Below are 70,168 nucleotides of genomic sequence, written 5' to 3'. Positions count from 1 at the left end.
CTGCTGGTTCTGCTGAGACTTCGTTCTTCCTCTTCAGTATATTTTCTATCCAGCTGGAGCTCTGTGCTATTCTTTCCAGGGAGTGAGTGGAAGATAGTGTGCTCACTCTCATGTTTTTGCCTGAGGTGATCAGCTCTCCATAGCCTTGCTGGTGGGAGAAGGCGTAGGCAGAGCGGCGGGAACTGGTCCGGCGGACTCGCCTCAGGTTCTGTTCCTGAGGCCTTTGTTTCTTTCTGGACTGCTGCAAATGACGAACCTGTGAAGACAAACCAGCGATCTCTTAATTCCCCTAAGATGGTCAGATTTTACAGCATCTTCTATACTGACTGTGTAGAAACCCTCACTGTTCCTGCACCTTGTCTGTTAGAGTTGGGAAGAGGTCGACTCTCAGGAAGCTCACGACTAAGCCAGGCAAAATGCACACCACAGTGGTGAGCAGGATGACCAACCACACGCTCTTCTCCGAGAGACAGTTACGAGCCGTGCCTGTGGAAAAACAGCAATATGAAATTCCTTCTGCTTCGTTTCCACCAGTCTTTTGTTTTTAAACGTATTGAGCCAAACTCACCAATAAATGGGAAATTACTCGGAAAGATGCCAAACAGGCCGTCACTTTGCATTGCAAACAGAATGGCAAAATACACGATCAGGCTGCCCCACATGAACAGATGATTGACTGCGGTCCAGTAGTGTGTATCCAGTCCAATCTAATAACAAAGACATCACACATTTAAGAGGTTAGGATAGATCTATGGGTGATGCAAAACATTTTTTCTTAAATAGTGAGATTTTAGCCTGCTCAGCTGGCCTATTTTGAGCTGCTTTAGGACCTCTTGTCACTTTAAATCCAAATAAGTTGCTTCTGGCCAACTCAACAGTTACACTCACACATGAAAATGGGTGCCAACAGATTCAGTTCAATATAATTTGAAAATACTTTATTGATCCCAAAGGGAAAATTCTTCAAAGAAGTTATGGTAGATGGTAAGTCCAACTTTTCCAGCAGCAGGACTGCCAAACAGGATGGACCGGAGCTCTGTTTGGGACGCTGCTAGGTGACGGGTGGAACTCCACTGGGGTTGCTAGGTAACGGGCTGGGGTTGCTAGGTCCTGATATGTGAAGTTACACTTGGAAGGCTTTTGAAACGGCTTATTTTTCAGACACCAAAAAACATTAAGTTATTGCTCAAAAACAGCTGGGTGTTTTTTCTAATTGGGCCGTTGGTAGAAGGAGTAGAAATCCAAATGGAAATATAAAAATGTGCAAAATCCCCTTTAATGTACAGTGTTGGTTATTATTACAGTTCAGTCTGCTCAGAGACTCACCTGAACACTCACAACAATGACTAATGTCGTTGCTATGGTGACGGCAAACGCCTGCTGGTCGGAGAAGTCGGAGCCGTCGTCCTTCAGCATGACGGAGAACGCTCCGTAGGGAATAAAGAAAAGCAGAAAGGATGTCACCATGCCTTGCAGCGTGCAGAGGAAGAACTGCCGTTTGTTGAAGAGCAGGTTCTGTTGGCCCGGTTTGTACAGGCTCGGGTAGCGAAGGCTGTTCTGGTCGTTGACGTCCTGGCAGAAATAAGTTGGTAACTAGATAAGTTAAGCAGTTCCTGATTACTACAGTCTAATACCTACAGGGTTAGCAAGACAAATGGTTAGTTGGAGATAACACATAGTGAGTAAATTAGTATTAGTTGTAGCATATGGGTTCAGATTAGTTACATTTATTGTGGTGAGGTTATATATTTTAAATATCAAGGAGGTTTGTTATTTAAAATAGTAAAACAGGGCAGCATAACCCAATATTCACCTGGATGGCCTGACAGTGTCTTGAAAAGACAAAAGTTTTAGAAGAATTAGGAAGTTGACAAACTGTGGACATAATTTTTTTAATTCAAAAAGGCGCAGCTTAAGCCAGGGGTGTCCAAACTTTTTGGCATGAAGGCCAAAAATGTCAAACTGCAAGTACTCTGGGAACCAGAACATTTCAATACCTTTCCTTTTCATTAAAAATGCAGAAAAAAAAATCTCCTTTTTATTTTTACCAGCGAAATTAACAATGTTTTAATTAAATTAGCAGTTTGTATTTTCTAAACAAACTAAACAAAAGGAGTTCTACAAGTTTGCCAAATAAAAAAAGAAAACATTTCTCAAGTTGATTATATTTTCAGCAACAAGAACCGTTGTCAACAGTGACCCCCGGCCCACATTTGGACATCCCTGCCTTAAGATATACAGCACCTTCAATTTGTATGGCAACCACTGTAAAATGTATTCATCTTCCATTACAGTAGGATACTATCATATGGAAGTTTATGTTTATTATTTATTCCATGTTTTCTAACAATACCTGATCAAAAAGTCCCATTGCCAGAACTGGTAGTGATGTATAAACAATATTGAAGAGGGTTATGAACCACTGGTCGTACACAGTCTGAGGGAAAAAGGAGATTAAATACATTTTTTAAAATAAAACTGGTCATATATTTTGATGTAAACGGCAGTTTTCTCACCTGTGCTGAGAAACCACAGAAGAAGCCGTACCAGAAGTGGACCAGTGTGAAGGCAAAGTTCTTGTAGAAGAAGTAGGCCAGGAAGTTACACATTCGGAAGTAGGACCAGCGCCCGTGCACCAGCAGCAGCCTCTGCAGGTACCGAAACTGAGCGAAGGAGTAATCTGAGGCCAGAACAGCTTGCATCCCCTCCTGTCCGCTGATGCCCACGCCGATGTGGGCGGCTGACGCAGCACAAGGAAAAGCATAATGTGGGTCATAATGTGGAATATCACACATGTTAAAGGCAATATTTAGGATTAAAAAGCTCACGCCTACAACTGGGGACACACAATGTAGGACTGCTTTTAATAAAACCGTTGGAACACATAATGAGATTATAACATGTTCAAGTCATAAAATGTTTGCACATTTTCACTAATTATTAATAAAAGCAAAGAAGTTGTTTTATTAATTGTCTGTTGGTTTGTAGTTTGATTGGTTTGCCTGGTTTTAGTGAAATATGAATAATGAATTATCAGACACTGCAAAAACATAAAATCTTACCAAGTAATTTTGGTCTAGTTTTAGTACAAACATCATAGTGCACTTGAAATAAGACAAAATTACTGTAACTTAATAGTAACTTTTTTTTTTAGCAAGATTTAGGAGCTTGTTTTAAATCAACAACTCCTTAATACTGGTGAAAAAAATACTAGTTCCACTGGCAGATTATTTCACTTAAAACATGGGAAAATGTTTTTTAAGAATTCTGACTTTTGATCTCCAAAGCTTAAAATCAAAACAGTCAAAATTCAGAGATTAAAGTAAAAAAAAAAACCCTGAGATTAAAGTCAGATTCTTAATAATCCTCTCCTGTATTTTTCAGAAAACAAAGTGAGAAGGTCAAAACAAAAGGTTTAATTTTGAACCATCGGCACCGGCCTTTACTCACTTTTGATCATGCTGACGTCGTTGGCGCCGTCCCCCACGGCCAGCGTGACGGCCATCTTGTGCCTCTTCACCAGCTCCACCACCTGAGCTTTCTGCATCGGCGTGACCCGACAGCAGATGACCGTTTTACACAAACAGGCCAGATCCAGCAGCGTGTGCTCCAGCTGGGGCTCCAGCGCGTGAGCCTGCGGGCCGAACACATACATCACCTGATTAACACACCGTCCCACGGCGGTGCTGAAAAAACGGCCCTGCTGAGGCAGCAGTGGTAAAAAGTTTCCCATCCGGCTGCAGGCGGTGAGGAAATGGATGTTAATGAAAACCCGTAATGAAGCCGATGGCCGTCAGCAGGCCAGCAGCTTTCTGCTAATTAGACTTTATTTAGTCGGCAGCAGGTGAAGAGAGATGCAACATTCAGCAGAAAGACAACCAAAGTAAGTAAGAGTAGCACCACTTGAACAAGTTTTAACTCGAGTAAAAAGAATTTGGTAAAAAGTCAACTCAAGTCCTCAGTAACTGATAAAATTATCAATCATTTAATATTTAAAAATGACATCATCAGACAGACCAAAGTATAAAGTTAAGTGGAAATTTTATTTTAAGGATGAAAATGACAATAATTCATATAAGTAACAAAAAAATGAAACCAGGCAAAAGAAAATTTATAAAACTTTAACAAAAACGGCAGGTGTGTGTTTGGTGAATGTTGGGTTAAAACATGTTTGTTTTTCATTCAGTGAGTAGAAAATACAGAAATGTTACTCTAGTAAGAGTAGAGATACTTCGTAATAAAATTACTTGAGCAGAAGTAAAAATACTCCAAAAAGTAAATTTCTTCAAAAAAGTTATTCAAGTAAATGTAATTGAGTAAATGTAACTAGTTACTACCCATCTAAGGTGTTTATGGTTAATGGTTTAACACCTGCTGTGCCCAAAACAAAATGAAAAAAAAAAAAAAAAGCCAAACTGATTACGTCTCACCAGACTGTGACCACTGATGACCAAGGCATACTCGGAAATAATCGTTTCTTCAAACACTGAATCTTCTGCCAACATGTCGTCTTTCTCGACGTCTCCTGTGCTGCTCATCCGGCTCAGGCCGAGGATGTTGTCCTTAGCGTTCCTAAGGAGAGAGGACAGACATGCTTCAACATGTTAGGCCTATAAAAAACAGGTTTATTACATTACAAAATCACTCTAACACAATGACATTTTAGTTTTGAGCTCCTTTTAAAATGAGCTCTTTTTAGGGCCTCTTGTCTCTTTAAGTCTAAATAAGCTGCTGCTGCCCAGCCGCCCGACTCAACGTTTACACTTGCACGTGAAAATGGCTGCAAACAGATGCGCAATTATACAACTGTCCATCTTTGAAAAGCATTAGTAGCACCTCCTGCACAGCCAACAAGAGAGTGCAACAAGTGGTTTCTGGATGGTAAGTCAACAAGAAAACACTTGACTTTTCCAGTAGCCATTGTACAGAGGTAGAAACAGCTGGGCAAACGTGTTGGAGTTCCACTTGGGTTGCTGGGATTTGCTGGGGTTGCTAGGTAACAATGCAGTTCCTGCAGCTTTGTGATGTTAGATTCTGGATGTTTTTGAACCGGCTCGTTCTCCAGACATCAGAAAACATTAACTTATTGCTAGAAAAAAGGAAAAAACGTATAATAATTTAATAAGTAACAAAAAATAACAAAATCAGGCCAAAGAAAATTTTTCCAAATCAGTTTCTTTCAGTAAAAAACTTATAAAACTAACAGGAACTCTGCAGTTGTATATATGTGTCTGGTGAATTTTTGGCTAAAATATGTTTGTTTTTCCTTCACTGGGTAGAAAATCCTGAATTTTTTTTCCAAGAGTAGTGATATTTCACAATCTCTTTTATTACTCAAGTAATTTTATTATAACAATAGTAATCTTATTTCAGCCCGTTAGCGCGACAGGCTGAAAACCGTTGCGTTAATGTGGTGTGTTTACCTGAGCTGCTGCTGCACCTCCAGCTGCGTGGGCCCAGAGATGACAAACACCTCATTCATGTCGTCCCGCAGCATGTTGCAGGAGTAACCGATGCTCATCGCCGTCTCTAGAACAACACAGTTCACAGATCTGAAACTCCCCACAGCATGTTAGCAGTTACTCATCATCCAGATTTCTTCACTTGTTAGCTACCTAGCTTGTCCCCTGTTAGGACCCAGATCTTGATGTCGGCTAGATTCAGACAGGCGATTGTCTCCGGAACTCCTTCTTGAAGTTTGTCCTCTATCGCTGTGGCTCCAAGAAGCTTGAACCAAGTCAGAAGTCAGTCTGCAGCTGTTAGGTAAGATTCATCGCTTCAACGGTGCAAACAAAAAGGACGCCAGTTTTACCTTCATGCCTTGCTCGACTTCCTCGTAGAGAGCAGCCAGCTGCTCTTCACGATTCTCAATCACAGTGCTCACGTAGTGAAGCTTCTTCTGCCACATCTGATAATATTCTTCACTGAGGTCTTTGTAGGCAAGAGCTAGAGTTCGAAGCCCTTCTCCTGCAAATTCCTGTGAGGAAATGAACACAATCAACAGCTCCGGAGAAAGTTTAAAAAGTCAGTCAGCTAATCAAGCAGAACACTTGAGTTTTTAAAAAGCAATCAAAGCTGCAGCACTGCTCTTTTGTGTTCTTTAGTCAAAATGGTAATACAATCTGGACAGGTGTAAATTAAAAAAAATGTTCAAAAAGAACCACATAGATCCAGTTTAGTTCAGCTGCTGCAGGAGAACTCAAAGTACACAGATGCATTTTGTCACTTAAATCTGTTGAGTCAGACTATAATCCATAATCTATAACCCTTTGGATGCTTCTTTTTCAGGTTTATAAATATTTTTTCTGCATGTTAAAATGATGGTACGTCATCCTGGCTAAAATAATGAGTCAGATCAAATAAATAAACACATAAATTAAAATAAAACACTCATGTGAAAATGGCAAGAAACAGATGCACAATTATTCAACTGTACATCTTTGAAAAGCAGAAGTGGAGCCTCCTGCACAACCAACAAGAATGCAGCAAGTGGTTTCTGAATGGTAAGTCAACAACAAAACACTTGTCTTTTCGAGCAGTAAATTCCGCTGACCAAACATGCTGGAGTTCAGCTTGTGTTGCTAAGTAACAGGTGGAATTCTGCTGGGGTTGCTAGGTAACAAGCTGGGCTAAGCTGGGGTTTCTAGGTGCTGACATTCTGAGGGTTTTTGAAATGGCTCATCTTCCAGACACCAAAAAATATTAAATTATTGCCTAAAAAACATCTGAGTGTTTTTTTAAGCGCTACTGCTGGTTTTAGAAGCAGCAGAGACCCAAATGGAAGCATAAAAACATACAAAATATGAATTTTGCATGATAGTTCTCCTTGAATCGCTGAAGTAAAACTCACACTGAGGTGTTCTGAGGTAGCATACATGAGGTCTTCGCTGGACGGATCCAGGTGGTCAAAGATGATCGTGTCGGCTCCTTTGCAGTATAGTTTAATCTGACCTTGGGGATTCCTCACTGGATCAGAAAACAAACCAAGCAACAAAAAAAAGGGCTTTAAAAAAATCACATAAGCTAGGACAACAAATAAGTAGATCAGGAATGTCAAATTCATTTTCATTTTAGGCCGTCTCACGGTCGTGAACGTTCTTAAAGGGCCGGTTGTGCCAGAATTTATTGATAAAACCCATTAAACTGCATGTTTATGTTGTAAACAAGTATGTCTTTAGCATTGAACGTCTAAAACTGTGAATGTGTTTCATTGTATACAAAAACTAGTGTCCAGTTTTAAGATTATATCAGATATTTTTAGTTTTTTTATGGTATGAATGTTAAGGTTGTAAGAGTGCGTTTCTTTTTGTGTGTACATACAGCTCTTATTGTGAAACTAGGGTTTTATTTCCGTTAAATCTCACTGTTCATCAGTGAAGCCTCATCCTTCATTCGGGGGAATCTGTTGATTTTTCATGATCGCAAAAAGCTGGAGAGACTGGTGCAATTTGGCAGATAAAACCTGCTTTAATTTGATCGATACAATAATATTTAAGCACACAACTGTTAAGTTAAATGTAAGTTATTTATGCGTCTCTCTGGAGTCCAAAGGGTCACATAGATGGCTAGAGCGAGCCAAATTTGGCCTGGGTCTTGAGTTTAACACATGTGAAGTAGACAAAAAGTCACAGGTAATAAAAGACAAAGCGAGCAGTTTTCTTTCAGTCTGCTAAAAAGAAAAGTGGAGTCATGTTGACTTCTAGTGCTATTATACGTAAAGACCTAACCAATGACACTCATTCTCTTGCGCACGTTGTTGAAGTCCAGTATGGCCAGCAGCTCGTAGGTAGCCGCTCTTCCCATCTCACAAAGCGTGATGGTTTCTGGAGTTCGAGCCCGGAAGATAAACCCAAAGTTTCGTGCTGCGGTTACCAACGCTCCCTCATCCGGTGACTGGGCCTGGTACACCAGATTCCCTTCATTTAAACAGAAATAGTGATCAGAGGAAAATGTCCTGGACGATATAACTGACAGGTGTGTGTAGCTTTACCTTCACTCTTCTCCTCTGGCATGACGGTGTGGCACAGAGCCAGCAGTCTGAAGAAGTCCTGCACTGCAGATTCCTGCTGCTTGACGGCTTCAACCAGGCTGCAGTCGTAAAACTTGAAGGCTTTGTCGCAGAGCGGGTTGAAGGAAAAGTCTACGCACGCCGTTTTCTGAGGATACAGACGGTTATCGTCAACTTATTTCAGGAATAAAAATGACATTTGTTAGAGAAGCAATGGGATAAACTAAACTGAGACGGGTTACTAAGTGTTTTCACCTGATAGCCTGGCAGATTCGGTTCAATTTGGGGCCAAAATTGCAGCATTTGTTACATTTTCAGCTGCTGCAGTTTGCTTTCACACTGCACCGTGTGAAACCAACCAAACTGTTTGAAAAACCTGTTCCCTTCCCCCCTGTGGGGGCGCTGCACCAAGAACCACTAAAGGAAACAACATGAAAATTTCTGAAGAAGAGATGAGCGCAACTTCCTTCTTCCCAAAATGTAAACAAAAATGGAGTAGCGTCAGATTTTTGCGGTTTTAGGATTTCTCTTTTGTCTTTGGCCAAAGACGGCGAGCCGTTTCTCCTGCTAGCTCTTGACTTGAGCGTTGTTTTGGTTGTATTTACCCAGAATGCCCTGCCCTATAGTCCACTTCCTGCTTTTGGAGCCATCTTCAGTCGCCTTGCATCCACATATGTATTCGAAAGCCATATAATTGGCAAATTAAGCAATATTTTAATTGAAATATATTTTTGTTGCCTAATTACTGAATAAATAGAGATATGAGCTCAACAACAAAAATATATCAGAGCTGAGAAAAATATGTTGATAAACATCCAAATATAACTTACAGTCTCAAGTAAAGCCTGAAAAGCTGCTGCCACAATTTAGTGAAATATTTGATTTCTGGACGTTAAATCACTTCCTTAACTTTATGCACAGCAGAAAATCATAATTTTATTACTCTGCACATCAAGAGGAGTTTTTTTATTTGGAAGCATCAGATGACACTTTAGTTTGTGAAAACAGTGATTCTGAACGGTGTGGGTGTCTTGATAAGAAGAGTGGATTTGTCACCAGTGCCCACTCATCAGGTGGGTAAGTTAGACTGCAGTTATTTGTAGACCGTAGTTTTTAGCTGTTAAGGCATTTTATGACCAAACAGAGCTTCAGTTATTGTCTGAAATCTACATGACTTAATGTAGATTAAACTACATGAGCTAAATTTAGCATATAGATTTAAAATACAAACAAATACCGTTTCAGAAGTTGTCCTTTTTGTTGGTACAGTATTTGTATTTTATCGACCCTTCTGAGCCACCATACCAGACACCTATGGCACAAAACTGTCAGTTTTATGATGAACTTCGTCTTTCAGCATGACATTGAATCAAAGCGGCTTAAAAAATCTCAACAAAAGAAGTCTAAAGTCAGAAGAAGGTTGTGCAAAGGAAATGTTCTCACAGTATCACAGATTTGGACCAAAAATAGATGGGAAAAAATGTCCAAGTCAAGATGTGTCATGATGAGAAACTACAATCCAAGAAGATTTAGCTGTAATAAACTACTATTTTAAGTTAACGGGACACTTCTGCAGTCAAATCGTTTATGTATTTTCTATTTTCTCCCCGTAGAAGATTTCTTTAGTGAATGATTTGTTTTTTTTCAGTTGAGTTGTACTGAAGATCTGAAATTATTTTTTAATAAAACAGGCTTTTTAACAGGACTGTACCATTTTTTCATATGCAATTATGAAAGAACATAACTTTAAAATAAATAGTAAATAAACATAAAGGAGTTAAATCGAACATACCTCTGTAATTTCCACCTTCTGGTTGAATTCATCGTAGACATCACCTTGAGAAAAAAATGAAAAAATTCAAACATTTAGCATCTTGACAAAACTTAATAACTCCAAATAAGCCTGAAAAGGTTCTTGATTGTCTGTTGAATGAACATTACAGTGGTTTAATTTCACACAATCAGATTTTTATTTACAAAATAAATAACAGGAGATGGAAAATGTTTTTCCATCGACATTAACTAAATTATATCTCACTTAATTAGTTGCACTAATCTTCCTGCAATCAATGAATAAGAAAGTCAAACGGCTCATAAATAAATAAAAAAAACAACAAGTGCTTTTATTGTTGCATTTTTTAAAACAGGAATATTTGCAGGCCTGTCACAGTAACAAATTTTGCTGGATAGTAAATAGTCCCAGAAGTTATTGTGATAAATGATAATATTGTTTTGAGACAATTTTCAAGTGATATAATGGCAATGGAATAAAAATTACAAAAACACATTCTCAAAAGTTAATAAAATTTAAATTCTAATAGACATTTAGTATTAGAAGACATTTTAAATAACTAAAATAAATAAACAACAAATAAAATGAACTATTAAGTCTCTGTAAATAAAACTGTCCTTTAAAAAAAACGGCTAGTTGAGACCAAAACACCAAAATGAAAACTTATCATCCAGTTTTTGGAAGAAAGAGAGAAAAGAGAAAAACGATAAACCATCCAAATGGAAATTATTGAGTTTGATTGAATTCATCATTGACTGATATATTGTGACAGGCATAATGTTTATAAATGTAAGATCCTATGTGTGGTTCGAATGCAGAAACACAAAATCTTACCAAGTATTTAAGTGAAATAATCTGCCAGAGGAACACGACATTTTCCCATATTATAAGTTAAAATGTCTTGTTCCACTGGGTGATTATTTCACTTATAACTAATCTTTTTCATCAATATTAATTATTGACTTAAAAAAAACTCATATTTCTTGCTGAAAAGTTTCTTTCAAGTTCGTTTTGTTTTATTTCAAGCGAACTAAGATATTAACTCTAGAAACTAGACTAAAAATACTTGGTATAATTTTGTATTTTTGCAATGTTTAAAAATATTAACGTCTATTTTTAATGATATGGCCACTTGTTTTTATTTGTTATATCGCATATATCGGTAAAATCAAAGAGCCTCACTCCTACCGTACGTCTGCCCATTAATGGAGCACTTGCTGAACACCATGATGTTCTGCGTCAGCGTGCCGGTCTTGTCAGAAAAGATGAACTCGACCTGTCCGAGCTCCTCGTTCAGGGTGGTGGTGCGAGCCTCGGCCGGCGTGTCGCTCGCGTTGTGGTACATCTTCTGGTCCCAGTTAATGAAGAAACTGTGACCGAGCCGCAGGACCTCCACACTGAAGGAACGAGTGAGAAAAAACATGTGGTGTTCTGCAAACTGTCATAAGCGAGCTGATAAATTACAGCATCTAGAAGGAAAACAGGTTGTTTGCTTTTACCTGACATACAGGGAGATGGGGACAACAGTGTTGAGGATGATGATGTAGGACCAGAAGGTGAGGAAGCCAGAAAAAACGGCGCTGCTCTGAAACTCGTCCCATGGTAGAAACAGCTCAAACTTTCTGCCCACACAAGTCTCCCAAATGGTGTTTCCTATGGCCAAAATCACTCCCATGCAGATGAGGAAGGCAAAAATCTGAAAAGAGAAACAGTATTGACCGTTTGACGTCACGCTCTCCAGAACTCCGTCCACCGCGCTCCGTCAAAGAATGTCAAAAACAGGCAGCAGATACCCTAATGTCACTTTTATTCAGTTGATTTCACTTTAAAAATGGGTCCGCTGCATAAACAGAAGGATAGAAACCAAACTTGTCATTTCATAACTTGTAATGAGGAAAGATACGGCGGTGATGGATATCAGCCGTTAATCATAACGACTGTCAGCCGTTGGTGTAACCACAGATTTACAGCAACATTTTTTACAAGGAAAGAAGATTAACTATTATTTACTTTATAAGTAAAACATTTATCTGACTCTCAAAAAATAAAGCGACAAAACAAAATGTTTTATACAAAGAAAAGCAACTTCTTACCCATAAAACCAGTGTGTTCATAAGTTTGTCGATGCTGGTCCGTTTGAATTTAGTCCGCCCACAGTTCTGCATCAGCTTGGTTTGCAGCCCTGATAAAAGCAGAAATAAAAAGCTGATAAACAACAAATATTGAGACAAAGCTCAGCGATACGGAGGCTGAAATCATTAAATATTGATTAATAATACCAGCAAATATGACCATGCCGAAGCACCACTCAGTGTTTCTGAGAACACAACCGCGCAGGAGCAATTTTTCATTGTCCAGAGAGTATTTATTGTCTCTCCAGTGCAGCGTTCCTGTAAATTTATCCAGCTTGTTGTTCGGCGGTTCACAAATGACTTCTCCTGAGGAGAAACAACAAAACAAAAGGAAATGATCTCGCAAAAACATTAAGATACAGGCCAAGTCTCTTGTTCTGGTCGGGGAAGTATCATATTCTACCCGTCTTTCCCTCCGTCCTCCTGTATTAAAATTGTCCTGTAAACTTCACGTATCATAATATAATAAATTTAAGAAAGCATTTCTGTGCCTCAACATTGGCGTATAAATATGGTAAAATTATGGCAGGCACAGAATTTTATTGTATATATGTATTAATATGGTAAATGTAACTAGTCAAAACGGCGAATGTAACATTTTGGGACAAAAAATTACTTTTAGGAATACGGATTTTATCGTATTTAGTAAAATTATGGCAACTACAGAATTTTACTATATATAGATATATAATTCTGTGTGTGTATTGTACTGCATATATCGGTAAAATCTGTATTTTACCGTATTAATGCTAATATGGGAGAATAGATTTCCTGTGTTAAAATGTGAGGGAGGCTGGACTTTCAGTGGGAAGCGTAAAATTTCCCTCATTTTTAAACCCAAAACAAGTGACAGGTGTGCATTAACAGGGCAAACACTCTGCAGCATCTCACCATCAAAGTCCATCAGTTTTGAAATGTCTCCCAAATCTGAGGTCACACTCAAGGCCTGGCGGACTTTCAGATTTGTTTCCCTGTTGGAGGGAAAACGACAATCTGTAAGTTTCGCTTCACAAACACAAACGTCGGTCCAGCTCAGTTTGGATTTTCTGATGATATTTAGTAAAACTGGTGCAGCTCTCACCCGTCCAGCTCTGCTGTCTCGATGTAGCAAAGGCCATAAGGCTCACTGCTGCACAGGAGGAGGATGTCGGCCTGCGGGGATACCCAGGTAAGTCACATCTACTTGAGTAACGTTTTAGAAAGAATTCACCTTTAGGCGTGTTTTTGCTGTGCTTTTTACTTTTACTTGAGAAATTTTATTGTGAAGTATTTTTCCGCTTGAGTAAAATTTCTGGATTTTTTCACCCACTGGATAAAAAACAAACACTTTTTTTTACTGAAAGAAACAGATATGGGGGAAAAAATGGCCTGATTTTATTGTTTGCTACTTATATGAATTATTGTCATTTTTGTCATTAAAATACCAAGAAATTTCAGTAAATGTAACTAGTTAAAACTTTATATTTTGAACTGTCTGATGTAATTTTAAATATTAAATGGTTGATAATTTGGTTAGTTACTCACCACTGGAGTCACATTTTTACCAAAATACGTTTTTACTCTTGGATGGATATTTTTTACTTTTACTTGAGTAGAAATATGTTGAAGTAGTGATACTTTTACTTAAGTACATTTTTTAGGTACTTCACCCAATATAAACATGTTGCAACATTTTTATGAAAATTACATTTTTACTGGAACTTTGGCAGCAAATAATTATTTTTAATAAACCTGCACTGATCATTTCACTCTGTGGATTCTTAGTTATTTTAATAATTTTTACATGTTTTTAAATTAGTCGTACCACCTTTTATACGTTTAGTTTGTATTTAATTATTCCTGTTCACTTCATACAAAATAACCAATTTTAAAACAAACTGTGGCATTTAAAAGTGAAAAAACTCAGAACTAAATTGATTAAATTCAGCAGTTTTACAGACAAATGCTTCTGAATATATAAAATTAATCTTATTTAAACAAAACAAAACAAAAAGCTAAATAAAACATATTACATTGATTCTTTATATTAGGGATAATAATGGGTTTCCAAAAAATAAATGTAATTATTTCTAGTCGTATGTATGCAAATATGATAATGTTTTGTAAATGTAATTGGAAAACCAATTGGAAGTAATCGAATGTTTGTGCATTTAACTCACAGCAACAAACTGATTATTCTCCAGTTTGATGATGTCTCCCACTCGAACGTTCATCCATTTCTCCTTCTGTAAACTTAAACAAATAAAATCCACAATCAGTGGGTTTGTTTGTTTGGGGATTTTATTGAAAATTGCTGACAGGATCAGCCAGAAGTACCTTCCTCTGATGAGAACCTGAGACTGGCGGTTGTTGACTTGCCGATCACTCTTGTGTCGAAACTGAAATTTGAAAAAGAAGATGATTTATTTTTTTAAATAAAAGCAATTGTTTTGAGGTTGATGAATAATGAGTGAGGAGGGGAATCGTAATCCTACGTAGTCGTCTGTGGCATCTTTGACAGCTGTGATCACCAGCACCAAAACCAAAGGCACGATGGTCGTGAACCAGGACAGAGACGAGACTTCTGGGATTAACTATAGAGAAAATCTGTCTTAAGAGTTTCAACCAATCTCAAGTTTAGTTTATAAACTAAACACATTTCAGCAACAAGGCAGTTCAAAGTGCTTTACATCACAAAAACATAGTTCAGTCATCCAATATGAAACAAGCATTAAACTTTACATTTCATCAAATATCACTTAAATCATCAATTCACATCAAATATGTTGATAAATGTTCAACTCACTACTAATCAAAAGAACTCTAAACAGGTGGAATTTTAGTTTAAAGGAATTCAGTGTTTCGGCTGTGTTGCAGTTTTCTGGAAGTTTGTTCCAGATTTGTAGAGCATAGAAGCTGAATGCTGCTTCTTTGGTTCTGGTTCAGGGGATGCAGAGCAGAACCAGAACCAGAAGAACTGAGACGTCTGGAAGGTTGATATTGTGGTGCTAAGCCGTTCAGTGATTTATAAACTAACAGCAGTATTTTAAGTCTGTTGTTAGTTTAGAGGCTTAGAGGCTTTTAATTTAATGCTGTATTTTACATGTTATTCTTTTAGAGACAAATGATAAGAAACTTCACTGATTTTTAAGATACAAGACCTAGAGATCCAGGGTAAGGACTAGAACTGGGTGATGTTCTCTATCTTCCTGGTTTTAGTCAGAACTCCAGCAGCAGGGTCTGGATCAGACTGATTTTTTTAGGCAGACCTGTGACGAAATCAATGCGACTAAAGATAAAGACATGAATGAGTTTCTCTAGATCTCGCTGACACATTAGTCCTCTAACCCTGGAAATGTTCTCCAGGTATTAGAAGGCCGACTTTGTAACCGTCTTTATGTGGCTCTGAAGGTTCAGGTCTGAATCCATCGCCACACCCAGATTTTGGATCATTAGTTTCCAGCTGTAATAATTAAAAGTGTGTGCCAGCTTGTTCCGCTTTACGTCCAAAGATTATAACCTAAGTTTTGGCAGATTAACACATTGATCATCTGTTCTGTGATTGGATGGCTTCAGAGTCACCTGGTGACATCATAATGTAGATCTGTGTATCATCTGCGTAGTTACGGTAGCTAATCTTCTTTCTTGTTATAACCTGAGCTATCATGTAGATATTAAATAGGAGGGGATCCAGAGTTGAGCCTTGTGGTACACCACTAACGAGCAGAAGGTCTGCCTTACCTGGAGGATCAGCAGCACAACAAAGTAAGCATTCGCCACCCTCTGGAACTGCTCAAACAAGTTGATGGGCAAGAAGGTGAAGACGTTGTATTTTGAAGTTTTAATGTGATTGTTCTGCACAACAACAAAATAACATAAACAATACAGATTAAATCTTCAGCTGTGGGTAAAGGCAAAAGCAAAGACTGAAGCAACTGTAAGGTTTCACTTACAGCGTACGAGAACTTCTCATTGTATTCTCGTGCACTGGCTTTTACGTGGCGTTCCTTCTCTGCAGTCACAAAACACATAGTTTGATTCAAAACACTAGTATTTTCAGGGCTTAAACGATTAATCAATTATTGAAATAATCGCAAACTAATTTAGTAACATATTCAGTTACAGAGTCAGAGCAGAAATTAAGCCAAAACTGTATAAAATATGTATACATTTTGTATTTAAGATAAAAGAAAACACTTATCTGGAAATATGTTCTTCCTAAAACTCTAAAATAGTTTTAGCTCAAATTCACCAAAGAAAAGTTTTGTTATTGCATTTTAGGTAATAAAACATTTATTTTCTCATTTAAAAAAGGAATTTATTTATTTATTTACTTAAATCTTTTAATGTATTTCTAACATTTTATAAAAATATGCTTCCCTGGTTCAATGAAAAATCTTTAAAATGTGCCAATTTTTATCTGATTAATCGATTAATAACCAGATTAATCGATTTGAAGTGTTATTCTTTTAGAGACAAATGATACAACCTGAAGTACAAAACCTAGGGGCACAAGTTTAATATTTTTACACACTGTCAGAAATTACACAGAGAACCAAGTATTTCCAGTGAACATATTTAGAGTCTGTCACAATAACACATTTTGTTGGACAATAAATAGTCCCTGAATTATTGTGATTAATGATAATATTGTTGTTTTGGATGATTTTTGACAAAAACCACAAAATCTTACCAAGTATTTTTGGTCTAGTTTCCAGTGCAAATACCTTAATTAACTTGAAATCAGACCAAACTAACTTACAAGTAACTTTTCAGCAAGAAATAAAAGCTTGTTTTAAATAAATATCAGTAAACTTTAATGTCTTATCTATTTCACATTGGAAATGTAAGATATGCTTGATATCCAAAATAAATAAACAAAACAAATGTAAACAAGGTTACCCTTCAAAAAAATGGGCTAATTGAGACCAAACCACCAAACTAAAGACTTTTGTCATCCAATCTTTAGTAGAAAGAGAGATGAGAGAAAAACAATCTGGCAAATGGAAATCATTGAGCTTGTTTTAATTTATCATCTGATTAATTGATTAATTGCTTATTGAAAAGTATATTAATGTCCAAGATGAATTTATGGAACCTTCTGGCCCAAATTACCAAACTTTTTAACAAAGTACAACATATGCTTTAAGAATAAAACATTATTCAGCAGCTCAGTTTCCATGGAGGAAGAAGAAAAATGTGTTTGTCCAGTAGCTTATTAATAATTTTAATATTCCAGTCCTTCAAAACTTAAGTCGCACCTCCAGCTCTTGAACCGTCTCACATAAAGCAATGGAGCATTTTTAGATGTAATTTTATCCTTTATAGTAGGAGCAGCTATGAACAGCAGTGGTTTTGCTCCATACTGATTTATTATTTAATATCTTGCATATTGTTGTAACTGATGATGATTAAGAAATCTGGAGATGAACTTTCATAAAGAGAAATTACTCCCTAGAGAGACTTTAATGGGAAAACTGGGTTAGATTCACAGCAGATATGACAAAAATTAGTCATTTCTAACCCTTTTATTTAACAAATTTACCACAATAAACCCTCTAACTGAGAGGAAAATCAATAAATTTTAATCTGGTGCATGACCAACAAATATGAAGCTCAAAATATTCTGGTTATCATGTCGTCAAATAAAAACTGGCCATTGATTGAAGGAACTCATATTGGGAGAAAATAGTAAAAATAACATTTCCAATAACACTCACAGTTTTGTTTCACGTCATTAATTGGAATTTATCAAGACTAATGAATTTTTTTGTTTGATCATCTGAGACATGAAAACCAAACCAGAAAAGAGATGCAATGTCTATGGATCTATTACACTTTGTTTTATCTGTAGAGGCTTTTATGAAGCCTGCCTAGCTAACAGTTTTCACTGGAAATGACGCCTCAATGACTTGGCCTACATCAGTAATCTGGCAGCACAAAGGTGAGAAAATACCTGTGGCATCTTGAGCTTGTCTCTACCTGCCCATCTTACCCCACTAACTCTGTAAAAAGTTAACTATTCATTCCCCTCTAGGTTCATTTAAGGGGCATTATCATGCTCCATCTTATTTAATTACGTCTAAACGGTAAACAAACCCAGTTAGAAACACACCAGCCACAACCTTACAGTCGAATTATCGAACATTATCTAACATTTCACACAAGATAAACATGCTGTGTCCAGACGAGGTTAAACTGTTGCTCAATTATGTATAACATACCTGCAGCAAGCTGCAACAAGACAGATGATCTCACACATCGACTGAGATCAGCCGTCAGTTACTACAATGATGAATTATTAACAAACCTGCTTCACTTGTTCACTCCTATACATTTATATGCATTCAGTTTATGTTAATTCAGGTTAGTTTGTAATTTTTGTCTCTTCTTTTCCACAGAAACTCCCTTGATGCCTGCAAGTCTGAGCAGGTCACAGTGAAATGATGCAATAAATGCTTCTGGAAACATTTTTGACTTTATTTCTTCAAAGTTTCTTCCTAAAACTAGAAGAATTAAAAGATAAGTCTTAAAAGAATAATTTTAATTGTCCCAGAGGAATCAAAGTGGATAGTTCCTGGTCCTGTTGTAAAATATTCCACATTTACAGTCTTCAGTCAGAGGCTTCTTTAGATTTACTGGAAGACTGACTGCTACTGGTGATCTGGTTAATATGAGTTATGACAATATTTAATTTCTGTTTGGGATAAAGTGTTTTTTTTTAAACTGATTTGAGTTATTCTTTTGTGGAAATTCTGGGCAAACATACCATGAAAAAAAGATTATAGTGAAAATTTCTTTGAAAATCTTGAATTATTGCTGTCTCGATAAATTTCCTTTAATGATATAAAAAAACTGACATTATTGGAAATAATATTTTTACTATTTGTTCAACAAATATAGGTAAATTTGAAAATGTGATTAAACACAGGTTTTGTGTGTCATGATCTGTGGGTTTTGGTGAGGTGAGGGAAGACGCAGGCAGGCCAGGATAAAGTGAAGATGATGATTTGATGACAATAATCCACGGGACAGAACAACGGGGAGCACAACGAACACGGGGAGCACGACGAACACGGGGAGCACAACGAACACGAACACGGGGAGCACAACGAACACGGGGAGCACAACGAACACGGGGAGCACAACGAACACGGGGAGCACAACGAACACGGGGAGCACAACGAANAACGAACACGGGGAGCACAACGAACACGGGGAGCACAACGAACACAGACGGCACAGGGAAACACGATGAGGATCCGAAGAGACAAAGACAACAGGTGGGACTAAATACACTGGGAGGGTAATCAAAGAAATGAGACACAGCTGGGAACAATCAACAGGGAAGACAGAGACTCACAGGGGAACAGACTAATAAACAGAAAAACTTCAAAAATAACTACACAGATCACAACATTGTGTGCAGATATAAATCAAATTTTTTAAGTAAGTGGCATCCTGGAGAAGTCAATTTATAATGGTGAACATTTTTCAAGAGGTGCTATGCTTGCTGTGTCTTACGGTTACCTAAAAAAATACGTAACAAGTAGTTTTTCATCATGATTTTTATCATTGTCACCATAGAACCATAAAATATCATGACAAAATTCTATGCATCGCCCACTCCTATAACTAGCCTTTATATATATATATATTTTTTACATTTTTCAAGTTAAAATTGTTTAGCCAAATAACGGCAAACAATTTCTACGTATCAGGAATATTTCTGTCAGAATACAGAATAAACACAAGCAAATGTGTCTTACCAATATATGTATTTCTCCTCCAGAATGGCATTTTTTCCTGGGACGCTCCCAGACTTTCCCTGGTGGAAACATTAAAAAAAATTTAAAGTTTAACAATTAACAGCACACAAAACAAACACTGTTTTAGTTGCAAACTCTAAAAACATGAGCAGCAGTGGTGAGGAAATCCCCAGGTGATTAGAACAGAGTGGGCTCCCTGCAAAAACATTTCATCTTACCAAGTCCAAAAATAAGACAAAACTAACTTACAAGCAACTTTTCAGAATGACAAATGAGAGTGTTTTAAGTAAATAATTCCTTATTATCGATTTAAAAAAATTCTAGTTCCATTGGTGGATACCTTCACTTATATGTTACACACATGGCACACTGAAGTACCACTCTGCATCTCAAATATAAAATATTTTGATTGCTACTTCTGTAAGGTTAAAATCAATAGCCATAATAACACCAGTGTGATATAAGTTGATTACAAATTATGCTAATAATAGTAGGGATGTTACACACAAACAGCAGATTAGGAACGATAAAACGTCTGGTGTTGACATGTTGGTACGGGGCCATAAGTGAAAATCTGCTTAGGGCCCCAAAAAGGTTTGGACCGGCCCTGACGTTTACTTTAAATGGAAATGACTAGATCTTCTGTTATTATTGGCGTTAAAATTACAAAATATATTTTGTTTAAACGCTAAAGTGACTGTTTATATTACATTTTCTGTCTTAGCTGTTAGCGAGAGGAAGCAAGTACTGATTGATGAGTATTTTATGGTGTTCTGGGTAAGTTTCAGTAAAGGCATGGGAATCGCTTCACAGACCTTGTTGATACATGTCAGTTTTTACAAAATGGGTGCAGGAACAGCCGGTGAATGCTCAGTCTCTCCGGTCTTACCTTGTACAACTTTGTGACAGGCGCAGTCTTGTGTTGTCTCCATGAATCCTGGCAATCTGTAGCGACCATTTGTTTATTCCAAGCGACGCATTCCGCTCATTTTCCTCACAGTAAATTAGGCGCCGCTCGAACCATGATGTTCCCCACCAGAACCAGAACCAGAACCGGCTCGACTGGACTCATGTGAAGATGCTGCAGAGCCGAGGTGAGTAATAGGCAGCAGAAGCGGAGAGGAAAGGTGTGGGCTGCTGGGGGGAGAGGGAGAAAAAAATGGTGCAGGCAGAAAATCCGTCCCGCTCTTCTGAGACTCATAATCTGAGGAGAAACAAGAGAGGAGTCAGCAGAGGCAGGAGCTTTATCAAGACAAAAAACAGATTATCTCTGATTCTAACAATGCACTGCGAATTAATTACTCTTAATGTCTTTTTTTTGTACTTTAAAAACATAAATAAATAAAAAATAAAAAAAACATCTGGTCTTATTTAATGTTACATCTAAATTATTTAAATAAACGTGTTTATTAAATATGTGGAGGTGAAATTAAGTAATTATGTTAATCTTTACTTTGTTGTCTTTCTTTATTCCCAACAGTAGGTTTGACTTGCATGATTCTAGCGCCCTCTCGTGGTATGTAGGTAAAATGCGACTTATTAATTGCTCCAGTGGTTTCTAAACTTTTTGCACCGAGGGTCAAAATCAGCTTAAAGTACGGAGCCCGCCATTTTCTTTTCTTTTGTTGTGTTGTGTGTGTATTTTATGTACAACAGATGTCAATTTAAAATTGCATATTTATACAAAGAACCTCAGTGAAAACGTGTTTATACATTTTTTTCTGGTGCAAAAAACTGATTGAAAATCGATCTATTGTTCATATTTGTTTTGTAAGGTTGGGATGGTAGTGCACATGGAAATAACCTTTATTAGCTATTCAGACTACAAACACAAAAAGACACGATCTAGACTGTCAGATGATTTTATTACCCCATGAAAATATGTCAAAAATCGTCCTTTTTTCTCTCCCTTTTTTCTTTTCTTCTTCTTCCTGTAAAACTTAATTCACCAATGAGATATTGACGTGGTGAAACCAAAACCTTATAAGATAGCGGAAAGACTTTCAGTATTCATTTATGTCGCATAAACTAATCAATACATTATTGCAAGGGAATGCAATACTTTTGCGAGTTAAAAAAAAAATCCATGTCGGTGGAATCAACTCACTCTCTTACATTTTGGTTACCTAGCAACCCACTCATTCTTTGGTTAGCTAGCAACTACCTGTTGAATAACTTGCGCAGCAGCAGTTTAAGATTTCGCTTCCATGTCTCATATAGCTCCTTAAAAAATAAAAAATACAGTGTGAAGTGAAAACTAGATAAAACAGGAACTAATATCTGAAATACACCAGATTGGCTTTATTTCAGATATTTAAAACAAAAAACGAATCAATAATTGTTGATTTTGACCAATATGAAATGCTTGTATGTCATGATATTTTGTCAGCCTTATGTAAAACAAAATTTCAAATATTGTTTTAGGGAGTCCTAATTTTGTTATTTTTTAAGCTAAGCTAGGTTAGCTATTTTGCATAGCTAGCAAAGTGGCATCATACACATATGATGTGTATTGATGTTTCTGATGATGTCACTCAGCAAAATGTAATGTTTGTTACTGGTTTCTGAAACTGGCTTTTTATTTTTGTGCTTTTATGACATAAAGCACTTTGAACTGCCTTGTTGCTGAACTGTTCTCTACAAATAAACTGATTGATTGTCTTTTGTCTTGATGTTCAGCTAACTGTATGCTAGCATAAATAGCCATAAACCCGCATAAACATGTCATGCTGCAAGTCCAAACTGATTGTTTGAGAGACGCTCAGTTAGCCACGCCCTTCCAGAGGCTTTCTATGGGTGCCAATTAGAAGGAAAACTAAAAATCTTTGAAAACCAAGTTTCATTTTACACCTCAAAATTAGGTGTTGCTTTTTGTTAATCTGTCGCAAATAAACCAGTAAATAAGGAAGCTTTACTATAATAAAATGTGGAAAATCTTGAGGCTTTGTGTGTCTTGCTTTGTGTGCAGTAGCAACAGATTGGTGTTCCTGTGCTGTGAAATAAATAAACAGGTGTCCAGAGGGCAAAGCAAAGCCTGCAGGGAATATACAAGTACCAGATGCTGTTATTAGAGCGATATCACTGCTCTAAAGCTTGTTTATTCATTCAGCGTTAATGGAACAGAATGCCATATATTTGTAGAGTCCAGAGTGTTAAATCAACCAAGTTGAGTAAAGATGGAAACTGAGGGAAATCGGCTACCACTTCTGTATGGCCAAAAGGCAAATAGACACTGCAGCTCTATTTGTATATAAGTAACAGAATGGAGGCTGTTTCTATGAATGAAAAAGGGACCAGTAAAACCAGTATGAGGAGTGGAGACAAGCTGAGTCATGGTGATGAAGAGATTTTGTGTTGTGGTTATGTGTTCCAGCAGATGTCTCAGATTGTGACCTTTCAGTTGCTACAAATGCTTCAGTACAGTAGCTCTCAAACTGTTTATAGCCATTACAACCTTTGCAAACATTTTGTTATCCAAGTACGGCCAACATAGCACACATTTCCACTGCTGAACTGAACTGTACAGCAGTACAGTCTGTTTTGTCCTGAGAAACAAAAGAACATGGTTTAATTTTTTTCATTTCTACTAAGAATTCTAATTTATCAATCTACAAACAGGAAAAAAATAAAGATAATAATCCCTAAAGCCAGGAATTCAAAATCCATATTTACAAAGGTTTGTTTGCACTTCTTTCAGCTTGTATTTCATAAAGTCACTCTGCTAGTGAACGAGTTAAAGCTAGCTTACCTAAAATAATGGACTGAGTTTATGTTTTTTGGGTTAAAAGCAATGCAAATGAATAGTTAAATTATTTAAATCACCGTATAGCCAAGCTTATTTATTGATTGCAACAGCTTTAATTCAAAATAAGGACACAATTTATTTCTGTTAATTTAAATAAATATGAGCATTGAATGCATATGAATATTACAGTTATGAAAATTAGTTTCTATGAACATTTGAAAAACTAAAAATACATTTGGCTATCCCTGTCACATTTTTTCCTTCCACTTAACTTTCCATTCCATTTTGATTCAGCACTCTGAACAACCAGGTTCTTACCATGCTTGGAAAGGAGATAAAGAGCTGTCAGCTGGATAACTGTTAAACTACGTTTTGTTTTTCATCCATCCATTTTCTTTACACCCTTATCCCTTAGTGGAGTCAGGAGGGTTGCTGGTGCCTCTCTCCAGCTAACGTTCCGGGCGTAGACAGGGACAGGTCGCCAGTCTGTCGCAGGGCAACACAGAGACAGACAGGACAAACAACCATGCACACACTCACACCTAGGGACAATTTGGAGAGACCAATTAACCTGACAGTCATGGACTGTGAGAGGAAACCGGAGTACTCGGAGAAAACCCATGCATGCACAAAATGCAAACTCCATGCAGAAAGAAAGACCTGGGCTGGGAATCGAACCCAGAACCTTCTTGCTGCAAGGCAACAGCTCTACCAACTGTGCAGCCACACTTTGTTTTTTAAATCAAATTTACTTTTAGGAGTATTTTTACTATGCTGTACTTTTTGCTTTTACTTGTGTAAAATATGCTCAAGTAGTGTTACTCTTACTAGAGTACATTTTTGGGTACTCTGTTTGTAAGCCACATTCATCAAAATTAACAGAGTTAAATGTTTCGCATTTTGAATTGTCCTAATTGAAATCCTGTTGTGGCCTCTGAATTCAGAATAATTTTGCAGAAACAGATAACTTGTCTGTTTCCATTTATAGTGAGTATAGTTAGAAAAGCTCTGCTGCATTTCAGCGCTTGTTCCCCTTACATTCGTAGAAAAAAAAAAAAAACAGCGATAAATATGGGTTTGTACTGTACTTCTGTCCCGGGTGCATAACCACATGTCTACGGATGGGCACCGTCTACGTGCTGACACCGACCCGAACCCGCCCACTTAGAAATGCCCTCAGGACAGTTTCAAAGTTACGTAGCACAAAATAACTGTCACGTTTCCAGGTACAGAGGTTTTTATCCGCACCACTAGTAAGTGAAATGATGTGCCTTACATTTTCCATATCGTTACGAAGGTCAAATGTGTTTCACTGTTTATAACATTTAAGCTAATTGTGTAACGTTTTACTTTTTCAAGTGCTGCTTTATGATTGGTCAAACGCCAGAGAGGCGGGATAAATGTCCTGGGGGCGCATTCTGATTGGATGCTGGTTCTGTCCGTTGGGCGAGAGGCGGGATCTGCCAGACTCATACCGCGTCGGACTCTGCGGTGCAGAGCTATTCCGCTGTTTTTCCACCTAGGAGTAAACAGGAAGAATTTAATCGTCCATTCAAGTTTTTTTCTTCTTTTTTGCCAGAATTGGCGGCAAAAACAAGCGGTTAACAATTCCTGCTCTTCAAGGTAAGTGTCAGACCTTTTTTCTACAACCGAACATAATGTCCATCGGTGTGTTTATGTGCAGGAATGATTGTTATGTTTACAGTTGGCTATTCAAAATGCACCAAGATTGAGGTCAGTCCGGACCCGCTCTCTCCTACTGTACCCTGATAAAGCCAATGTTTACTTTTGCTGCTTGTCTGGCGCTGCTGTACAAGAATTTTTGCGTTTACTCGGTATTAAATTTAAGTTAAACAGAGAAATCAATTTGAATTGCTAGCTTCACCTTATAGCTAAAAAAAACAAAAAAAAAAACAACCCTCTGCTGTTACATATTGTGAGTTTTGGACATTCTCTATGCTTTTGCAAAGGTTGCTGTGGTTCACCCGTATGTTACAATGTCTGTGGTTTTTTAAAGCCACAATCAAACCTTTGGGCTTATAGCTGTTATATGACTCTGCAGCAGAACAAGCATGTGTTTAATCTCCAAAAAAAAACAATGTAAAGAAGTTACCTAATTCTCTGTTTCTGCCACTAAAAAAAACAAAAAAAAACAAGTTGCCACCTCAACACTGTCAAATCCTTCATGCAGCAGCAGCAAAACAGGAAGTGCAGATTGTTGCAAGATTTAATGAGTTTTGAGCTTTGGTGAAATTGTTGCTGAGCAGAAACGATTTGTCCCCAGAGGACCAGGATCAGAATGGCTTCTTCGCTGCGTCGTTTGAGGCTGTACCACTCCACGGGTGTCGCTATCTCTCATCTCCACACCAGCAGCCGGGCGTCTGCTAAGCAGCACTACAAGATGTTGGTCCTCGGAGGAGGAAGTGGGGGCATTTGCATGAGTGCACGGATGAAGAGAATGCTCGGAGCCGACAATGTGGCTGTCGTGGAGCCATCCGAGGCAAGGATATGAGAGTAATCGCATGCACTGGGGTGCACCGATAAAACCAGCCGATTTCCTTAATTTTGAGGTATCATTGGTCAGCCCATACTTGCATGTGAACCCGATCTGACCTACCTTGGCAATTTGGATTTGCATGATTTGTTGTTTTTCTCCTTTCTACCAAAAACTTAAAGTCTTCAATCAAGTTATTTGGTCTGAAATAGGCCTGTCAGGATAGCAAATTTTGCTGGACGATAAATTGTCCCACAAGTTATTGCAATATACGATATTATTGTTGTTTTGAGACCATTTTCAAGTAATATAATGATAATAGCATGATATTGCAAGATTGCATTCTCAGGGATTAATAAACTTTGAATTCTAGTGAATATGAAACACTGGAACTGGAAGAGATTTTAAATATCCAAAACAAATAAATAAAACAACAGAAACAACAAACAAAATGAATTATAGAGTTTCTATCAACAAAATTGTCCTTCAAAAAGAGGGCAAGTTGAGCACAATGCACCAGACTGGAGATTTTTGTCATCCAGTTTTTGGTAGAAAAAGAGAAAAACAATAAGTTATGCAAATGGAAATTATTGAGTGTGTTTGATTAATTAAGCACAATTGATTTATTGCTTATTTTGACAGGCCTTGTCTCAATTAGCCCAACATTTCAGACAAAAAATCAGTACTTAAAATCGGAATCCGCAAGTCAGGATTTTTTTCAGACATTGGTAATCAGTGATCGGCCAACAAACTGCAATCTGGGCACCCCAATAATAACTGTACTGCAAAAACACAAACTCTTACCATTTATTTTTACTCTAGTTTATAAAGCAAATGTCTTAGTTTTGTGCTTTTTTCAGGTGTACTAATTAAAAGTAACTTTTCAGCAAGATATAGGAGCTTATTTTAAGTCAATAATTCCTTAATATTGATGAAAAGGTTCTAGTTCAGTTGGCAGATTATTTCACTTAATGCATTGGAAAAATGTGTTTTATAAGTGAAAACCTGCCAGTAGAACGTGTACTTTCATTAATATGAAAACAAACACTGATTTCTAGTTGAAAAGTTACTCATGAGTAAGTTTTGTCTTATTTCCAGAGTACTAAGATATTTGCACTAGAAACTAGACCTAAATTCTTGGTAACATTTTGTGTTTTTGCAGCATGGAAAGTTTGCAAATCATCTTTCAGACTTGTTATCTAACTTTTTTTTTGCTTCTCTCAGGTGCATTACTATCAGCCGATATGGACGCTCGTTGGGGCTGGAGCTAAAACAACCGCCTCATCGGCTCGTCCCACTGCCAGTGTTATGCCGTCGGGTGTGAAGTGGGTGAAATCCAAGGTTCAGGAAATACACCCAGACAAAAACACTGTCCTTGTAGACGATGGGACTGAGGTGATTTAATTCTTCTAGACTGACCTGAAAGATTAGTGGTATAAAACATGAGTTTGAAGTGATTCTTTTCTCTTCTACAGATCTCCTATGAATATTTGATAGTGGCTCTTGGCTTACAGCTCCATTATGAAAAGGTAGTAATGCTTTCTGCACCTATTTGTTTCTCCTTTTACATTTTGCGTAAATGTAATTACATAAAGTGCTGGTCATTTCATCGCTTCACCAGTTTCAGCCTGTGGTGTTGTGGTGTTTTCATGCCTGACTTTTCCTGATATGAACAGGCAGCAGGAAGTTGTATTTCGTTTTATGGTTTGATCAGAGGTCATAATCTTATGCACTTCATAAAATTTAACCAGCCCAAACCAGGTTTATAACCACATTCAGTGGCAATGGAAAATTACATGTTGTTCAGTCAATTAAGTGAGAGATTTGAGCAGTCTTATAAAAGTATTTATTTATCAAAATATCTAACTCCTTAAAGAAAAATCAGGAAATCATAAAAAAAGTTTATTTATTACACCAATTCATCTGACATTTATTTATTGTATCTTAATTAATTGTCAGAAAATTAAATAATTTTTATTTAAAAAACAGGACATTTAAGACAGAAATGTTTCATTACAGTCTTGACAATCTCTGGCCTCCTGCATGGATTTTAACCAGTCAATAGAAAAGCTGGCTGTTCAGAGTGGTGTATTCCAGTATATTAATGGAAAGTTGAGTGGAAGGAAAAAGTGTGATATCTGCTTCCTTAACAAATGCAGTAAAATGATCCCCAAACATGTACTGAGTGAATATACTACACTGCATGTATATGATTTTTTACTAGGCTGATATTTCTTTATTGAAAACTCATTTTTATTGGTTTTATGTAAATATTCTAATATTCAAAAATACTGAATTTGGGGTTTTCTTTAACCAGAAGTCATAATGATAAACATTACCAGAAATATCGGTGTGTGTAATTAATCTATGTAAAATAGGAGATTCACTTTTGAACAAAATTAACTTTTCAATGAGTATTTTGAAGTGGGGATTCGTGTGGGTCTGAAATGGTTTGTTTATAGGTACAAAATGGAGGTATTAAATGCAAGAGTACAATATGATGGTACAAATTGCAAAGAGGTCATTTATATTCTTTTAAATGTAGATTAAAGGCTTACCAGAGGCGTTTGAGCATCCAAAGATTGGGTCAAACTACTCTATCGAAACTGTGGAGAAAACCTGGAAGGCTCTGCAGAACTTCAAAGAGGGCAACGCTGTGTTCACCTTCCCAAACACGCCTGTGAAATGCGCCGGAGCGCCACAGAAGATCATGTACTTATCGGATGCTTACCTGAGAAAGGTGCTTAGTCTTTTGGATCAAAAGATAACGTATTTAAGAGTTTAAATGTGGTGTTCTGAATTTCACAAGGACATTTTATATATTTATGTATTTAAGACAGGAAAAAGGGCAAAGGCCAATGTGATATACAACACATCACTTCCTGTGCTCTTTGGGATCAAGAAATACGCCGACACGTTGTGGGACATTGTTAAAAGCCGCGACCTACAAGTAAACCTCAGACAAAACCTGATCGAAGTGCGGCCAGACAAACGGGAAGCTGTGTTTGAAAACCTTGACAAACCAGGAGAGACCAAAGTGTGTGAGGTAACTGCCTTTATATTTTCCATTGTCCATTGTTTCCATATTCTCCTTTAAAGGTGACCTGTTGTGCAAAATTCACCTTTTTGCATATTTTCATACTTTCATTTCAGTCTCTGCTGCTTCTAAAAATAGTCTAAGCACTAAAAAAAATACATCCAGTTATTTTGACATTAAGTTAATGTTTTGTGGTGTCTGTAAAATCAGCCATTTCAAAAACATTCGGAATGTAACAAATCACCAGCCCGTTACCTAGCAACCCGAGCTGAGCCCAGCCCGTCACCTAGCAACCGAAGCTCAGGGACAGAAGCCCTAAACAGCTCATTCTGAAAGGGAAGCAAAAGAAGCAAAACTCTCATTTTGTTAAAAAATGTATTGATTTTGTTTTGTATAACCCATAGACCTATCCTAACCTGTTGAGGGAAACATAATAGGTCACCTTTAAATAAAGTTCTTTTAAACTTATCTTGATAATTTGATGTTAAACTCCTCTGTTTTCTGAATTAGTACGAAATGCTTCACGTTACTCCGCCAATGGGACCCAGCCTGGTGGTTAAAGGCAGTCCGCTCGCTGATGAGAACGGCTGGCTGGATTTAAACAAAGAAACGCTCCAACACAACAAATATCCAAATGTTTTTGGGATTGGAGACTGCACCAACCTCCCTACTGCCAAAACTGGAGCCGCCGTCGGTAAGTGATTATTAGTTTAAACTCTCCAGGAAACTGCTGTAATCCAATTAATAACTGTATTGTTTGTGAGCAATTTGTTTATTTTGTACTTAAGATGCTTTATCTTTAAAATCTGTATTGTTGACACAACATCATAAAGACATAAACCAAGCCTACGAAAGTTTAAAAATACAGGGACTTTTTTGCATTCAGCCATCCTTATCTCTGGAAATAATTATCTTACATTTTATACTATATTATTAGGTTAGGTCAGATTTTCTGTCACAGTTGTAATCTAGTTGATATAAAGATTTTAATATCAAGGCAGTGTGACGCAGTAAAGTGAATCTCTTTATCTCTCTTTACACATTAATTGTAAACATGATGTGGTTTTTCCAGAAGGGATTCTTTTTATTGCAAACTGACATCTCCTTTTGAACAGAAAATTCATTAAAAACTGACATTTTTATTGTCAAACCTCTTGTGAAACATCTTAATGAATTTTTAGGACAGAATAATTAACGCTTGTATGAAAAAATGCAATAAGCATTTAAGGATTCAATCCTTTATGTAAGCATGGAGCCCTTTAATTGGATTTGAGTAATTTATCCTATCTCTCTTACGGACTCCATCAGGTATAATAAACTTCTTATACGGGAAGCCAAGCTTAACATTGAGTTTGTTTGTTTGTTTTGACTAAATACAGAATGGCTTTTGGCTTGAAAAATCTTAAAGGGTTTCTAAAAACAGCTCGGGCGCTTAAGAAACATCCAGCTATTTTTTTTTCTAGCAATAAGTTAGATGTGACCGTTTCAAAAATGGTCACATTTGATGGCCAATGTGTCGTTACCTAGCAACCCTAGCAGAGTTCTACCTGTCACCTAGCAACCCCAGCGGAACTCCAGTAGGCTCGGTCAGCTAGTTTTACCGCTATATGCACTGTACAATGGCTGCTGTTGACTTACCATCTAGAAACCACTTGCTGCATTCTTGTTGGTTGTGTTGGATGCTCTACTTCTTCTTTTCAAAGATGTATCTGTTTTCAGCCATTTTCACTTTCAGTTAATTTATCTGCCAATGCAACAAGTAGCTAAAAAGTTAGTCGTATTTCAAGTTTGCTGATATATTTGCGCTAGAAACTAGACCAAAAATACTTGGTAAGATTTTGTGTTTTTGCAGTGTAAGAATGATTAAAAAATAAAATGTTAAAATTATGTTTTGTATAACCCATAGACAGAGAAGCATAATAGGTCACCTTTAAGACTGACAATACTGACCAGTCTTTAAGTAGGCATTAAAAATGGCATCCAGGGTTTGGATGGATTTATCAGGTCTCATATAGATCCAACAAATATCTGTCTGTTTTTCAGATGCCAGATCTATGGCACAGACAAAGAAAAGCTCTGTATTGTGCAAGAGTTGTTACACATGAGGAAATGAAACAAAAATGCTGCAGTCACATGACCAACATGCAGTGTGGACTTTGGTTATCTGCTGTGATCCTTGAATTTTAGGACAGAGAGAAATGGCTTAATGTCTTTATCTCCTCTGCCAGATATTTTTCTTTGAGCTTAGCAGTCTTCACTCTGACGTCACAAATGCATTCACGTCTTACTGGCAGTAAATTCTCCTTTTAATGATGTTTTTACATGTTTTCTGGACCAGACATTTTCGTTACAGTACATCCAGGCTGCTTGAATTAAGTATGGAATGTCTCAAGGACGCTTGTGCAAGTGTGAAAACGGCATGTCCTGAACCCAATCTAGTTTAGATTTTAGCTGAGTCATTGTTACACTGAAAGGAGAATCCTGTTGCATCACAATGGAAAGAGTTACCTAAAGGCAGAAGTAGAAAATCTGGGAGGAGTTTTTGTTATATTTTGTTCCCTCGACGGCTGGGAGGTCCAACATTTACGGAAAGCAGTGAATGACAAAAGTATTCCTGCCTGCTAAATTTTTCCTCATTTTGTAACGTTACAACCTTAAACTTTATTGGGTTTTTATAGTGAATAACAGTGCAGAATTTGTGGAAATAAAAATTTTAAAAGTGTGGCAGGTATATTTAAACCGACCCACGTTCAGTCTTTTGGAGTAATGTGCCGTTACCAGCGGATGTCTTCACCTGCACAACTATTGTAAATAAACTTTTACCCAATCTTTTAAGCTCAGCCAGAATGGATGGAGATTTTGCTACAGTTCATGTGGGCAGGACTTTGACTGGGCCATCCTAACAAATGAATATGCTTTGATCTTATAATATCATACTGCATGAACACATTTTCAAAAACAAATGAACTTTTAAATTCTTTTGAATATTTAACTCTGAACATGGAAGATCTTTTAAATATCCAAAATAAACAACAGAAGGTCTCTGTAAACAAAATTATCCTTCAAAAAAGAGCTAGTTGAGACCAAAACACCAAACTGAAGACTTCTGCCACAGAAACGATAAATCATGCAAAATGAAAATTATTGAGTTTGTTTTAATGTATCATGCGATTAATTGATTTATTGCGACAGGTCCAACTAATAGTTGTCCTGTTTAAATATTTTTCCACCTGAGCTGTGGAGCTCTGCAGCTCCTCTCGAGTTACAACAGGTCTCTTGGGTTTCTCTTTGAGAAATTAAACACAAGGTCGGCACTAGAGAGTTTCCACATCTAATATTTGGTTCTATTTGGGCCCAAAATGGCAACATTTGTTTCATTTTCAGCTGGTGCGGTTTGCTTTCTCACTGTTCTGTACCGAATAATCCAAACTGTTTGGAAAAACCTGTTCACCTCCTCACCTGTGGTGGCGGTGCAACAAGAACTACGGGAGGAATCGGGACAAAAACCTCAGAAGAAAACACGAGCCCAACCTTTTCTCTTCACAAAATGTAAACAAAACTGGAGTAGTGTCAGATTTTAGCGGCTGTGGTAACAAACCACAACTGATTTCTCCCACCAGCGCTAGTCTCTCGTGTTTGTTTTGGCTGTATTTACCCAGAATCCCCTGCGTTGTAGTCCACCTCCTGCTTTCGGAGTGGATTCTGGTCTGCTGTATGCATTCGAACTGTGCCAGATTTCACTTCACCAGACCAAAGTTCGATTCCTCATTTGTACCTTAGATTTACAAAACCAACCAAATAATGATGGTAATTTATGTAATTGTCTGATTTGGGACTCAAATAGCTACAATCTGCGACAAGGACAACAGTAATTAGGTTATAATTCATGTTTTATTTTTGATAATTAAGATAATAGAGATTAGCGAGTCATAATATTGTCGCCATGTGACTGCAAAGCTAATCAAACTTTCCGCTCCAGGAACTAAAGTAGCAAAGTGCAATGTGACGAGGGACAGGTAAAAACAGGGATGTGCATTAATGAAAGTCATCTTCAAACTACATTTAATCACAAGTCGAGCTTTAAGGAGCGTTCAGTGTTTAACTGCGTCTATTTCTGCCAAGTCTTCCTGTTGCTAGGAAATGACATGCAGGGTTTAGGTTTTCCAGAAATTATCAGGGAGTTTATGACAGTTCAGATCATAGATCTTTGTCCTTTATCTTTATAGGGTGAATTAAATGCTCTTGCAAAAAACGGAAGATTCTCGCATTTCTTAAAACAGACATAAAAATAACATCAATTAAAATCAGCTTCTCAAACTGAGTCAAAAGCAAAATAAGTAAAAAGTGGGATTGAGTTTGTCTCTGTTTCCCGGACCTACTAGCTTGCTTATTCAGTCAGATGTGTTTGTATGGTTTCATGTTACATATTTCAGTTATGTAGGTCACTGAACTATAGGAAACACTCAACAAGAAAAATTACATAACAGTTTAGGTTTTCTTTTTAAATAATTTCTTTTATCAACTTCATATGCAGCATAATTATGCATCCACTTCAAAATAAAATATGTTTCCTTATATTTTAGCCTGTAATTTAACCTCAGCTTTAACATGAACATTGTGGCATGTGTGTTAGCGTTAGCATTAGCGTTTCCTACCGTGTGCCTCATTTAGAGCAGCGACTGGGTCAGACATTTTAACAACTGCTGGCACTTGGTGATAAATTTAGTTGGAGCTGCAGAGGTTGGAGAGCGAGCTAGCTGGCGGTTTTCCAAGCTTGTATTTTTAGATTTTGCATATTTATTTCATTATTTCACAATGATTCTGCATCATGTTTACACAGCCAGTCAGATAAAAGTGACATTGAATCAGTTCATGTAATCAGTTCAAATGTGAAACTCTTGTTTTTATTTTTTTATCCTCTGAAGCTTAATTACCCCGAGCCCATAATCTCCTCTGGACTGTTGGCGTATATTTATATCCTGGAGTAGAGATTGGTGGTGCTCAGGTGGAAAAAAAAATTAGGATTTTCCATTCAGTTTTCAGGTATTTATTAAGAAATAGTCTTATTTTTCATTAAAAAGGAAGTGAATAGATTCCACTTAAGCAACAAAAATTTATATTTTCTACTCAATGATCATACTCTCAATAAGACTCTCTTAGAAAAACAGTGTCTTTAGTCAGAGGCTTATTCAAAATCGCAGCAATACAGACTGCTACAGATCTGTCCTACCTACCCATCACTATCTACAATAACTCTTAAATTTAATTGAGTTACAGCAACATTTAATTTCCTTTTGAGATCTATGAAGTATTTTTGAATTTGAAATGAAAAGCATCTCTAACTCATGCCACCTCCACTACCGTGCTTTACATTGTTAATCAGATTCTTTTCCTGAAATGCTTTTAAGCCTAACATATATTATCTACTCTGGTGTGTAAATAAGTTTAGATGCATCTAACTGAGGAATATTTCTTCATTTCTGGTCGTTGTCTGTTTTCTCTTCAGTAAGACTTTTAAGGCGGAGGTATCCATTTTCATATCAGGAGCAGAAAGAGTCTGGTTTGGGTCCTGAGCTGACAATTTAGGGCTTCTGGAGACTTCTTTTAGCATCTTGCAGACTGTTCTCAAGATAAAGTCAGTTGGACAGACAGATATCTTGCCAGTTTTCTTCAATTATGGACGTATTATTATTCAGTCAGAGGGGAGAAGGAGTTTAAATGTTGAAGTTTTTATCAGGTTTTAACCTTCAAAATGTTGAGTATTGATGTTTTTAATTGCACCGACTATGATGAGTGGGAGTTTTCCTGTTTTAAATGGGAATAAATGTCTATTTTATTGCTCATCAGAATGTTTATTACATCTTACTTGGTATTGGTTTTCATTTTAATTTCATTTACTTCCATTTAATTTTTTCAGCTTTGTTAAAATTTGCATTATTGTCAAGTATCAAAATGTAATGTATAAAACTAAGGCTGCAACTAAAATGATCTTTTTTGAGTCTGTGTAGTCCAATCAAAGATATTCCATTACTACTTTAGTTTATTATTTTAATAATCGATGTCTCAGCTCTACATAAAACATACCCACTGGTGTAAGGTTATTTTTTGCATATTGGTGAATTAATCCATCGATATCAACCAGGCAGAAATGTTGCTGCTTCTACAGAAATCTAATAAAACTGAAAAATGGAGCGCAACAACTATACATTTGGTATAATTTTGTAATTTGTTAACTTCCTTTTGTACGGTGAGCCTTGGGTTAAATGTTTGCCTCCCCAGGATTTAAACTCATTTATCTGAAGAGGCAACACTGCCCCCTGCAGGAGCATCTCCAGAATGGCACACAAAACAGTAAAATTAAACCACAGTATTTCACCGCAGCTACAGCTACTATTGTGAAAATCTGTTGGCACAGTGAAATCTGCAAAATCTGCCAGTTATCACACAAGTAAATCATCATAATAATCTGCAATAATATTTCTATGATGCACAAATATTTGGCTAATTATATTTCAAGTTTTCTGAGCTCACACTGTAATATTCAGCCTGTTATATGTGATCACTGCAGTAGACGCTCAGATCTGACAGATTATTATACTGAAACACACAGAGGAGCGACAGGAAATGACCATTTATCATCACAGTATTTACCAATAGTATCAGATGCAACCCTAGAAAATATGATGTTGCGAAATATCCACTCACATCTTCCACATTTAGTCTATTGTAATTCAGTTCATAAATACTTAATTTACATAAAAGAAAAAATAAATGGTGTCGTAAATTATACTATACAACCATCTTCAAAAAGTCTCTTTGGGCAGGAACGATCTCCAGTAGCAGTCAGTCTTGCAACGCATCTGAAGAGGCATCTGACTGAAGACTGTTGCTGTATTAGAGTTTAGAGTTTAATATAATGGCATCCTGAATTTCCATGCAGGAGAGATTATATTTCACAGTAAACATGTTAGGCCTGTCACAATAAATCAGTTAATGGCATGATCAATTAAAACGAGCTTAATAATTATCATTTGCATGATTCATTGTTTTTCTTTTTTCTCTTTTTCTACCAAAATGGATGACAAAAGTCTTTGGTTTGCTTTGTTCTCTACTAATGCTTTATTTGAAGGATTATTTTATTTAGAGACACTTTATAATTCATTTTATTTGTTTTTTTTTCTGTTTGTTTTGTTTGTTTATTTAGTTTGGCTATTTAAAATGTCTTCCAGTTCCAGATGTGATTTTGCTGCTCTCATTTAAACCTTTATTTGGCTGCATGGTTGGAAAGTGGAGCAGAGTTTGAGTCCGTAATATGATCTTTGCTCATTATGTCTGGTGGAAAATGTGGTTTGAGCTTCCTCGTTCTCTCTGAATCAATTGATGTTGGGCTGAAGTACATCAGGAAAATGTTATGGTTGGTGAATACCAGGATATATAATCCTCTCAGTTTGATGAAAACATCATTAGGTTGTCAGGTGATTAAACTTTAAGTAGTGGCAACATTTTAACAGAAACCTGCTTCAAAAAAGTGTCACTGTCTCTTTAAGGTGTAATCGTCTACATTCATCCATCGGCGCGAGGATTAGCAGGATGTGTTTGTTTTGGTCAGAGCATGCTGGGACAGGCTGCAGCTCCTGAATGTGAAGGATGTTTCAGGACGGCGAAAGTCTCTGGATTTTTAACTCATTCCTGTAAAACAAGTTAAATCTTTCTTTGTTTTTCTTTTTTTTAGCTGCACAGTCTGCGATCCTGAACAGAACCATCGGCAAATTACTGAAAAATCAGAAGCCAGATAAGAAGGTAAGCAATGCTAATCGGCTCTTATGAGTTTTAGTTTTTGCTTTAAAGGGATCTACAATTAGTTTGAGGAATATTTGTTTTATTTTGCCTTTTTTTATTGCAGCCAACAGCAACATAATGTGGCATTGTCTAAATTTACATCAACATTATATTTTACTCTGTAGAAAACGGATCCACTGGCGGAAAAAATGGCGACTTCAGTGGGTGAAAGATATAAAACATAACGAAAGATATAACATTTTTGAAGTAATTGAGTTTTTACATATCACAAACAGCATTTTTTAGTAATTTTAGTTAAAATTACAACATGTTTAAGCAAATATGTTCACCTAATTATGTGTAACTTTAAAGAAATCTGCTGGATTTGTACTGAAAATATCTGCTTTTTGTTCATCCGAGGTTGGATTCACTCCTTTATCAGCTCTAAGAACTGAATTTCATCTGCAAAATAACCATTTAGGCCTGTCAAAATAAGCAATAAATCAGTTAATCACATGATAAATTAAAATAAAAAGTCTTCAATCTAGTGCATTGGTCTGAAGTAGAGATTTTTTTTTATGGACATTTTTTATTAGAGACTTTGTAATTAATTTTATTTGATGTTTCTGTTTTTTTATATAGATATTTAAAGTATCTTCTATTTCCAGTGATAAATTGTCATTAAAATTAAAAATGTGTTGATCTTTGAGAATGTGTTCTTGCATTATTACACCATTACCGTTATACTCTCAAAAGAACAATGTTATCATTTATCTCAATAACATCTGGGACAATTTATCGTATCAACATTTGCAATCGTGACAGACCCAAGTGTATTAAAATTTTGAATTTGCCCATTTTGTTTGGGTTCAAACAGAAGTTGTCTTGTTCTTTGCAGTACGATGGCTACACTTCCTGTCCGCTGGTGACGAGCTACAACACAGTGGTCCTGGCAGAGTTCGACTACAACGGGCAGCCGCTGGAAACGTTCCCAATCAACCAGGCCAAGGAGCGGAGATTAATGTACTACATGAAAGCCGATGTGATGCCTCACCTGTACTGGCACGGGCTTCTCCGGTATGCATACGATCAATAATCACTGATAGAAGGATTATCAGTCAGGCTGCACCCAGTGTACTGCACATGTCACCTGCAGAAAAACAGCAGGAAGATATTATTATAATGATTTAGTCTATTTATAATTAGGCTAATGAAATCAGTTTTGATTTCTGATGGCTTAGTTTATTCTGATGCAGCTGCTTGTTCATTTTTCATGTCGTCACCTTAATAAAATGGAATGATTAGGTCATTATTTTAGGAAGGCGATGACGTGATGCATCGTTTTCACAAGAGATTTTCAAATGTGAAATTCTGGAAAAATTTTACTAGAACGGTGCAAAAATCCTTGCAGTCAAAATGACTGCCAGTTGTGACCAAAACAGGGAGGAATGATCGTGTTCCATTTGAATGCTAAATATGAAGTCAATTTTTTATAGAAAATTAATAGTTTTAGGAAAATCCTATTGCAGCTTTCTTGCTCGCTATGGACCGTTTGTCTTATTTAGACACTGAACAAAATTGCTTTAACATTCCTAGTAAGTAATGTCTGACCACTGAAGCTTGGGTCATTTCTTTATCCACTCACCTGCATATAACGGCTCATTAAGACGTATCCTATTCACTAATGTCAATTTGGTAGCAAGATTCCTTTTTCACGCTGTTGTAAATAGTTGTAGTTCCCCAACAACAAGCTAGCTAATGTTAAAACAGGAAGACAAGGGCAGGTAACCACGGCAACCGGTGACAGTTTATAGGCAGGTTGTTTCTTTCTGCAGTCAGGTTGCCATGGCTACAAACAAATAATCCCTCTATTAAATGCTTAATTGTAACACCCTCTTTTTTTTATTGTCTTGGCTGCTACCAAATCTTTTCATTTCTGTTTTCAGGGGGCTGTGGGGCGGACCCGGACCATACAGGAAGCTCCTCCATCTTGGAATGAAGTAAAACAAAGAAACTACTGAATGAATACAGTTCATTATTTCATAACCCCTGACAGGACGGATACATGCTTATCTGTGACATCATAGCAAACTAATTCATCTCAACTGGCTTAAAAAAGTGGGCAGTTTTGTGGTTGCAACAAAAATAAATAACTTTAATGAGAGCCACTTCTTTAGCTTCATTTGATGAGGTAAAGGAAAAGTGAAACTGCTTTGCTGAGACGTTGGTTCAAAGCTGACAAGCACAAGGATGAGCATGATTCTGTTTCTGGAACAATCACATTATATGATTAATCATAGAAACGCCTTTAACTCCACAGCTTTAATGTCGATGGTAGTATTTAAAAGCTTTGTATGAATGTTTTGATCCAAGTTGCTAGTGAAAAGTGTTGTCCTGGTAGCTGATATTAGTTGTTTTAACTTGATCAAATTGCGTTTATTTTGTCTCACTTTAGCAAAAAACCGAGGCGTGCAATTCATCAATTGGAGTTCACCTTAAAAATGCTGCACTATAAACATGAGAACTACCATAAGTGCTTTCTCACACATTTTATGTGTCAGTTTTGGACGTTTTGTCTTACATTTTAGATTTTTATTCTAAATACCATTGTAACCACTCAAACAGAAATGATTTAAATTAACAAAAATGTATTGCTCCTAAATCAATAAAACGACAATAAGGTTTCAAATCCATGGAACTTTTTTTGTGTTTTATTAAAACAAAAATAAATCTTTTGTATGGTGTTAAACATGTTTACTCTGCAGTATGTTTATCAAAATATAACATAAAGCTGTAACTTTTACTGTGTAAAATGTGTTGCTATCTGGGAGTGAAAATGTTTGTTTTTTTCTTTGTGACAGATGTAACATGAAAAAAGGATCCAAGATTTCTCATTTTCAGAGATTTTTTTTAATGTGTTAAACACTTTTTTTAACTTAAAAAAAATTTAATAGAAAAATATTTATTTGGGTTTATGTGTTCACTTTTAGAACAATGGTGTGATTTGACTCTAGAATTAGTTTTTTTAAAGGGTATTTTATTATGTATATTCCAGGCATATAGTGCCATTTTATAGCATAACATGCAAACGTATACATTTCTTGTTGAAAATGCATGTGTAAGAAAAAGGAAAAACAAAAATGTGGATTTCTGCTTTTATTTTTAATTATGTTAGTTTTGGTCCTCCATACCATATTAATACACCGTAGTACTTTTGACAACAAAGAGCTGGAAAGTGTGGATATCTAAATGTGACTATTATATGATAACGTGGCTTGCCATACCCGCCTCGTCGGCTCCTCTCTCCGCCTGTGTCGCATTCCCCTGCGCTCCGCCAGCGTTCTGTTTGTGATGAGGCGGGAAATGGCGTCCAAAGACACGGCTGTTCTGTGACTTAGCCACTGAGAGACGGACGTAGCTGGCGGCAACAACCACGGCTCGACATCTAACGGTGGCCGCCACGATTGCGGCCGAGACTGACAACGCTGTGGGGGGTTTTAACGAGCTTCCGAAAACAGCGGTAGGAAACAGATGCCGTGTAAACAACAAATATTTGCCACTGTGAAAGTCCAACTGCTGCTAGCTAGCGGCTAACGTTAGTCAGCGAAGGGGGCGTAGTCTAATGTCTGAACATAGTTATGGAGCGAACAAAACGAGTTGTTGGTTTGGGTTGTGATGCACATTCAATGATAGATCAAGGATTCATATTTAAAATAATTTATAAAACTGATTATTGTTGTAGATAGTGCGGGATGTAACATTACGGCACTGCTTGTTCTGCCTTTGGCGTTTTGTTAGCCTCGAAGCTAACCATAGCTTGTTAGTCACTGAACCCACTGACAGCATTTGTTTTATCTGCATTAAAAGCGATAGTTGACGCTGATAAATGTCAGTTGTGTTCACATCCACGTAACATTTTGTGACCGGTTATTAAAAACCTGCGTCAGCCTCCTGCTGGGTGTTACAGACTCCGGTTCGGGTGCTACACGGCAGCACTTGGCTAACGCTGTTTGTGTCCGATGTTACATAACGACAGACAGCGGTGCTGTTTGCTGTCAGATACTATTCAGCAACAAAGCGCGAAACTAAACCTAAAAACAACAAATTAACTGGACTTGAACAAAGCAGCTAGAGACCGTTTTCATGTTAATCACGTACCGATCAGTCAACCTTAACTTGTCTTTAATTAGCTACAGATTTAGCATTTGATTGGCTGAGTCAAAATGTTGCCAATGACTTTTTATATTTTGGGTTTTCTTAATCGTAAATTGATGCAGATTTATGTAAAGACATGACCAGTTGTTTTAAATTTCTCGATCTAATTTAAAATGTTATTACTTTTCACAACTTTATTCAATTAATTTCAGTTTATGCTGGAGATATGGGTACAGGTGTTTTCAGCTTCAACCTAAAAGTAGATTTGTGTTGGTTCTGAGTTGATTTAGAAAAGGGAACTGAAAATTTACAAATAAAATCACCTGATGACACATTTTTCTTTAGAAAATCCTAAATATAAATACTACGTGCAGCTTTCGCCTGCATTTCTTTCCCCTAATGTAACAATACTGGCCACATTGAACAGTTTATGTACATTCATTGTATTTAATGGGACATCCAATGTACAATTATTTGCAAAGGAATTCATACCACTACATTTTTATTTTCCTTCATCATGTTTTGTCTCATTAAAAGGATACGTTAAGGTGTTTTTTAAATTTTATTTTATTTATCAATTGTTTGGTAGGAAGCAAATGGGAAACAGTTGTATCCTTACCATTTTGCACATGAAAATGGAAAATGTTAAATTAGCTCAAGTTCAGTCAAGTTGCGTAATCAGAACATTTGATTCAAACCTGTGGCCACTGATTTTTACCTGGTTTAGGGCTGCACTTTGACTAGACGTTTATCAAAACCGTGTATCCTTTTCCTTCCACTTCACTGTTATGGGTTGGATTTGCATAAAATACCAAATTCATTTAAGGCTGCAGCTATAAAGTCATAAAATGTGTCAGGTATGGGACTACGTTGCCAAGTAGTGGTTTACCAACTTGTTGCATTGGGTATTAAGTGGTGAAACTATATTTTTCATTAATTGTATACATAAAATGCTGGTTAAAAGGATAAAAAGTTAAGTAATGACAATTTTTCTACATGCAGTGACTTTTCACTATATCTAAAATAAAGCAAAAACAATTTGGATGCTGAACTCCTAGACGAATGTAACTGAAAACAGTATTTTTCTGTGGTCGTTTCTGCTCTTGTCAGGTTTTTCCATGTGACGTCGGAGCATGATGAGGCTGAGAGTGCGTAAAGCTCCTCAGCACCCCAGCAAAGGCCACAGAACGCTCCCATACCAGGCCAAACGAAAACACAGCGAAGTGGAGCCGTCGTCCCCAGTGAGCGGCCGAGGCAAAATGCAGAAAAATGAATCTGGGCTCCTCTCCACCATAAAGAAATTTATCCGTGGGAACGCTGTCAAGGTAAGAGCAGATTTACTGCTCTAGTTTTGTTTTTATCAGTAAAAGATCCTCCGTCTCTCTGGGGAAAATATTGTTATTCCTGTCACGATAATTTTACTGAACAATAAATTGTTCCAGAAGTTATTGCAATAAACGATAATATTGTTGTTTTGAGACCATTTTCAAGTGGTTCAGTGATAAAGAAACTTTAAATTCTAATGAACATTTAATGCTGGAACTGGATCTAGAATAAACAAAACGACACAAAAAGAATCATGAAGTCTATTTTCCCTTCAAATAAAGCGCTAGTTGAGATAAAAGCACCAATCTGAAGACTTTTTTTCATTCAGTTTTTGTAGAATGAGAGAAAAGAGAAAAATGATAAATCATGGAAATGTAAATTGAGCTAGATTCAATTTATTATGCGAATAATTTATTTATTGCTTATTATGACAGGCCTAAAACTCATTCTCGTTGGTCAAATAAAGTAAAGCGATTATGTATTAATAGTGTTTTTCTTATTTCAAAGATGTAACTGGAAACAAATTGATTCTGATTGGAGGAAACAGAACATGTGAAAAAAAGTATTTATTTTTTGTTTTAAATGCAGAAGGGTTTCCAGTTGTTAATCTGACATTATTTTTAATAAATACGTGTTTCTAATAATAGGAACAACCTGCTTTTCAGTGATGACTCATAGGGAAGTAATTTCCTGTTTATAGAAAAATTAAATCCTGGCAACAAAAAGCAAATTTTGCTGCTGAAACGACATGAGTTCTGTTTTATGATATTTAAACTCATGTTTTTTAGAAAAAAAATCCTTGTTATAAATACTTTTGTGTTAAATAGTAACACAACATTATTTTTTGTATAAAATCACATCAACATGGAGGAACTGTGAATCTCAAGTTCATAACTAATTTTAAATACATTGACTGCAGTTATAAAGTGGGAAAGGAGGTTTAGCTAATAAGTTTCACATCAATCAGATAATTATAAGAAGTTTCCAAGATCTTTAGTCTTGAATTGTTAATAGTTCTGTCGATTTTCTGGTTCCCCTCATTTTATTTTTTCTAACAAAAACAGTTACAGACACCAACGGGCTAAATTTGGTGATTTTTGTTTATTTGTTTGTGTTTTTAGGTGGAGCAGGAAATCCCAGCCAAGAGGAGTCGCATTGATTGTAATTCAGACAATGACCTCATTACTTCGACACCCCAAGGTCTGTCCAACAAATCCGCATCAAGAGTTTGCAGAAAAACTCAAAGTAAAGGTACAGCAGGGACTTCTTGGGTTTCACATTTTATATCTTTCTGTTATAAGGTTTAACATGTTTAAGTTTTCTTTTTAAAAAGGGACTTTAGTTTATGTTACTAAAGTTTTGGATTTATTGCTGCTTTCCACTGGGAAAAAATGAAGTTTCTGAATCTAACTCTGCAGACCTGAGTTAGCAAAGTTAGACCTCTGATTTACAGTTTATAGTTTATTTTGAATTGTTTGCACAAATAAAAAAATGTTTGTGGAGCTTTTAACTTTTAGATGGAAAAGGAGCACATTTGATATTTTACTGTGTTTAAACCTTCAACATGCTTTGCTACAAATGATCAAGACCTAAAACACAACATTATGTTGTGTTTTAGGCAATAAAATGTTTTCCTTAGTTTAAAAAAATTGTTTATTTGCATCTTTTAATGTATTTCTAATATATCAAAAGGGCTTAAATGAAAAATTGACAATGTGGCAATTTTCTTATCCAATTAATCATTAGAATCATTGATTAATCATTAAAATCACCAATTAATTGTTAGAATAATTTGTCAGAATTATTTATCGGTCATTATACTCATAGATTGTTAGGATCATAGATTAATCGTTACACCCATTAGTTGTTAGAATAATCGGTCATTAGAATCATTGATTAATTGTCAGAACAATCGACTAATCATCGGAATAATCAGTTGATCAAGTCATCAGTTCATCGTTATACTCATTGATAATTAGAATCATTGTTTGATCGATAGAATCATCGATTAATCATTATACCCATTTATCGTTAAAATAATCGGTCGTTGGAACAATCGATTAATTGTTGGAACAATCGATTAATTGTTAGAATAATCGATTAATTAACCGTTTCTGTCTTACTATCAGACACAATGACCTGCAACAGTAAACCCATCAAACCAAACGGTAAACTGGAGGCGCCCATCGACTCACCCAGCAGCCCGCCGCGTACAACCCTACTGGGAACCATCTTCTCTCCAGTTTTCAACTTCTTCTCACCAGCAACTAAAACTGGTAGGTAGTGAGCCACTTGGTCCTGAGAATGCCAGGCTGTTTCTCACATTTCTCCGTTTGTGTCGCCTTCAGCCACTCCGGGCTCGGACTCGCCGGGCCAGGCAGTGGAGGCGGAGGAAATCATCAAACAGCTGGACATTGAGCCGGCGGAGGAAATGCCCAGCAGCACCGTAACGTCCAGGGAAGAAATCACTCCGTGTCACACGGTCCAAATGCTGCCGCAGAGGCTTCAGATCAACTCGGACACGACCATCGAAGAAGGAGAAATCGTCACCGAAACTGATATACCCCCGCTAACAGGTAACCGAGCTCAGAGCTGATCCAGACCAAACAAATCCAGAGAAAAACCTGAGAAATGGCTCAGCGGTTGGTACCGGCTTAAACAGGAAATGGATTTATTGTCATAAAACAGGGCTGGTATGGCTGCTTGACATCCTTCAAAATGGATTTCAATTCAAAAAGAAGCCCTTAATATTAAAGTTGTAGTTCGGTAATAAAGTATGACCTAATATTTGATTTAAAGCCTTAGTTTAGGAAATTATTTATAGGTGAAGCCAGATATTTTGATACAACTGTTATTTTCTGTCTAAAGTTAAAGCAGATTAAACTTTTCCTGTTTTAGGTTTGGTAAGGTTTTTACATAAAATCAAGAAAATTATGGACAACCCTCTTTAGTGTCTTCAGTCAGAGGCTTCTTCAAATTCGCTGTAATACAGACTGCTACAGGAAATCTTTGCTGTCAACAGCCATTATCATCTACAATAGCTTGAACTAATGAGTTACAACATTTAATTTCATTCTGGGGATCAAAAAAGTATTTATTTCCATTTGCTAAATAACTCAAAACTTACCAGGAACTTTTTTTTTTTAGATTTTTTTCGTAAATTGTGTTTAAACTTAATTTGAGCTTGAAGATCAATTATATTATAATTTGTTTAGATTGTTTCAGTTTATTTAATAATTATTATTCCTAATGGCTCAATGACTTATTAATGTAATTAAAATAAATGTTGGCTTATATTTTATACGTCAAAAAACATTATTGAAATAGTTTTTTCTTTTTTAAATAAATTAGTTTTGCTCTCCGACCAGTCAGTTGTGACATTTCAAAACATAAAATTTAGCAGTTTCATATCACAAAACAGTATTAATTAAATATCATATAATAATGAATTAAAACTATCTTTTTGAATTCATTTGTATTATTTTTATCTCCAAAGTGTGGTGCTGGAAAAGTTTCAACTTTGCTGTTTTTATGACATATACATTTTTTTAAATTGCTAAAACTCCATCTTTTCTGGTTTTGTAAAGAAAACATGATAGAGTCGTATATCCTCTTACTGCGTAGTTTTTCTTCTTTTGTTTTCATGTTTCTCAGCTCCTGGCTGCATGCCAGATGGCAGCTACCCCCACTCTTTACCTTCAGCACCTGCAGAAACCTCGTATGAGGAGGACTGGGAAGTCTTCGACCCGTAAGCCGATCACTTTTTTTTATGTTACTTATAAAAATATATTTTTAAAAAAGTAGTAAAGACATTTAAAAACACTCATTTGCATTTGCTCCACTTTCTGATTTTTGTAGATACTTGGATGAGGTTTATGGTCAAAGTTTCCCTGATACGATTTTTGTTGTAATGGAAATGTCTAAACACTAGATGGCAGCAAACAGCCGTGCGTTTATCTCCCAGCTGATGTTTTGGGTTTTAAAGGCCAGTAAAAACGAGTCTTTATGATTTTTGTTTGGTAATTAGATTTTTCTAATAGGATAATTCTAATTGTAAGGATGACTGTGAATCTTTGAAAAGAGATTCTGTTTACAGGACAGAACTGTCTTATGGCGTTCCACCACTTTAACCAAAACTCACCAGACACAGACGCACACCTGCAGTTTTAAAGTTTCATAAGTTTTAATTTGGAAGAAACTAATTTAAAATTTTAAAAAATTTTTGATTTTGTTATTTCTTTACTAATATGAATTATTGTCATTTTGATCCCTAAAATACCAAAATTTCCACTTTATATTTAATCCGTCTGATGTCATTTTTAAATATTAAATGATTGATAATCTGATCAGTAACTCAGTAGTTGATTAGACTTTTTACCAAATACGTTTTACTCTTACTTGAGTAATTTCCTGGATGGATATTTTTTACTTGAGTAAAGTTTGTGGGTTCTGACTTTCACCCAGGTCTGTTTGTTTTGTTTTTCATCCTTTAGGTACTTCTTCATCAAGCATGTGCCTCCGCTGACAGAAGAGCAGTTAACACGTAAACCAGCGTTACCTTTAAAAACACGCAGCACACCTGAGTTCTCTCTCGTCTTGGATCTGGTAGGTAGTAAAAGGTTTATTAAGTAGTTAACGAACTTTAGAAATAAATGTTTATTTTGTCGTTTTGCTGCCAGGATGAAACTTTAGTCCACTGCAGTTTGAATGAACTAGAAGATGCAGCTCTGACATTCCCTGTGCTCTTTCAAGACGTTATATACCAGGTAGCTTTGAAAGTTAATCAAATCTCTTATTTTTATTGCTGATTTAATTCACCGTTTGTTCGCTCTTTTCTTCTGAAGGTCTACGTCCGATTGAGGCCATTTTTCCGAGAGTTTCTTGAGCGCATGTCTCAGTTGTACGAGGTGAGATTAATCGCCGCTGCTGAATAATCACACAGGTTTCGTTTGTAGAAATATGTGATGAAATGTTTGTGTCGCTGTTCAAATTTCAGATTATTCTCTTCACTGCTTCAAAAAAGGTCTATGCAGATAAGTTGCTCAACATCCTGGATCCGAAAAAACAGTTAGTAAGGTAAGAATTTCACTTTAAATTTCATCACGGTGCTTAGAAAACTTAAACATTTGGATTTCAATTAGGTGTTTTCTCTTTTGTCTTACATTTTTATTTTAGTTCTCAGATAGTGACATTGACATTTCTCATAATATAGACTCAGATTTGTAGGTACAACTTAAGTAAATCAAAGAAAAATAAATGTTTCACACCAACATGAACATTTCACCTAGTCTTTTGTTTTTCTTTCTCTATCCAGGTTTTGTTTCTGAGATCAAAAATGAAGCAAATAAAAAGCTTAAGCCGGAAAGTTGAACTATAATATATGTGACTACAGATCAGCAATGCAATAGATTGAGTTAATAAAGTACAAACTAAGTCAGGTGGCATTTCCCTGAATGTTTTATTAATTTCACACAAATACTCTTAATTATTTCCAGCATATATTGGTTGATATATTTTGTCCATTTATTCCAGTGTTTGAAAAATGTTTAAGTTGAGTGAACGATACTTTTTCCATTTTTGTAAATATCTAATAACTAGGTGTTTTCAAGGTTTGGAAAGTGTTTGATGTCCAAACTCCACAGTTTTTCTAATAAAGTTAAATCTATCGTTTAATTAAAAGCCTAAATTTGGAAAAAATACATTTATAAAACCACCAGATATTAAAGACAATAAAAACACACCTACATTTTTTTTCTCATCTTCTGAAGTTTAATCGGACTCAACTTTTCTTGTTTTTGGATAGAATCATTAAAATGTTATTTTCTAAATGCCAGAAAACTTGGAGAGAATTTTTGGACTAATATTAGAGTTTGTACACGTTTCCTACAATAAGTTTTCAAGCTTTTCCACATAAAAATAATATGAGTAAACTACAAATGTTTTATTTTTAGTAAAACAGAAAACATAACATTTTGCTACTTTTTAGTTTACATTGTCTTGCTGTTGAATGCAGAATAATAGTTTAAAATAGTAATGAAATAGTTTATTTGTATTTTATCTAAAACTTACCTTGAAAAGCTTGAATTTCTCTGTGGGAAACATGTAAAAACTCTAATATTATTCATCATATTTGTATTTGAAACATTTTTATTTTTACTTACTGATTGTTTGAACATTTTATTTCTCCAACTGAGTTACTGGATGTGTCGTTTAATTTCCATTTTCTGTCTTTTTCCCCAGACATCGACTGTTTCGAGAGCACTGTGTTTGTGTTCAAGGAAATTACATTAAAGACCTGAACATCCTGGGACGGGATCTGGCAAAGACGGTAATAATCGACAACTCACCCCAAGCCTTTGCTTATCAGGTAAAAATATGTTTTTACCATAAGTTTTTTTTATTTCTTTCCTGTCTTTGCTTGATTTAAACATGGAATCTGTTTTTTGCAGCTTTCTAATGGAATCCCAATCGAGAGCTGGTTCGTGGATAGAAATGACAACGAACTTCTGAAGCTCGTTCCTTTCCTTGAGAAACTGGTGGAGCTGGTATGTGTTTTAGATTACAACATATGAAGAGTTAGACATAAACCATCTGGTTAGAAATGTTGATCTTTAAGCATCGGGGTCCAATATTCTGGTTCTGAAAAAGGGGAATTTACTAAGAACTACATGAACTCAGTTTGTTCTGATCGCTCTATCAAAGCCTTTTTCTCATTAAAACAATGTTTTGTTTTTTTTCTCATAATTTAAGATGTTTTTATGGAAAAATATTTTATTCTGCTAATAAGAGATGTAAAAGATGGGTCTACTTTAACCTCCCTTGTTCATTGTATGAGAATAAATACTATCAGTCCTCGTATTACCGGAATAAAGGAGTAATTTTATGCAAAAATAAAAAAATACAATGACTGTTGAGCATCTTGTGAAGTTATATGTTGGTATAAGATAATACAATCAGGACAAACTCATAAAAGTAACATTTTTTCTTGTAATTCAAGATGTTTTTTTCTGGAAAAATTATCTTTATTCTGCTAATAATAGAACTATATTCTTGTAATTAGACAAAATCTGGACCAGATCGTTTGTAATTTATTTTTTCAGAATAGAAAAATGTTTTTATCAGACGTGGGTCTACTTTAACCCCCCAAAGATCTTTCTCCAAAATTACTTATTTCAGGCTTCAGTAACTCATGTTTTGTACCTTTTTGTCTGGATTTTAAATAGTTTCATTTTAAAACTTGCCTTAAGTCTCTTATAGAAGCTGTAAGACTTATTTTTTAAATTGTTTGCCTCTGCATGACAGAACGAGGACGTCAGGCCGCACATCCGAGAACGATTTCGTTTGCACGACCTCCTCCCTCCAGACTGAGGAACCTTCATCGACGCGTAACTTCAGCATCGTTTGTGGGAAAGGCTCAACAGAAGGATATAATCAGTGGTTTTCTCTTTACATTACCGTTGCTTTTTAAAAACAAACAAACAAAAAAAGTTTAAAAAAAAAAGAAAAACTCTGTTTGATTCAAAGAGTCCAGGATGTTCATATAAAGTTGAACAAACGACCTTCTGGAGGGCGGTTTGCCTCCAACTAAACCATTTTGGATTGACAAAAGTGAATGTTGCGTGATGTTGGTTCATATGGACCCTAAACGGCCGGTCAAACCTGTACATTATTCATTATCGTTACCTGTAAATATATGTACATAACTGTTTTATTTTGTTCTTTGAGGTTTTTAAGTCATTTTATTTTCACTCTGGATTTTTAGTATGTATTTTTTTTTTCTTTTTTTGATCGGTTGCTTTTATAAAAACCCACAAAATGTCATGTTTTCTTTGAAATTGTTAAGCAGCAGATGCTTCTTTTCTCCTGTTGTATGCCTGCAGTATTCCTGTAATGCTTTACTCCATTACATGCAGTCGTCTGTAAGAAGGTGCAGTTTTAAAAAAAATATATATCTTTGGCAGAAAAATATTTTAAAGTTAAGACGTATAAGCTAGAATAAGGTCTCAAATGAATACAAAGCCATAATGGCCAAACAATAATTTTAAAGATTTGTATTTGAGAATCCATTTTTGATTTCGACACTTTGATCGTCCTCTTCGATGAGGGGTGAGGTTCAGGCATCTTGCACTTTGACATCCAGCCCTTTGTAAGTTCATATATTAAAAATCTTGTCACTTTTGTACACAGGTGTGCGTCACCTAAATTTGTTATTTGGGGTAAAGAAAAGAGAAAATTGTAGCACCAGCAAATTGCCAACATATTTGCTTTCAAATCTTGTTTTCCAAAATGTCTTGTATGTTGGATCTCTGATGTAAGAGTTACGAGTTTTATTGACTATTGAATGATCACTCCTGGTGTATTCAGTGTTACTTAATGGTTTTCTTGAAAATAAATACATTTTTATACGACTCAAAGCCTAACTGATTATTTATGTAATGTAACTAAACATATTTAACAGTAGAAATTATTTTACTGCCATTGTATGTCCCAGTGTTCAGTGTCACAAATATTTTTGAAAAATATTCCCATTTGAAATAGGGTTCTTCATGATGTGATTTTTATCACTGCATTTAATCATCTTTTTACTGATATTTATTGATGTTCTCATGAAAAATAGTGGAGAAATTAGTAAAAGTAACGTTTTCTCACTGTCAGTAGCTGTGTTTCCATTTAACATATAATTGCAACATTTGATATTTTGAAAATAAATTTCTTTAAATGCACCAATTTCAAAAATAAAATTAGTTTTTCGGCTAAAAGGTTTTGGCGCTAGGATGAGGTGGTTTTTATGGCCGTATCTTAATTGGTTCATTTGGTAGAACGGCGATGGAAACTCTCTACGTCACTAGTCACATGATCAACAACTGGCGCAAACCACGAAGAAGACGACCACAGGAAGTAGTTGGACGATGGTGACGCAGCATGTTTTTAAAGACTTACACGTGAACTAACAAATTCACTCGCGCGACTTATTTAATTGAAACACCGCATTTGTGATTTTTTATATTAAAAATATTGAAAACGTTTTTTTTGTATATTTGTAATGGAAATCCTATTCAGTTTTTTTCATTCATTGAAATTTATTAACACATTTTAATTTATTTGAAATTTGTCAAATTAATGTATCAATTAATCTGACGAAATAAAAATAAAAATATTTTTTTATGATAAATGATAAGATAAATGCCCTCCACTAATAACTACTACATGTATCTCTTTCTAACTGGAGTTAAATCAAACCAAATGTCTAGATTTAGGTCAGTTAAATTAAAATTATTGATTAAATATAAATGAGATAAATTTGTCAGATTTATTTATTTATTATTAATGTCTTGAAAATCAAAAGTTTAAATAATTTCTTCAGTGTTTGGTAACATTGCCTTGAAATGGTACTTTTGTCAAATGTTTTAAATTTCCTTACAAATGTAACAATAATCATTACGGCACTTTGATTACACCACAGACACCATGTTCTTTTCCCTATGTATAAACTTTAATCTGGCTTCTTTAATGTTTCTTTTTGGAGAATACGTTTCTTTTTTCTTGCTGAGTGGCCTTTTAGACTGTCGGTGCAAGAAACAATTCACTGTGTTTGACTACGGAAGACCATAAGTGCCTCAAATCACCATTTCAACCAAATGTCTGGTTATAAAGTCACACAAAAAAACATGGGTTTATGAATTAGGATGCTGTAAAATATGGCAAAAATCCCTTCAATCATATGTAAAAAGTGGTGCTCAATGATTTGAAAAAACGCCTTAATTTTCACCGTTCAGAAGACAATTTAAAGTAACTTTACGGCATCCTAAGACATACACCAACTGATATAAATTTGTTATAAAAGGATTACTGATTGCACTTTAAAAATTAGGTATCTTTATGTTATTAAAGGTAAAGTTTAAACAATAATGATTTCCTGGTTAATGTCAAGTTGTCATAACAAAGACATTTTGAATAATGTCAACTTTGTATTAAAAGTGTCATAATTTACTGAATGACGCTTTATGACAACAGTCATAAATATTCATAAAGGCTTATTCATGTTCATGACATGTGTTATTCAACCCCCTTCAAATAAAGTGTTACCACATTTTTTTGACTTTATCCAGATGTGATGCAAAGTAGAGATATGAAATATCATATTTTGTGGTATTGTTGTGGAAACAATAAAAGTGATGATTAAACCATTCATGTTATAAAACAATGAAACTTATTTTACAGGGTAATAAAACATAGGGAACATTTATTTTCTTTTTTAAACGTTCATTTGCGCCAATTTTACAAAATGTCCTTATTCAAAATAAACAAAGCAGGTGAAACTACAGTTTTTGCAGGTTATCAACAGAAACAGAAAATATGGACCAGAGAAAAATAACTACTGTAGATACCAAAAAATAATTTCTGGTTTTTTACAGCACCTCAAAACAAAATTAAATGAAACTAAATAAAAAAATGTTTAATTGTTCTTCTGGATATTAACTTTGAATTGTGTTTTTATTAAAGCAAAACTTTTAGAAAAGTTTATTTATAGAAAACTTTTCATTCACAAGTTAATTCAGAGATTTCCAGAAAACTAAAGGTGCAAGGTTAAAGAAAATTACATTAAAAGAACATTTAAATATAAAAGGAAATAAATATATATATATATGTAAAACAAAAAAAGTGACTGAAAATTTAAATTAAAATGAACAGATAATATATGGATACAATTATTATTTTTTTGTTTAGTAGTTTTCTCTTTTCGTGATTTAATTCAATCAAATTCAATTGTTATTCTCAGCATAAACAGTTTAGAGAATAGATACATAGTCAGTATCTATTCTCTTTACTTAGCTTTCAACACCAGTGGGATTTAGTTTTAAATTGTATGTTTTTGTTTTTAAACTGTTTTTAAATTACTTTTATTATGTTGTGTTCTTAAATTATACAGCACTTTGTATCAACTATGGTTGTTTTAAAGTGCTTTATAAATAAAGTTGGTATGGTAAAGTTGGTATGGTAGTGCTTTTTTTTGCTTCATAAGTTTAAATATCTAGTTAAGATATTTTTTTATCTACTCATTAATTTTCAGTGCATTTACTGAAGAATGCGACTAAATAAGTGAGGCTGTTTGATAATAAAATTATATTTCAAACATGAAAGAAGCAAAGTGATGTAGTAGAAAACTGATTGGTTACTGACAGAAAATACTAAAATAATACAAAGGAAGTTTTTTCAATGAGAATCTGATAAGGAAATGGAGAAACTTCCAGTCGCGGACCGTCATTCATTGTTGCGTTGCCAGTTTTTATTCGCCACATTACGAGATGTCTTGATCAGATAACCTGTTGTTGTCTTGATCCTTTTGTTCTTTTGAGAAATGGGTCATTACCTGATCGTAAGTGTGCGGTGAATTGCCCCCTTCGGAGGTCAGGTGACTCCAAATACAAAGGGGGCCAGTCTTTACACCTTCGCCACACTTATCTTTGTTCTGAAGTACGAATTGTTTCTAAACAAAAACCTTGCTGTTGATAGTGTGAAGATAAGATGAGGGGATGATTAAACCCCTCAACTATTGGCTGCCAGAGGAGGTTGTGGCTTATAAATCACCACACAGGGGCGTGACTAGACTTTTCTTTCTATGGGGGCCCAGCAGCAAAAACTGCAGGAGGTTGGCCCAATAAAAATTTTATCTAAAAGTGCTGCAGTATTAGATCACAATAAAAACATACAGTTCTGGAAAAAACTAAGAGCCCACTGCACTGAACCTTGATGAAAACCTCCTTGTTATTCCAACAGATATTGGTTTCTGAACTCTTCATGAGTTAAAATATTGGTATTGCTGTTTCTAAATGAATATTAACTTGTTTTCTTTGCATTATTTGAGCTCTGAAAGCACTGAATCTTTTTTGTTATTTGGCCATTTGTCATTTTCTGCAAATAAATAGAAAATGTTTGCTTGGAATTTTGGAGACATTGTCAGTAGTTCACAGAATTAATAAAACGATAATTTTACTCAAACATAGACCTATAAACAGTAAAGTCAGAGAACTGATCATTTTAAGTGGTAATTTTTTCAAGAGCTGTATATTCAAAAAATATTGTTACTTAAACTCGTGTTAACACAGAAATTATAACTTCTTATTTCCTGTTCAACTCTTTAAAAGTCACTGCAGATGAGTTAGAATGGTTAAAAACTAGTTGAAGTTTTAAATGCTACACAGTCGCTAATGTTTGACCGTAACGTGTGTAATGCACCAGTTTGATGCAATGAAGCTTACCAGAAACTGCTTGTGCAGTAAAGAATCAAGCAGAGTAAAGCTACGATCCAAACAAGATGGCTGTTGATGTTAAATGAATCTTAAGAAACGTGGTCAACACAGACTGAACGGCTTCGTTCACTTCCTTCGTTGCCATTGCTAAGACAACAGGCAGACTACAGTCGATGTCATCACAAAATTTCTTTTGTTCGCTGATAGGCCGGGTAAAAATCCTGCTAGAGGAATCCAAGTAGATGGGAGAAAGCCCAGACTGTCTATGACGTCAGATTTTAATCAAGTGGAACTCCTGAGGAAATGAGAGATTTCTACAAGTTTCTATTGTAACAATTTTTTGAAGGGTGCATTAGACTGACATGACATATCATAAACATAACACCCGAACATAAATATGAAGGAGTCTTCATGAATGTTTATGACTGCTGTCATAAAGTGTCATTCAGTAAATAACATTTTTAAAGCAAAGTTGCATAAAAAGTCCTTTAACTGTGCCAACTTTGCATTACTTGATTAATAATACAAAGTTGCAAATAATGCCACTTTGCTTTTGAAGCAAAAGTTGCGTCAAAAACTTTGTTTGAAACAAACTTTGAAACTTGCTTCAAAGTTTTAATGTAACTTTGAAGTAAAATTGCATTAAAAGTCCTTTAAGAGTGTCAATTTTGCATTTGATAAATAATGACACTTTTGAAGCAAAGTTGCATTAAAACTTGCAATAAAGGGTCAACTTTGCATAAAAAGTCTCATTATTTTCCAAATGACACTTCATGACTAACATTATAAACATTCATGAAGACTCTTTCATTTTCATGAAAGGTGTTATGTCAGGTTAATGACGGTGTCATGAACCCCTCTTCAAATTAAGCATTACCAACTTCTGCTCCTGGAACTAGCTAATCAGTGTCTGCGTTGCAGAAACGCCCTCTTTACGTCTACCCATCGCCTCGCCTTGCTGCTGTGATCGTCATGATTATAAAAGCACAAACTCTTCCTCCACTCATGATCACACCAGTACGACCCTAAGCATGTGGACGCTCCTCCTTCTGTGTGTCCTGTTGGGGGTGTTGGGGTCAGAGGGCGCCCAGCCCGCGGACGGCCAGCAGCTCCAGATCCTGAACTGCCCGCCCTGTGAGCGGATCCACTGCTCCTCCAGGCGGGCGCTGAGGCTCCAGTGCAAAGGCGGCGTGACGACGGGCGTCTGCGGCTGCTGCCCCGTGTGCGCCCGGACGGAGGGGGAGAGCTGTGGCGGGAACTGGGACTACCTGGGGAAGTGTGATGAGGGGCTGGTGTGTGTTTCTCAGGAGGCTGTGGCTGACAAACCAAACGCAGAAACTAAAGGCATCTGTAAGGCAGGTGAGCTCAACATGGAAACTCTTTAATATTTAATCAAAATATATATTAAAAAAACAGGTTCAACTGTATTGATTTAGCATTATTCTAGTTCGCAATAAATCATTTAATCGCATAATAAATTAAAACAAGCTAAAAACTTTCAACTTGCATCATTTATTGTTTCTACTAAAATCTGGATGGTAAAAGTCTCCAGTCTGGTGTTTTGGTCTCAACTGGGTCGTTTTTTCAGGGACAACTTTGTTTACAGAGACTTTATAAATAGTTTTATTTGTTGTGTCTGCAACAAACTTGAAAATTGTCTCAAAACAACAATATTACATTATTGTTTATGACAATAACTTCTGGGACAATTTATCATCCAGCAAAATTTGTTATTTTGAAATTTTGCTTTACATGCATTTGAGCAGAGCTGAGCGGATCAATCCAAAATATCAATAATATCGATATCAAGTCAGTATCAGTATCAGATCAATACTAATGTGATAGATCAATACTTTAGTCTCAGATTCTTTCTTGAAATTTTGTTTTATTTTTTCATCATAGCTCCTCAACTTTACCTGAAAAAAAATTGTTGCAATGATAATTTTTTGCATTTTATTTACAAATAATTTACACAAATCATGTAAATGTGTGATTAAAGTGTTTAGTAGAAACTTTGTCTAAATTCTGTGCTGTTTGATAAAAATAATAATTGAAAGAAAAAACCACCACAACATATAAATATCAGAAGTTTGATAATAATAAGTATTGGTAGTGACCCAGTATTTGATATTGGATCAGTACCAAAATATGCACACTTCTTCTTCTGCTGCCCCCCAATGAAAACACAAGAGTTTATCTTAGATGGAAATGGATAGAAACAGTAGAAACAGAAACATGGCGCCATTCTGCTGCACACTCTGATGCATTTGATCTCTGTTAGGGTTTGCAATGGGAACGGAGCCAATATGGTAAACCGCGTTTAAGAGCTGTGAGACTGTTAGCGCAGCCAACGGTTCCTTTGATCCAAAAGGTTTCCGCTTACATAATTGTCCCTCTTATCTGTCCATGATGAAAAGAAGTGTCACCGCCACTGATACGGCCTGATGTCAGGCATCCTGCGAGAGGCGCTTTTCATGTTTGGCTGTACAGAACCCAACAGATTATTAATATTTTATTTTTTTCAGTGATTGAAACCCTCAACCCAGAGAGCTGCAGCCCAGATTGCACCAAGGAGTTCTGTCAGGCCAATCCTTCTGCAATCTGCTCCGCCAGGTGACCACACAAAAATCCACATTAACTTCTTATTTATCGTCAGGTTTCTGGTTTAAAACCGTTTTCCTAATTCCTGTTTCTGCAGGTTTGCATCTCTGGACAAGAAGGAATGTCAGGGTTCCTGCCAGCACACTACCTGCTCAAGCTGCATCGTGCTGAAGGGTCCGTCCTGCCCCCAAAGCTGCGCCGCGTCCGATTCCGCCTGCCTGCACCGCTTCGGCAGGTGTGTGCACAATCACCTGAGAGCTCATCCCGCCTGCAGCAGTGACGTACAGGTGAGTCAACACCAGAACAGCAGCAGCAACCAGGGTTGCACCGATAAATCAGCACCGATTTCCTGAAGTTTGGGAAATCAGTGATCAAAAGATACTTGAAGCCGATCTTATCTACACTGCAAAAACACAAAACCTTACCAAGTAATTTTGGTGTACTTTCTAGAGGAAATATCTTAGTACAATTTAAATAAGAGAAAAACTAACTTCAAGTACCTTTTCAGTAAGATATAGAGGCTTGTTTAAAGTAAATCATTTTTACCTTATTTCCTTATTATTGATGAAAATACACTAGTTTCACTGGCAGATAAATTAATTCATAACATTGTAATAATTTGTAACAATGTCTTCTTATAGTGAAATAATCTGCCAATGGAACAAGTGTATTTTTATCAATAATACGGAATTATTTAAACAAGCCTCTACATCAGTGGTCCCCAAACTACGGCCCACGGGCCGGATACAGCCCGCCTCCACATTTGGTCCGGCCCTCTGAACAATACTAAAGAGCATTCAGATTTTTTTTTCATATACCATATTTTCTGGACTACAAGCAGGGGGATCTTTAGCAGGAAGTGAATCATTGGAAGTCAAAATTGCCCATTAAAATGGAATTAGGTTTTAATAGGGAATTGAAATTTGAGAATGTTGTTGATCAGTTAAATAGTATTGAGGGGAAAAAGATTTTATTTTATTTTTATTTTTTTTTAATAATAATACTGGGATCATTATGAGAATTTGAGGTATAGATATTAGGATCCAGTAGATGGCAGTAGTGCAACAATAATGGATGCAAGCTGCTGTTGAAATCTAAAGAAGAAGAAGAAGCAGAGGAAAGCGCCCATTTTCATTTAGCACATGCTAGTAGCAGACACCAAAGGATCAGCACCTTTACTGTTACAGTTACCGTTCGGAAACTACCGTAATCAGTTCAGTTAAATCTAAACTTGGCAACTTTTTCTTTTTCAACCGTAATAAATGTGATATTAAATTGACCTGTAATGACTCAAATTTTGGGTGTGTGCTTTCTGGAAGACAATACATTTTTACATTTAGGCACTCCTGCAATCGTCACACTTTTTCTGTTACAAACTGACTCCAGCCCCCCAGCAGAGAAGGGAAAAGTTATGTGGCCCTCACAGGAAAAAGTTTGGGGACCCCTGCTCTACATCTTACTGAAAAGTTACTCGAAGTTAGTTTTTCTCTTATTTAAATTGTACTAAGATATTTCCTCCAGAAACTAGACCAAAATTACTTAGTAAGATTTTGTGTTTTTGCAGTGTAGATAAGATCTACATTGCAGTTAACCATAGTCACCCAACTGTTATCAACTGAGCAACTTTCTTGCAATACTTAGTAACATTTAGCACATTTAGCCTGTGAAGTTTTTGGTAGAAAAACAATAAATCATGCAAATAGAAATTATTCCGCTTGTTTTAATTTATCATGTGATTAATTGATAAATTGCTTATTGCGACAGGCCTAACTGGTCATCAGTGAGCTTCCAGAAAACTGCAATCGGTGCACCCCAAGCAACAACATAAACCTGTATTTAATTATTGTTTTATTAAAACATGCCTGTTGTGCTTTATTCTCTATAGAACAACACCGAGGGGAATTTAGTGTGTTTGGTGCCGGACTGTTTACACCCAAACCCACGGCTGTAAACCCACAAAACACAAGGATTTGATGGAAACCACAGAATAATGTAGCAAAATGGGAAAAAATGGCAGCTATTTTCCTAATGTCGGTAGCTTGAAAATACTTTATGCGATCTTATTTTATGATGTAAGCTGTAAATATGTAATCTGGCAGTTTGTAAAATAAACTTTGTGTAAATTTTTTCTAAATAAACATCCAAGAGATACTCAACTGTCTGGTTTAATTGGTCATCCTGGATTTACAGTACTCAGAGTTTGACTTCCTGTTTACCCTTTGTGTTGCATGTTGAAAATGTACTGTGCAGTTCAATAAACTTCACTGACTTTAAGAGAGGTTTGTGGAATCAACTAAGGCACTCATTCTATGGTTACCTAGCAACTCACTCATTCTATGGTTACCTAGCAACAGCCTGTTGAGAAACTGGCCCAGCTGTGCCTCATAACTGCTCAAAAATAAACAGCTGGGTGTGAAAACTGTGGATAAAATAGGAAAATCTGTCACCAGTTTAGCAGTATTTCAGATATTTATAACAAAAAAAAATCAATATTGATATTGACTGATATGAAATGCTTTTATCAATTGTGGTATGTTCTTCAGCCCTATGTACTATGTTAATGGAGTCTAATTATCTAAGGCTGGATTTTGTTTTTAAATTAAAAAAAGCATAACTTACACTTTAAGTTGTGCAAAGTTTGTGCATACCAATACTAGGCCTGTCACAATAAACAATAAAACAATTAATCGGATGATCAATTTAAAGAAACTCAGTAATTTTCATTTGCTTGATTTATAGTTTTTCTCATTTCTCTCTCTTCTTTACCAAAAACTGAATGATAAAAGTCTTCAGTCTGGTGCTTTGGTCTCAACTGTCCCTTTTTGGACAGATAAGTTTGCTTACAGAGACTTCATGATTCATTTTATTAATTGTTTCTGTTGTTTTCTTTATTTATTTTTGGGTATTTCAAATGTCTTACAGTTCAGTGTTTAAATATTAATTAGAATTTAAAGTTTATTGATCTTTGAGAATGCTGTTATTACTATTATGTTACTTGAAAATGATCTTAAAACAACAATATTATCGTTTATTGCAATAATTTCAGGGACAATTTATCATCTAGCAAAATATGTGATTGTGACAGGCCTAAATAATACAACCAGCTTATTGCAGAATATTGATTTTGTTTGCTGAATTGTAAAGGATAAGATGCATAAGGACTTTTTATTAATATCAAAAACTTGCCTTTTAAACATCTTAAAGTCACATGTTTATAACAATGACAGGGTTTTCTAAGGCTTTCACAGTCAGATAATGGAACAATATGAATAAAGACATTTTGTGTAATTATTACAAAATAGAAATACTACCCAGTTCTTTCTGGATCCTCTATCCACTATAAGTAATTTTACTGAGTGGTAAATGAGCATGTTTCAACCAAAAATTCACCAGACACACCTGCAGTTTTTTTAAAAGCTTCATAAGTTATATATTGAAGGAACCAGATTTGGACAAATGATTCTTTTGTTAGTTTGTAATTTTCTTATTGATATGAGTTGTTTTCATTTTGGTTTTTAAAATACAACATTTTCTACATAACTTTATATTTTGGTCTGTCTGATATGTAACTTTCAAACAATATCAGTTATTCATTACTTGAGCAGCCCTTTTACCAAATACTTTTTTTTACTCTTATTTGAACAATTTTTTACTTTTACTTGAGTAAAAATATGTTATAGTACTCTCACTTGGGTACAATTTTTGATGACTCTACCCCTGCTAACCATAATAATCTGATATATTGTGTCGCAAACAAGCAGAAGAGAGACATTTACACCCTTGCTTCTGCTTCCTTTGTTTCCAAAGACAAGTGAACCTTGAATAAATGGAGAATTAAAACTTAGAGTCAAACAATAACAATGTTATGCAGGTTTAGAAACAAACTAAAGTAAATCGATTGATCTAGCGTTTCCCATTTTGTTTTAGACAGTTATAGTTAAGATCAAAAGCAAGTCCCCTCTACCATGGCTGCCCCCCTCACAGGTTGTAGTTATTGAATAACAGATGGTTTATGAGGCAGCAATAATGAGGAAAGGGACTGAAGTGTGGACCAACAATGGGTATTTGTTCTCTGGCCTTCAAAAGTGAGCAGCTTCTGCAGGAGAGAGGAAGTTTTATCTGAAGGATTTCGCAATAAGGAATTAGCTTTAAAGCCAAAACAAAGGCCTGCACTTGCTTTCATCTTCATTTAACTGGGCACACACTTTCGTCTGTTGATTTCATATTATCATCCAGTATTTAGTAGGGATTTAAAAAAAATAAAGCCACGAAATGAGAAATAAGCCAACAAAACAGTTTTTTTTAAACTCAGATTTATCTTATTATTGTTTGCAGAAATCAGCTTTTTTTTCTTTATCTAGCTGATTAGCTTCTGTTAATGCGTATCATTTTATCAGCTATTAGGGCGAAGAGACCTGCCATCAAAGCGGGCCGCCTCCGATATCAATCCCACTTATCAGTCTCACTTTTTTTACTGACACAAAACACCTGATAGCGCAGCACCGTCTGTGTGCCAGCTGTAATTAATGAGTGACCCATGTTAGCATTTGAACGCAACACAAAACCAGACAATACAGGGTTTCACCGACTCAAACTTAAGACTTTTTAAGACCTTCATAAATCATAATGAATGAAATATAAGATTTTTATCGCAACAAATGTACAATATATGTACATATATTTATATATTTTAAATTTACACTTACCCATGAAAGATGTAAAATAATTTAGCTAGCTAACTAGCTAGCAAGGAATTAGCGGGTGTCGCAGCCGTCTTCGATCGCAACGAAGATGTGCGCGTGACAGAAAAGTCCCGCGAGAGAAAAAAAAGAAATCAATTACGTCACCCACCTTTTTTTTTTAACAAAAGTAAAGAATAAAAGCCGACTCTGGCCATTATTTTAGAAAGGCAACAGTATGCGAGATTTACGACGCAGTATAGCTACACTGATGAAAAATAAAAAGCAAAAATTACCAGAATAAAATTCCAAAATTATGAGAAAGTGATACTATTATGAGAATAAAGTCGTACGATAATAAAGTCAAAATAATACAAGAACATATTCATAATAATTGGAAAAAAGTCACGCGGAGGATAGTCATATTCTATATAACTATTTAGAGAAGTAATTATCGATTATTTCGAGAATAAAATCAAAATGATAGAACAAAAAGTCATGTAGAAAGTCATAATTTTAGAAAAAATAGAATTGCAAGAATAGTCATATTATGATTATTCTCATAATACGATTTTATTGACATTCTCATATGACTTTATTTTCGTACTACTTTATTCTTGCAATACTCTGACTTTATTCTCATAATTTTATATATTTTTTATTTTCTTAGCATGACAACAAATTGTAAGACCTCTGAATAATGTATTTAAATAAATTTTTAAAAAATAATTTAAGACATTTTAAGGCCATAATTTTATATAAAATTTTAAGGATACGGTGACACCGTGTAATAAAAAACTACCAACTATGTCCTTACTCAGACTTCAGAATAATTTAGCAATACTTAAATGTCTTTCTGTTCTATACAAATGTCCTTTCTTGCAGCAATTTGGCAAATGTAGAAGCAACACCATTCAAACTTAGTCTATGCAATGTTTTTATTGAAGATAAATGCAAATGTCCAGTTTTTAAGTTTCAAAATAGAATCTTTAAATTATTCATTAAACCACAGAAATTACAGTTAAAACATTGCAGACCTTTATTAAAATACAGAGCAGCCTCAACAGGATTAATACAGAACAGGGTGCTATAACTGCAATTTAAAAGATCCTGGATAACAGTAAACAAGAGCATTTTTACAGTAGAGGAGTAGAGTTAAAAGGTGCATAAAACATAATCATAGCTCAGGTCTGCAACTCGGCATCTGATCAGAAAAGGCACTGCAGATAATAAGCAGCTGAGGCGTCCCTAATGCTGTCCGGTCACCTGAATAGTCTGTTCCAGAAAGATACGAACGAGGTGGAGTTAAAGGCACCGATGAAAATGAGGAGCAGGAGATAGAGACTCATCATAATGGCAAAATGGTGTCTGAGGAGCCACGACCTGCTGCGGGAATGCCTGACGAAAAACAAACAAGAAACAGTGGTGAATGATGTCTTACTCTATTCATTTTGATTATTTCAGATGAGTTAAAGTAGATTTCTGCACATCTTACTGGAATTGAGATCTGAACCTCTTACCTGGCCAGGTGTTTCCCCTGAGAATACACAAGCAGATACTTGACTCGTAGAAGCTGATTGTTGGTGACTATAAAGTATTTCTGCGGAACGTCGCCCCCTTCGCTGTTCTTGGCTCGTGAGCGCTGCCTGTCGATGGCATCAGAATCTGAAATGGCAAACAAATAGCAAGCAGCCATTAGCAAAGTTACTGCTGCTTGAAGTGCACCGATTGCAGTTTTTTGGCCGATCTCCGATCACAGATCTTCAAAAATCCTGACCTGCTGATTCCGAGTTTTTGCACTGCCAATTTTTTTGTCTGAAATGCCACTAATTATAGAAAAAAAAGTCGCAGAGTTTGCAAAAGTGGGGTAACTGTTGTTAATTGCAAATGTGCAGACATGAATTGCTGGGCTGGTCTGTTGGTCAAACCTCTCAGAGGAAACCAAAAGAGGACAGTGGTTGATATTTAGACCTTTGCTGAGGTAGATAATCTACCTCTACCTCTGAAAAACTGCACTCTGGATGACCAATGATCTTTGAGAACACATTCTTAAAGATCAATAAACTTTCATTTGTAATGAACATTTAACACCGGAACTGGAAGACATTTTAAATATCCAAAATAAATAAACTAAAGAAATGAAGCAACAAATGAAGTCTCTGTACACAAAACTGTCCTTCAAAAAAATGCTGAGTCGAGTCTAATGCATCAGACTGAAGCTTATCGACATCCAGTTTTTGGTAGAGAAAAGAGAAAAGCAACAAATCATGTAAAAGAAAATTATCAAGCATGTTTTAATTTATCACACTATCAATTGATGTACTGTTTGCTGCGACAGGCTGAGCTAACAGTAAGTCAAGAAACAGCTTTTCATGATTTAATCCAGAGGTTTCCAAACTGTGGGGCGCGCCCCCTAGGGAGGGCGCCGTGCCATTGCGGGAAGCCGTCTGGATGAAAAAAAAAACAAAAAAAAAACATGAACGCTGTATGCGCTGGGTTTTTACCTTAGAATGGCCAACTCTCTGTTATTCCTATGTCAATATGATACAGTAGGGGCTTCCACACTTCCCATATCTGTGTCCTCTGTCACTTTGATCAGTATTTAAAGCTGTTTAAGCCGTTAACATGTGGTAACCTGTTTTTCCGAGCCGCCTTTAAACGCAACATGAGCGCTACAACACTGGCGCTGGGTTTACACCTGTGCTGCAGCGAAGGAGACCTGCTGCTGCTGGGCAGAGCTACGCAGGTGTGTGTTAGAATCATGGCAGCAAAACAGCAACACTTTATTTGAAGGGGGGTGAATAAGACTGTCATGACACTTTCATAAACATGACATAACACATGTCATGAACATGAATAAGCCTTCATGAATATTTATGACTGTTGTCATAAAGCGTCATTCGGTAAATTATGACACTTTTAATATAAAATTGACATTATTCAAAATGTCTTTGTTATGACAACTTGACATTAACCAAGAAATCATTATTGATATAAATTTGTTATAAAAGAATTACTGATTGCACTTTAAAAATTAGGTATCTTTATATTATTAAAGGTAAAGTTTAAACAGTAATGATTTCCTGGTTAATGTCAAGTTGTCATAACAAAGACATTTTGAATAATGTCAATTTTGTATTAAAAGTGTCGTAATTTACCGTATGACGCTTTATGACAACAGTCATAAATATTCATGAAGGCTTATTCATGAATATTTATAAACATGACAGGTGTTATGCCATGTTTATGACGGTGTCATGACAGTCTTATTCACCCCCTTCAAATAAAGTGTTACCGAAACTTTTAACAGTTTTTCCCTCCAAACTAACCGACTGAGTTGAGTAAAGCTGTTGGATGCAGGTAATGTTAGCTAAAAGATGACTAGCTAATATCAATACAGCACCTTAAGCTTAACAAGTAGCTTGTAGGCTACCGATGTTGTCGTCTATGTTCAGCTACGTACATTCATTTTGCCCCCAAAAAAGTGGATTCCCCCCCCACCCTCTCTCACACAGCCATTTGTAATCCATAGGGGGGGGGGCAGAAAATGTTTGGAAACCACTGATTTAATCCATGTTTTGGGAGTCACAAAGCTAGACGCACCTTTTTTCTTCACTTGGCATTTAACGTCTGGATGATCTATGATTTCACACAAGGCAACACAGCTGAGCTGAGGACCCAGGATGCTCTCACGCCAGCCGCTGCTGTGGGGACTGTAGAGGACGGCCATGCTGAGGTCGCTGGTGAGGTACGTCCCCTCTCCAAACACAGAGTTCTGCACGCATCACATCAGGTTGCACATCAGGAATAAATTGTTTCAAAAGATAAATGTGTGGGACTGTAGTAATCTATCGATTATTCTGATGATTGAGTAAATTTTCCCCTTCTTGTTGCTACTTCAGCTTGTAAAATAAATATATGAGAAAATTAACTTATAATGAGCAATTCAGTTCTTTCTTTTAATAAAATATAATACAATTAAAAAACACCACTTTTGAAGTATGATTTTTTTAAAGTGATGAGAAATAAAATGTTTCACTTTAACTTTTGAAAATTGAAAAGTGAGTTTAAATTGAAACCGACTTTTATGTAAAATTCCCTTTGATTCTAGTTTATGATGGCGTATAAAGGCCTTTAGTATAGAGGAGTAAATTTCCAGAAAAAATATTAGAAATTTTTAGATTAAGCTCAAAAATCTGAAAACTTTCTGTGTTTGAAAAGTTGAAAGTTTGCTAGAAAAAAAAGCTAATCATCAAAAATTTGATGATTGACCTTTTTCAGCTTGAAAAGTTGAAAATTTGCCAGAAAAAAAAGAATTTAGATAAAGTTCAGAAATTTCAGAGTAAAAAATTCAGAAATTTCCCAGATTTTTCTAGCAAATTTCTGAGATTTCCTAGCAAATTTACAACTCTTCAAACTCTAAAATGTCCTTGTTCTAAGCAGAAAATTTCTGAAATTTTTTGACAGAAATTTACTCCATTACTACTTTTTTTCTATTCATCGACAACTCATTTGTGGAAAAAAAAATCCTCCTGCCGTCGTGCTAAATAGCAAATCAAAATTTAACAAAATTTAAAAAACTGTAATCTTTTGACGAATTGTTGCATTCCTAGACGCGTGTAGTATTTTTTATTTTTAAAGATCAGACCTTGTTGAGGTGACAGTGCAGCCCGTTGTGAATGATTGAATGAAAGTTCTCCAAGCGGCTCCCGTGGAATGCGTAGAAAACTTCTCGTCCTTCTCTCATCTTCTCAAACCGAGTGTTAAAGTGATCAGGGTACTCCAGCTCAAACAGGAAGTCTGGTACCGGTACAGAAACCCCCTCGTTTTCTGTCAGCTTGCAGAGTTTGGCGTGCTACAGATCAAATATGACACAGGATGAATACAAGTGGGAAAATAGAATATGATGCGTGTTTATGTGTAATTACAGCCCTGTACCTCATCTTTTTGCAGCGTCTTCACAGCGAAGCTCTTTGAGGAAAGAATCCAGTGTACGAGGGCCAGATGATGATCTCCTTCTCTGGGCCTTAACCGCACCAAATCTCTCACACCAGGCAGAGAGTTCACATCTGCCAACTGAAGAACAAAACAAACATTCTTTAGCATATTAACACAAAAGCTCAAAACGTGGCCGTGGCAGCTAGAATGGCACTTCCGGTATCACCTGCCGCGGCTGCCGGTGGACCTGCTGCAGCTCAGTAGAGGCAGCTTCCAGCTTTGGTGACACGGCTTCTGTGTCAGATTGAATACTGAATATGTATAACGTGATTTCAAACAAATAAAAATAACATGATTTCGAACAAATAAAAATAAAAATAGAATACATATACATACAAAAGCTGTGGCATCTGACACCAAATCAGTGGCAGCTGTATGTATATGTATATATTCTGGGGGGTTTTATATTTATTTGTTTGAAATAAAATGATTCATATTCTATATGCAACATGACACAGAAGCCGTGGCATGTCACTGAAGCTGGAAGCTGCCACTACTAAGCTGTGGCAGGTGACACCAGAAGTGCCACTATTTTTTCTTCACTAAATAAAATTACTAAAATGAGTAGTTCAGTGTTATTTTATTAGCATTTCACTATGCTGCATACTATAACATAATGTTTATTAAGATAGGGGTGCAGATGTTAGTGCAATAAACTGTTGTTCATTTTACCTAGTTGGTACATACGTTGTTTCAATGTGCAAAAACAAAACAGTTTCTTTAAAGTTGTTTGGTATTCATGTGCAAGGAGACTGACAGACCAAAATAGCAACATTAGTAGCACATTACTGCCACCAAGTGTTTGCATAAAGTACCGTCATCTCTATAATGTGTGTAGGTATTCCTAATGTAAATAAACTGAAATTGCAGCATTTAAAATTAGATCCCATTAATTAATGAATTAAAAATGTTATGAATTTATTTATGGCAGTATTAACTTTTTCTGTTTTCCTGGTAGTAACTAGTTACATTTACTCAATTACATTTACTTGAGTAACTTTTTGGAAATAATTTACCTAGTATTTTTACTACACTGCACTTTTAACTCTTACTTGAGTACAATTTTTGGGTACTCTGCTCACCTCTGACTAAAGATTAAATCAATTTTTTAAAGATGAACGTTAACATTTAGGACAAACCAGCAACTACATGAGCGTTTCATTGTTTGTAAAGCTCTTACCAGGCCTTCAAAGTCCTTAATGTCACCACTTATGTAGCGAGGAGGGAAGGGTCTGAGCAAAGAGTCCCTCTTGTAGCTCTGTGCAGCAGCCACAAACAGGCTGCAGCGTAGGTCTGCTGCTACGGGGTCTCTGTGCAGACAGGAGCTCACCAGCTCTCTGACAGCCTCAGGTGGCAGAGGTGGCTGCATTCCCAGCACTGAACAAAGAAACACAGGTGATAAGATTCAAACAGGTTTACGCCAAAACAAATGTTCTGTTTTAATGCACGTTATGTTCAATTTTAGGACCCAAATTTAAATTCAGCGTTGTATATAGTCAAAAGTATCAAAGTTAAATTAATTAGGCCTGATTTGTTAACTTTTTCCCTGCTTTTCCTTTAAAGAATTTAAAAAGAAAGTTGTTTCTGCAGGGGTTACTAAACTTTACAATACACCTAGTTCACTTGATAACCTTTATTGAGGTCTAAATTAACTTGTATTCTCAACTTCAAGATCAAATTTGACATAGCAATGAAAACGGAAGCCCACTTATTAAACCATAACATTTAAATTCCGCATTTTTTTGTTTTTGTTTTGTGACTGTGAGCCTTTAAACTACAGGCTAGTTGCTGTAGGGAAGCTAGCTGGCTACGACATAAATATCTTCCATAGCGTATCGATATCTATGACAAATATGAAACATCTAACTCCTGTGTGTTAATTGAAATGTTTAACAATGATTCACTGTGTGGTTAAAAGGCGATATTTCTCATTAATAACTGATCTTACCTGGCTTAAGTCTTCCTCAACTCATAGCACTACAGAACAGGAAAAGCTAACACAATGTTAGCTTGATTTCTGCTGTGTTCAAGTGCAGTACGACCTTTGTGTGTCAGAATTTCACGTTATGAATGAGAGGGAAAATACAACCACAAAATAAAAATAAGTCTTTGTAAAGAAGCTAACTTATAAAACTGAGTTATCTATTCATTACTAAACCCGAATATAGAGATATATAGTAAAATTGGCCGAACATTTTAGGGTTTTCAACCCTTTCCATGACACCAAAGCAGCTGACAGTGGCAGATACGAAGATACTTGAAAGCAGCACATTTGATACACTAATAAAACATATTTCCTTTTACCTGATTTGGTAATATCGGTTTTTTCCCCCTTAATCTTGAAAAATATATTTGTTGTGGCCTCTTACTTGCTATTCAAAAACCTCAAAATTAATAATTTGCATAATATGATGACCTCTGACGAAGAACCCAATTTTTATTTTAATATTTGTCAGGCATTTTATTTTACTAGATAATAATATTATTCTCTGTCAATTTACTTTATTATTTTAAGAACTTACAACTAAAAGTATTGCACAATAACTTGGTGGCAAATATAAACAGTGTGATAAAATGTTGGTTAGGTCCTTGCTGGGAACATTTCACTCTATATTTATGTCATAAATTAGAAGTGTGATAGATTAGAAGTGCTCTTTAGCATTTACAGTTTAGGAGTCATTTTATATTGATATTTACATTCATATAACGTCATCATTTAGAATCCCAAATTAACCAGACTTATAGACATTTTGATCTTATACTCCTTTTTCCACTTGTATCTACAAATTTGAAAACTTCAGAATTATTTTCCTTTTATATTTGTTTGGAAGCAGCCTGTTCTAGCTTTTTCAGGTTTGAATAGATTTGATGTCGATACCATATTTGTTATATGCTGTTTGTTAACAGCATATAACAAATATGGCCTACCCTAATAAATAAATACATAAATCAATCAATCAATCAATCAATCAATCAATCAATCAATCAATCAATCAAATTTTATTTGTATAGCACATTTCAGCAGCAAGGCATTTCTACGGAGCCCCTAAGGGGACATGGAGAAAAACAAAAAAGGAAAGAAATCCCGACTTATTATCGCGAGATCCCGAGAAACTAAGTCGAGATCTCGAGATCCCGACTTATTATCGCGAGATCCCGACTTATTATCGCGAGATCCCGACTTATTATCTCGAGATCCCGACTTATTATCCCGACTTATTATCTCGAGATCCCGACTTATTATCTCGAGATCCCGAGATCCCGACTTATTATCTCGAGATCCCGACTTATTATCTCGAGATCCCGACTTATTATCCCGACTTATTATCTCGAGATCCCGACTTATTATCTCGAGATCCCGAGATCCCGACTTATTATCTCGAGATCCCGACTTATTATCTCGAGATCCCGACTTATTATCCC

General features: G+C 35.9%; 5 protein-coding genes across 7 annotated transcripts in view; 3 read left to right on the top strand and 2 right to left on the bottom strand.

Annotated features, from left to right (window-relative positions):
• The window catches only part of atp8b4 (ATPase phospholipid transporting 8B4), a 22,369-nt gene extending 1,065 nt beyond the window's left edge, over positions 1-21,304 (bottom strand). Inside the window, exons 1-28 of one of the 2 annotated variants that reach the window (XM_007543111.2) lie at positions 20,570-21,304; positions 19,681-19,739; positions 15,865-15,923; positions 15,653-15,766; positions 14,407-14,505; positions 14,249-14,310; positions 14,092-14,164; positions 13,014-13,084; positions 12,824-12,903; positions 12,080-12,238; positions 11,894-11,982; positions 11,300-11,496; positions 10,989-11,197; positions 9,801-9,844; positions 7,991-8,156; positions 7,728-7,916; positions 6,851-6,966; positions 5,813-5,977; positions 5,616-5,727; positions 5,424-5,529; positions 4,431-4,572; positions 3,451-3,634; positions 2,517-2,740; positions 2,354-2,437; positions 1,327-1,572; positions 569-707; positions 356-486; positions 1-256 (exon numbers count right to left, since the gene is read on the bottom strand). The exon at positions 1-256 is cut by the window's left edge and continues 1,065 nt beyond it. In XM_007543111.2, the coding sequence (XP_007543173.1) occupies positions 1-256; positions 356-486; positions 569-707; positions 1,327-1,572; positions 2,354-2,437; positions 2,517-2,740; positions 3,451-3,634; positions 4,431-4,572; positions 5,424-5,529; positions 5,616-5,727; positions 5,813-5,977; positions 6,851-6,966; positions 7,728-7,916; positions 7,991-8,156; positions 9,801-9,844; positions 10,989-11,197; positions 11,300-11,496; positions 11,894-11,982; positions 12,080-12,238; positions 12,824-12,903; positions 13,014-13,084; positions 14,092-14,164; positions 14,249-14,310; positions 14,407-14,505; positions 15,653-15,766; positions 15,865-15,923; positions 19,681-19,711 (3,547 nt within the window). In that variant the 5' untranslated portion in view covers positions 19,712-19,739; positions 20,570-21,304. Of the gene's footprint in view, positions 257-355; positions 487-568; positions 708-1,326; positions 1,573-2,353; positions 2,438-2,516; positions 2,741-3,450; positions 3,635-4,430; positions 4,573-5,423; positions 5,530-5,615; positions 5,728-5,812; positions 5,978-6,850; positions 6,967-7,727; positions 7,917-7,990; positions 8,157-9,800; positions 9,845-10,988; positions 11,198-11,299; positions 11,497-11,893; positions 11,983-12,079; positions 12,239-12,823; positions 12,904-13,013; positions 13,085-14,091; positions 14,165-14,248; positions 14,311-14,406; positions 14,506-15,652; positions 15,767-15,864; positions 15,924-19,680; positions 19,740-20,569 lie in introns of those variants that run through there. The other variant, XM_016666666.1, reaches the window with a different exon arrangement.
• A 3,552-nt stretch (positions 21,305-24,856) lies between these two features.
• On the top strand, positions 24,857-39,430 carry sqor (sulfide quinone oxidoreductase). The gene is made up of 10 exons (XM_016666667.1): positions 24,857-25,048; positions 25,712-25,925; positions 27,144-27,314; positions 27,395-27,448; positions 28,465-28,659; positions 28,756-28,965; positions 29,467-29,650; positions 36,689-36,756; positions 37,634-37,812; positions 38,682-39,430. The coding sequence occupies exons 2-10, from the start codon at positions 25,725-25,727 to the stop codon at positions 38,737-38,739; spliced, it is 1,320 nt and encodes a 439-aa protein (XP_016522153.1). The 5' UTR covers positions 24,857-25,048; positions 25,712-25,724; the 3' UTR covers positions 38,740-39,430.
• A 589-nt stretch (positions 39,431-40,019) lies between these two features.
• ctdspl2a (CTD (carboxy-terminal domain, RNA polymerase II, polypeptide A) small phosphatase like 2a) lies at positions 40,020-50,624 on the top strand. Of its 2 annotated transcripts, none has more exons than XM_007543109.2 (13): positions 40,020-40,255; positions 42,001-42,215; positions 43,338-43,416; positions 44,346-44,492; positions 44,565-44,792; positions 45,871-45,964; positions 46,710-46,821; positions 46,896-46,982; positions 47,061-47,123; positions 47,213-47,292; positions 48,457-48,583; positions 48,666-48,761; positions 49,519-50,624. In XM_007543109.2, the coding sequence occupies exons 2-13, from the start codon at positions 42,024-42,026 to the stop codon at positions 49,582-49,584; spliced, it is 1,371 nt and encodes a 456-aa protein (XP_007543171.1). In that variant the 5' UTR covers positions 40,020-40,255; positions 42,001-42,023; the 3' UTR covers positions 49,585-50,624. The 2 variants fall into 2 exon arrangements, with proteins under 2 accessions (XP_007543171.1, XP_007543170.1); XM_007543108.2 differs by having other exon boundaries at positions 43,338-43,467.
• A 4,575-nt stretch (positions 50,625-55,199) lies between these two features.
• On the top strand, positions 55,200-59,414 carry LOC107834785 (insulin-like growth factor-binding protein 7). Its single transcript, XM_016666669.1, has 4 exons — positions 55,200-55,826; positions 56,993-57,080; positions 57,166-57,355; positions 58,954-59,414. The coding sequence occupies exons 1-4, from the start codon at positions 55,499-55,501 to the stop codon at positions 59,017-59,019; spliced, it is 672 nt and encodes a 223-aa protein (XP_016522155.1). The 5' UTR covers positions 55,200-55,498; the 3' UTR covers positions 59,020-59,414.
• Positions 59,415-62,762: 3,348 nt separating this feature from the next.
• parp16 (poly (ADP-ribose) polymerase family, member 16) lies at positions 62,763-68,874 on the bottom strand. Its single transcript, XM_007543107.2, has 7 exons — positions 68,694-68,874; positions 67,926-68,122; positions 66,686-66,823; positions 66,396-66,602; positions 65,351-65,522; positions 63,268-63,412; positions 62,763-63,145 (listed from the first exon to the last, which is right to left on the bottom strand). Exons 2-7 carry the CDS (start codon positions 68,112-68,114, stop codon positions 63,010-63,012), a joined length of 987 nt encoding a protein of 328 aa, XP_007543169.1. The 5' UTR covers positions 68,115-68,122; positions 68,694-68,874; the 3' UTR covers positions 62,763-63,009.
• Between the last annotated feature and the right edge of the window lie 1,294 nt (positions 68,875-70,168).

The sequence above is a fragment of the Poecilia formosa genome, unplaced genomic scaffold, assembly GCF_000485575.1.
Source record: "Poecilia formosa unplaced genomic scaffold, Poecilia_formosa-5.1.2 Scaffold765, whole genome shotgun sequence".
NCBI lineage: Eukaryota > Metazoa > Chordata > Actinopteri > Cyprinodontiformes > Poeciliidae > Poecilia > Poecilia formosa.
Note: the sequence above shows the minus strand (reverse complement) of the source record. Positions and strands in the feature narration are given on the sequence as shown.

Coding starts and splice junctions, on each gene's coding strand:
- sqor (XM_016666667.1), top strand. CDS start 25,725: ATGGCTTCTTCGCTGCGTCGTTTGAGGCTGTACCACTCCACGGGTGTC. Junction 29,651..36,688: donor CAAAACTGGAGCCGCCGTCG/GTAAGTGATTAT, acceptor TCTTTTTTTTAG/CTGCACAGTCTGCGATCCTG. Junction 37,813..38,681: donor TACTGGCACGGGCTTCTCCG/GTATGCATACGA, acceptor TTCTGTTTTCAG/GGGGCTGTGGGGCGGACCCG.
- ctdspl2a (XM_007543108.2), top strand. CDS start 42,024: ATGATGAGGCTGAGAGTGCGTAAAGCTCCTCAGCACCCCAGCAAAGGC. Junction 44,493..44,564: donor CTCACCAGCAACTAAAACTG/GTAGGTAGTGAG, acceptor TGTCGCCTTCAG/CCACTCCGGGCTCGGACTCG. Junction 46,983..47,060: donor TTCAAGACGTTATATACCAG/GTAGCTTTGAAA, acceptor TTTCTTCTGAAG/GTCTACGTCCGATTGAGGCC.
- LOC107834785 (XM_016666669.1), top strand. CDS start 55,499: ATGTGGACGCTCCTCCTTCTGTGTGTCCTGTTGGGGGTGTTGGGGTCA. Junction 55,827..56,992: donor TAAAGGCATCTGTAAGGCAG/GTGAGCTCAACA, acceptor TATTTTTTTCAG/TGATTGAAACCCTCAACCCA. Junction 57,081..57,165: donor TCTGCAATCTGCTCCGCCAG/GTGACCACACAA, acceptor CTGTTTCTGCAG/GTTTGCATCTCTGGACAAGA.
- parp16 (XM_007543107.2), bottom strand. CDS start 68,114: ATGCAGCCACCTCTGCCACCTGAGGCTGTCAGAGAGCTGGTGAGCTCC. Junction 66,824..67,925: donor TTAAGGACTTTGAAGGCCTG/GTAAGAGCTTTA, acceptor TTTGTTCTTCAG/TTGGCAGATGTGAACTCTCT. Junction 63,146..63,267: donor CAGGGGAAACACCTGGCCAG/GTAAGAGGTTCA, acceptor GTTTTTCGTCAG/GCATTCCCGCAGCAGGTCGT.